Source organism: Arachis hypogaea, chromosome 17 (genome assembly GCF_003086295.3).
Source record: "Arachis hypogaea cultivar Tifrunner chromosome 17, arahy.Tifrunner.gnm2.J5K5, whole genome shotgun sequence".
Lineage (NCBI taxonomy): Eukaryota > Viridiplantae > Streptophyta > Magnoliopsida > Fabales > Fabaceae > Arachis > Arachis hypogaea.
Genome location: NC_092052.1, coordinates 8,785,777 through 8,857,865, shown reverse-complemented (window position 1 = coordinate 8,857,865; position 72,089 = coordinate 8,785,777). Strand labels below are relative to the sequence as shown.

The following is a 72,089-nucleotide window of genomic DNA, read 5'->3' as shown; positions in this document are numbered from 1 at the left end:
TCAGTAATGCAGAATGACCTCTCATTTCGCCTACTCGAGAAACATGTTGAAACCCAGTAAACTCCAGTGCCGCTGCAGCTACCTCGTTAAAGGTATCGGGCGGATCGAGTTTTCTAGGCAACAAATTCCTATTAGCCTGCAAAAAAAATGATAATTATTAAATTCTAAATAATAATAATAATAATAATAATAATAATAATAATAATAATAATAATAATAATAATAATAATAATAATATCAAAACAGCAACTATACAATATTTATTTACCACTTATTAAATAATAATAAATTATTAAAAAATAATAAATATTTATTTACCATTTATTATCATAACATAATAATAAATATTATACATTTTTATAATAATAATAATAATAATAATAATAATAATAATAGTAATAATAATAAAACCGGTAACTAAACGACATTATTACTATTATTATCTTAAAAATTAATAATAAATTATTAAAAATAATAATTTATTTATCATCTTTCGAAAATAATAATAAACATTATATAGTACTCTATAATGACTAAACAATATTATTACTATTATTATCTTAAAAATTAATTATAAATATTAAAAAATATTTATTTAATTTTTATTATTAAAAGTTAATTATAAATACTATACATTATTTTATAATAATAATAATAATAATAACAATAATAATAATAACGGTAACTAAAAATAATTAAATATTATTTATTTTTTCTTTCAAAAACATAACGATAACCATTCTTCTTATTAAACTGTATTATATGATCTAAGTACTCATAAAATTTAAACAGTATTATATGATCCAAGTACTCATAAACATTATTCTTATTAAACATTATTCTCATAAAATTTAAAAAAAAAAATTTAACTTACCCATTGAGGATGATCTAAGTACTCAATAATGTGATCTTCAGGTTTAGTAAAATCTTGAACCATTTTTTATTTTATAACCAAATACAGCTACGCTTTTCACTCTTCTTCTTCCTCCCACAACCCTTCCTCACACAACAACACTCTTCACTCTTCACTCACATAATACTTACTCTTCAGTAACTCTCTCCTCTCCAGTAAACTTACTCTGCGTTTTGCATTTTAAACACTCCCGCAACAATTTTCTCCAACACGTGGCACGCATGCAACTAGGAACGCTGCAAAACGCAACCCACGTTTGGTTGTGTAGGTCTGACAAACGCAACCTGCGTTTTGCTTAGCCCTATGTTGGTCAACACTGCCCCTCTTAGCATGCAGGCCAAGTTTCGTTTCCTGGTTTCGTTGCCCAGTCCAATCGCATCCTGCGTTTTGCAGGTATGCAGATTTTTGTTTTTTATGCCACTGCAAAACGTTACCTGCGTTTTGCATGTCTCTGAATCACCCAGGTCCACATTGATGGAAAACTCACCATGCATCCATATTTAACGTTATCACCATTATTCTCTCCATAACTAAATTAATTTCCGATTATGTTTACTAGAGACAAATCATAATTCATTCAACTCCAAACTCTGCCACTTATCAAATTATGATTTATTCCTTGATTTTAGCCATCTTAGCTACTCAATCTTTATAGCCACAAGAGACAAACTCATATATATATATATATATATATATATAAAATAGAGGATGGAGCTTGACTTGACTTTTCTCCATATGACTAGTAGAACAAAATATTTAGATAATAATTCATCAATATAGTCTATTTGGTGCCACTTAACCAAAAGATAAACTAAATTAAAGTAAAAGTGAAGCAAAGTGATGATTACTCTCGTGAGAAAGAAAAATAATTTAACAAACCCCATAAACAAAGCAAATGAAAACAACATAAGAATCATTTATTTCTGGCCAAGAAAAAACTAAATGTCTCATATGAATTGAACAAAATATATATGTTAAAGAATACTCTCTTTTCAAACTATAAATTATGATTGCGGAGGACTCTTACTGCCGCCGTGACCAACTTATATGGCAGCGGGGACTCTCCTTTAGTTTCCTCTTTCGTTTCTCATCCCATTCTTATCTTTCTTTGCAGATACTTTCTTCTCTTTTCTTCTATCAATTTTCTTACTTCTTCTCCTTTTCTATCTTCTTCTTCAATCTTGTTTCCCATTTCTTTTACTCTTCAAACCCTGCATCCTTCTTTTTTCTTAAATTTAATTACTCTGCAGATTCTTATAATTTTATCAAATTTTTAATTAAATTTCTATATTTTATTTTTTATTAATTTTTTATACTATTTAATTTTTTCAATTAAATTTCTATTATCACAAAAATATCTAAAATAATAAAATATTCTATTAAATAAACCAATATTCTAATGTTAAAAATAAAAGACCTAATTCAAAACATTTCTATATTTTCTAAATTCCAAAATCATCCCTATCATCATTTTCACAAACTCAGGAAGAAGTTCGAACCCTTCATTTTCTTCTTTAGTATTCTCTCTGGCATCTCCATGAATAACAGCAACAACTCTTCCTCTTTCAAATTAATTTCCTTTCTTCCAAATGCAGTTACTGAAATGGGTTATTGCTGCAATGAAGACGATGGTAGCATTCTTAGTCAGCGGCCACTTCCTCCTCCCAACGCTGCCACTATAAAACCATAACCCTTCAATTTCACTCTCCCTGTCACCATTACCCACACGACTACCTTCCCCGAGCCGCCTGATCGTCGTCGGCGACCTCGAGAAGACGAAGTAGACGCTATGCCTCGCTGGCGCCTCTAACCGCTATGCAAGGGGCTCTGCCACCGTCGTCCAGTTCGGCGATGTCCTTGACCGCGGCAATGACAAGCTCAAGATCTTCTACTTCCTTGAGAAGCTGAAACGCGAGGCGGGTTTCGAGAGGGTTCTTCGATGGGTTTCGAGCCCGTGACGTGGCCCTGCGGCCTAACGGTCCAATTTCGAGTAGGTTTCTGTCGCAGAAAGTAACTGTCTTGGTTGTTGTAGTTTCGATTTTTGTTCATGGAGGATTGTTGCCACAACATGTTGATTACATTTTGGAGAGGATCAATGAGGATGTTAGGAATTAGATAAAAAGTTAGAAATTCGGTTTGGATTTTAGGTGTAACAATTAATCTGATGTTAAAAGTGGTTTATTTGATATTAGCCTACTTGAAATGGTTCTGAATTAGATTTTTGAAATTTTTATGGCAAATTGGATTTTTTTCTTCCTTTTTGCTTTTCATCGAGTGTAAAGTTACGGATAAGAACCTGTGCAGGATTGATTTAGCTTATAAGCGCCCTTCACAGATGAAGAGTGAGTGCACATTGATAAGCTTAAGTAAGTGTTTTTTAGTACTACACTTTGTTTTTGTTGATGCAACGAACTCTTTTTATTTCACGAGCAGACACTTTTTGATGGACGAGGTCAGGTTATCCTAGGATTATCCCGTCTTTCCATCGTAATAAAGTCGGAAAGATGAGTAAGTACAAGCAAGGCAATGGACTCTATCAAGAAGGTATGGAACTTCTCGACGCACCTCTTGACAGAAATGGCCTTGTTGTACCTCACTCTCGTCTTCAATGGGGTCTGCTCTTTTTTTTTTGGGAGAGTATGACCCCCGAACGATATTTCCTCGAGGATAGAGCCAGAGTGTTCTGTATTGGCATTATTGTTATTGAATTATTCCGAAGCTGCGAAATCCGCATAGTTGCAAAAATCTATGTTAGAGTCTTCCTTTCTTAAGTTTGCTCTTTCGACCTACCTTGAGAAGACAAATTCTTAGGAGATGATTAATGAATGTAGGAGCAGAATATGGATAAATAAGTAAATTTACACTTTATTAACGTTTGTTTTCGGATCTAGATCTCTAATATCATGTCATGATACCATTCATCCTAAAAGTTTCAGCTGATTGAAAAATGTAACACTAATGGTTATATTTCTAATACTTCTTAAACCTTTATTGTGCACATTGTACAAATATTCTATTGGCTCCTCATACTTTCCCTTAACGTTAATAAGAATTTAATTAAAAAAAAATTAAATAGTATAAGGACCCAATTAAAAAAAATAGATACAAAAATTTAATGAAACTATAAAAAACTGCGAAATAATTAAACCTTTTTCTTATCCTTGTTTCGATTTTTTATTTCCTTTCATCTTCTCTACTTTTTACCAATTACTGTTTTGGATATTTTAATTTTTAGATTTTCAGATTCAGTAATTCTTTTGTAATGGATTTTTCTTTTTTATGGTATTTTCTTTTTTTTTATGAAAGATTTAAGTATAAAGACATAAATCTTTCGTATTTAAAATGAAGATACATCAAAAGAGTTTTCTTTTTTTTCGAAAATACTTATAAATAAGAAAACTACTTAGATTTAGTGAGGAAAAAGAAAAAATTTCAGTGTCGCAACACATTTTATGTAGATTTAAAAATTAACAAAGCTCACAAATATCTATATTCCTAATAGTTAATTTTTTTGTAATCGAACTTCGTATTTGTTCTCAACACATATATAGTTTAACGTAATGAATATCTTGTGAGATTTTTAATTTTAATATGGAGGGGTTGATGGAGTATAGCAGCGATGTGGGGGTTTATGGTGTTTCACAGAGATGTGACGGCTGGGTAAAAGAAATCAGACGGACCGATTTGGTGGACAAAAATCGAACGGACCGATTTCAGGACGCGGAAGGTGCACCAATCGGTGCCACCGATTTGGGTTCCCTGTCCACGCGTCACGCATGCCGCCTTCCTTGGTTGGCCCGTGACTCCCTCATCCAAAAGATCATTGTTTCCCCCCTTCCAGCAGTATACCTTTCACTCTCGTATCCCTCTCTTCAACACACACTCAATCCCACCACTTTCTTCCTTTATTACCATTGTTGGACCACAACAAACCTTCAAAAAAATTTAAAGAAAATGCTAAGAAGACCAAAAATTAAAGAAATAAATCAACCAGAGCTTCACATTGTTAATTATTTTGGGTATCCAAATTATGTAAATTTTTATTTTTTAATAATCTGATTTAATAATAATAATAGTGATAATATTAAATTTTATTAGCAATATATATTATAATGGCACTAAGTAGAGATTAATCATGTATGTGTGTATAATTTTATTGTTAGGTGGTTAGAAATAGAAATCAAAATAGGAATTAATCATGTATGTATGTATGTATGAATGTATGATATGGTGCTCTATGGAAGAATTGGAATTTTTTTTAATGGTTATTGGTTAAAATAAAATAATAAAAGAATGAATGAATGTAATGAAGAAAGAGAAGGGATGAGATCTCTACATATTAGATTAGAGTAGAGTAGATTAATATATTATTGTTGTTATTATTATTATTAGTAGTAGTAATTGAGTTTAATAAATTATTATGATTAATAATAAAATTTTAATAAATTATTTTATTTATGATCATTAATAATTGAATTTTAATTCAGTAAAATTTAGACAATAAATTAGTAATAACTAAACTTAGATTAGGAAATTATTACGATGCCGTGTTATGAATAATAATAATAATAATAATAATAATAATAATAATAATAATAAAAAAAAAAAAATTAGTATCCTGTTTTATGAATAATAATAACAATAATAAAATTAGTATGCTGTTTTACAAATAAATAGTTTATCAGTCGTGAAATTATTCTAGTTAGTTAAGGTTAAATAATTTTTGTTATAAGGTAATGAATATGATTGAAGGATTTTTGTATAACAGATTTACTGTATATGTTTGAAATGCAATTATGCTGGAATTAGTTATAATGGACATGTAAGGATAATTGTGTTTTTGAGAATATAGTTATATTATACTGGTACTTATAGCGGAAATGTGATATTGTAGGGTTCACGGATGTTGATGTGCGATCATTTAAAGCCGCTGGATCCATACAACCAAATTGTTAAGTCACACTTACGCGAGACTGGATTTTATTATGTTTCTCAAATTGGAATTATCCAATGTCAGTCAGCAATGATTAATGCTCTGATTGAGAGATGGCGGCCTGAGACTCACACATTTCATTTTCCGGTTGGTGAGTGTGCCGTGACCTTGGAGGATGTGGCGATAATTCTCGGTCTGCTGACAAATGGTCTTCCGGTTACAGGACCGACCATGAGTAGTTTTGAGGCATTGGAAGCCGAGTGCTTGCACCAATTTGGAGTTGCACCAAGGAAGACGGACTGTAGAGGGAGCTTTATAAACCTAGCCTTGTATACTCTTCGAACTTGGTCCATCTTGTATACATCATGAACGTACATTTGCCAATCCAACCGCTGATTTGCACAAGCAAAATTCAGTCAACCTGGAATTCACCACAGTCGCAACGACGGTGGCGTAGGTCAACTGCATACTCAACCCCACTCAGCATCTTGCGTACCTCAAATACTTCATTTTCTCTATCAAAACAACTAACCTGTATGTTACCCAATGCTCGTTGATTTGCATGTAGCTTGGAGGTCACCATCTCAGAGAACACAAGTCCAGCATTAATTCGAGCTTCAGCCTCGGCTCTTTTCCTAGTGAACAACTCATTCAGTCTGTAAAATGTAGCCTTGACAAGCGCAGTCACCGAGAGATTGCGTGCACCCTTTAAGACGAAATTGATGCACTCCACAAGATTGGTGGTCATATGATCCCATCGGTATCCACCATCAAATGCCAAAGCATACTGCTCACGTGGGATCCGATCAAGTCAGTTGGTGTAAGCCTCACCCCATTCCTTTAATCGTTCATAGCGCATCTGGTACTCCCTGATCGTCCTCGAGTATCCTATGAAAAACATTCAGTCAACAATGAACACCATTCTATTTAATCGTACTTACAATAAATTCAAAGCTCATTGTATTTAAACTTACCAATGTTGACGATGAGCTTCTGCAAGTAAGATTCCTTGAACTTCCTCAAGAAGTTGGATTCAATATGCCGGATACAAAACATATGGAATGCTATAGGAGGAGACCAAACCCCATTACTTCTCTCAATAGCTGACCTAATAGGATTGTGTCGATCAGAGATAAGTCCCACACCATCACGTGTCACCACATATTGACGCAAGTTACTCAAGAAAAAGTACCATGCATCAGAAGTCTCTCCCTCCACTATGGCGAATGCAATAGGCACGATGTTGTTATTACCATCTTGTGAGACTGCAACCAATAAACAACCCTTGTATTTTCCATACAAATGAGTCCCGTCCACCTGCACCACTGGCTTGCAGTGTCTGAAGGCTCTTATACAAGGGTAATAACTCCAGAAGACTCTATGCAGTACACGTATATCAGGAACCAAATCATCCCCCTGGTAAGCAGGCATTGTTTCAAAGTGAACCACTGCTGATGGCTCCTTGTGACACATGGCCTCAAACCATATGGAAAAAGCTTCATATGATGCTTCCCAACCTCCGAAAATTGATTCCACCGCCTGCTGCTTTGCTAACCAAGCCTTGCGATAATTGATGGTGTAGTTAAACTTTGACTGGACTTCAGCAATGACTGATTTTACCTTTATAGACGGGTCAACTTCTACCAACGGCTTAATTGCTTCTGCAACTGTCTTGGAATCCAGCTTCAAATGGTCTTGAGAAATAGTAGACCTAGTACAAGTGTGACTTCCATTGTACCTCCTTATCTCCCAACAGTACTTCTTCTGCATTTTGGTAACCCTGATCAACTTGTCACAACCATAGCCATATTTTGTATATTTGGCATAGAATGTCGTCGATTCCGACTCATATACCCGATAGTCTACACCTCTCCGGATGGTATAATCTTTCATTGCCTTGATTACTGCCTCCCTTGAACTGAATTTCATTCCCACTGTGAACTCACCATCCGCCACAACAGGAAGTGCTGCGTACATCAAAAGAAATAAATCCTGTATTATGTACTCAGTAGTAAATCATTTATATTATTACAACTCAATTAATAAACACACTTTACCATGTGAGATCATAATAGTCTTTTTTTCGCTATTCTATCTACGTAAAGAACAACTAAATATAATCCATAACAAAGAACTATTAATTAATAAAAAAATCAAATGCTATGATCACAAATGACTATCCATATATCACATATATTACTCATCTGACTTATTGATCAGCCACTACAGAGTTTCACATAGCTGTCTAGCTTTACGCACCTGCATTTATATATTGCGGAAACTCCGGTGCGTACATAGCCTTCAAATCCAACGACCGCATGAAAGAAGGCTCTTGAAACGGATGCGGGTTTGCTAGTGCATTTGCAACTTCCGCCACATCTGCGTTCATGGCGCCGCCAGCTTCATCTTCGTCTTCATCTGGACCAACGATCTCATAGTTACTTTCAAATTCATCCTCGCTTTCACTATTATAATCTTCCAATTCAATGTTACGGTCCGTTTTAGATTGCTCAAACTCAACATACAACTCGATGCACGATATTCGATGGCGATTTTTCATATACATTGAAAATATTTCATGCATACTCGCTTCATCCGTCACGTACTTGGTCTGAAATTGAACAAACCCACCAAACACAGATAAAGGATACCTATACAAAATACACGATACTCTCCTGGATCTTTGAGAATCTATCTTCTCACAAATCACACCTTTCAATTCCTCAAATGACAATGTGAACGGAATAACAACATCTAATGAATTTTCACACACAAATTGAACTCCTTCATATGTTTGCAACAAAATCTGCCCATAATAATAAATTTTCAACACAACTCTATCATCCATATCAGTATGCGTACTTGCCTATTCTCACACTCACTGAAATCTATTCTACAAGAATGAAGGAGAAGAATGAGAGAAGAGGAAGAACATCAGCTGAGACCGGCGAGGAAGAAATGAGGCTTCTGTGATTTTTTTCCATTTTATGTATGCAGTTACAGGCAAATCGGACGGACCGACCGTATGCCACACTAAACGCTCGGTCCGATTGGTGCACTGCCGGATGAAAAAAAAAATTTGGCCACCCGAAATCGGTGGGTCCGATTGCTGCACTATCCGTTTTATGAAATTGGGCTCCCACAAATCAGTGGCACCGATTTGATGTAAACTAAATCTCTCTCTCACACAAATCGGTGGGTCCAATTTGTGTTCCTTTCTCTCTCTGCTTGAAATCGGACCCACCAATTTCTTCCCCCCAAATTCCTAAAAACAACGCAGTCATAAGTGTAATTCTCCCCTAATAATCATAACGCAGCATAACTCACACCACTAAATCATATAAAAAAAAATCAGCCATATCTTATTTCTTCCCTAATGTTTTTCTCTTATAAGTATCTTTAGACTTTCTCTAATGAAATAATTAAAAAAAAAAAAGAAAACTATAAACTATGAATCAATGCTTTGGCTTCAATGTTCTTTAGATGTCTCATCTCTCTCTCTTAAATTTTTATTTAACTTAATATAAAGTCTAAAGATTAAATCATCATCATCATCATCATTTTTTGGGCAGTAGTACAATAATAATCTTCCCTTGTATTTTTCCTCGCATGAATTTTTGGGCACATAAGAGAACCGAAACCGAAAATAAAACATACAAAACAGTAGAGACCTAACAAGTAATAAAAAGCACTCTGGGCATTGCATATAGCCCCAACATCAGTTCCCTCTAAGTGGCCATGTCAGTTTTCACGAAAAAAGTTGGACATGTTTTGGGTTTGCATTATTATTATTATTATTATTATATATTTTTTGGTTTTAAGGATCAATATTATTAAAAAAACTTAAAATCAAAGAATATTTATCTAATTCAAACCGTAACATCTTTTTTTTTTTAAACTTGTGTTATCAAACTATATATGTATTTATAACTAAAGAAAAAAAATCTAAAGATAGCACTTTTATTAAAATTTGGTTAATATTTAACCAGCAAAAAAAAAAAAAAATCACATTATTAGATGCAGAAACAGACCCAGGTATAGGAGGAGGGGAGCACTTGCCCCACTAAATTTAAGAGAAAAAAGTAATAATTTTATATAAATCAATAAATTTATCTCAATATAATTATATTTTTATCCCCCAAAAATTTATAAAATTTAATTTTGAGATTTATGTTAAAATAATTTTTTTATTTAACGTATAACAATATTTATTTGTTAAATTTGATTTAATATCAAAAATTAAAAATAAATAAATAAATTAACTCAATAAAAAATTAATAAACAGTGATAACATAATTTTTTAAATTTAATCAACTAGTTAATTACTAAATTAAATTTCAGTTTTTTAAATATAAATAAAATTATCAATATTTTTTTATCTTTAAAAATTAGTTGAGATTAAATAAAGAAAAATAGTATTTATCTATTGATTAATATTTTTATTTTAAAATTAGATAATATTTTTTAATTTTATCTCTTAAATAATCTTGTTTATAATAGTTATTTTAGATTAAAAATATTTTATGTCATAAATATTATAACAAATAAACTTCCTAATTGAATGTGAAGTAATGAATATTTGAAAATTATAATGAGTAGTAGAACAATTGTTAAAAGTATAGAAGTTAATTTTGATATATTAAAATATGTATATTTTTTTGACATAGTCATTTGATTATATTTATTTTTTTAGATAATTATTTATGTAATGAATGTAAAATATATTTTTTAATTACAATACATAATTAAATAGGTGCATAAATTCTTTAATCTAATAGTATATCAAATTAAATTAAAAAATATAAAAAAATTAATTATGTTAAAAATAAAAAGATAAAAATAATTGTAAATTAAATTTTTATTATTTGATATAAATATATTTTTTATATATCGGTTTATTTTTTATGGTATTTATATACAATTATAGTTTTAAATTATAAATGCTAGTGTATTAATAGGTGTTAACGTGCCAATTGATTCAGTCTTTTATTATTAAATGTATATAAAAATAAATAAAAATAAAATTAATTAGGATGACAAATTATCTATAATTTAATTAAAATATTTTAAGTTTAAATTTTTGAAATAATTTTGTTTTATAAATTATATATAACGAATAGTATTTTAAGAATAAAAATATTCACTAACTCTTTTTAATTTTTATATCTCTATTATATTTTTAATATAATTAGCGATTTTCAATAAAATTTATTTTAAAATATATATTTTTGTCTCTACTCTTAAAATTTTTTGGGTCCATCACTCATTAGATGTAATCTTATATTATTAAAAATACTAATGATAACTAATTAATTGATACAGATCACAAAACCTATACTGGTCCCTACTTCCTAGCACTTCTCATAACTAAATACATAATAACTAATTTCAATGACTGATTTTAATGTGTAAATAATATTTTTATTTTTTCTTAGTTTTAATTAAAAAGTATATGAAAAATAATTACAATTGATAATATTATTTGAAAAAAAATTGAAAGGAATTATTTTTATCTCTGAGCAGTCTAAGTGGCTATGTCAATTATTCCATGAAGAAAGTTGGACATGTTGAGTGTGCATTTTTTTAATTTGTTTAAATAGGTTTTTGATTTTAGGATTGGTATTATTTTAAAAATATTTTAGAATCAAATGAATTGATCTAATTTAAACTGAAAAATCTTAAATTTTAATTTTGACCTCATATTTAATTTAATAATCTTACTTAGTTATATTTTATTATTTTAAATTAATAAACAGTAACACATTTTTTTCCCAGTAATTTGACTCCGAAGAAAATAGTAATACAAAAAGTGAAAAAAGGGAAAAGCCACAGCCCACAGCCTCATATATATATGGTCGTACCCAACACATGCATAGCTAATAATCTTTCTATGATATCTATTCAATAATTGAGATGGCAATATAATATTAATACATAACTAGGAGGGGCCAGCACGCTGCACGCAGCACGCAGCACGCGTGATTTTATTTGTTCTAGATTCTGCGTCGTAAGAAAGCCTTCAATCATATTTTTGTAGATAGGGGTGGGGGAGCAGCATTCAAGTCCTAAATCTCATCTTCTGTTAATATTTCATTGAATTCATGTCTTTATATGAATAGAGTCTTATTAATGGGTGTGTTAAGAACACCTAGCTTGTTAAGATTAAGATGGTTTAACAGAAAATTATTTTATGAAAAAGGGTTAGTGAGTATGTTCAGAACATTCGTTTGTCGTCTCACTTTTTTTTTTAATTTATATAATTTTAGTAATTTTTTATATTTCCATATATAAATAAAAGATATTTTACGTTCATATTTAGTATCTAAAATCTAAAAAATTAATTAATAAATCTATAACAAAAATAGTGCATAATATAAATTCTTTAAACTTTATATACCAAACAACAAAAAAGGATAAATAAGAAATAATTCGTACATATTCGATTTAAATTTATTTAACTCGTTAGTTATTTGGAGTAACTCCGCCTAAGTTACATTTACAGTACATAGCCGATCTTAAATCTGGATAAAAGAAGAGAGTTGTGTTAGGTCTTCGACAACTAGCATAAAAACATAGCCGAATCTCTATGACATGAATCAAAGACATTATTGTGCTAAAGTTAGGTCGTTGCTCAAAAGCAACGCGTTGTATAACTCGAGTACGGTATCAAATGAGTAAGAGCCACTGTATCGGTATCCGGATGTAGTGTTAAGTAAGCAAAGGTTCCCGTGTTTACGTGAACAGACAAAGGTAAATAAGCTAGTTCACAGAGTAAAAGGTAAATATCAAAGTGACAGAAGGTTGAGATTTGGAACATGAAACATAGGCACTCTAACAAGAAAATCCATGGAAATGGTGGACACCATGACAAGAAGGAAGATTAACATTATGTGCTTATAAGAAATAAAATGGGTTGGTGTGAAGGCTAGGGAGTTGGATACTTTCGGTATCAAACTTTGGTATACAGAAAAGGTGAAGAATAGGAATGGGGTTGGTATTATTGTGGATAAGCAGTGGAAGAAGGACATAGTGAATGTCAAGAGGGTGGGAGATCGGATTATCTCTATCAAACTTGTGGTGGAGGGAGGTGCTTTTCATATATGATTAGCGCCTATGCACCGTAAGTGGGTTCGGACAGGGACGGACCCAGTAGTAAAGAAGAGGGGGCACTTGCCCCCACAGTGTTTTAATTTTTTTTTTTAAAATATAGTTATATATAATATGCCCCCACTTCAAATTTTAAATAACCCCACTATAAATAAATTAAACTCAATTAGCTAAAGTTTCAAATTCACTTTTTTTATTTCTCTATCATTTTAATTATTATTTAACCTAATCAAATTTAATTCTTGTGTCGTCACTCCTTTATTCCCTTAAACCCTCTTTTTATTTTTATATTTTCAACGTTTTTTTCTATTCCTTATCTAGTGGTCATCTTCTCTTCATCAAAAAATAAATTTTAAATTTTTTATGTTTTTTATATAGTTCTCCATGACCCTATGTATCTTTCAATTTAATTGTTTCTCTTTTTGATATTTTCAATTACAAATTTTAATTCAAACAAGTGTAGTTTAAGTATTAATCTAATATTTTATTTTGTTCGTGACTTTATATATTTTATTTTATTTTTGATTTATTCATTTTTATTACCTATTTTTTATCTTTTGTTCTATTATATGTATCTATATTGTGTATAAAATTTTAAAATAAATTGATTAATTTACTAATTTAGAATAAATTTTTTATTTTTAGAAATAGTAATAGAAAAATATTTTAATTACAATACATAATTAAATAGATGTATAAAATCTTTCATCTAACATTATATCAAAATTAAATTAAAAAATATAATAAATTTAATTATTTTAAAAAGAAAGAAAGAAAAAATTGTGAATTATGTTTCTGTTATTTTATATAAACATACTTTTCGTATACAGATTTAATTTTTTTAGTATTTATATATAATTCTAGTTTCAAATTATAAATATTAGTGTATCATTAAGCGCTAATATACTAATTAATTTAGTCTTTTATTATTAAATGTGTATAAAAAATTAGTTAGGATAATAAGGTATTTATAATTTAATTAAAATATTTTAAGTTCAAATTTTAGAAATAAAAAATATTTTTTTATAAATTATATATAATGAATAGTATTTTAAGAATGAAAATGTTCACTAACTCTTTAATTTTTATATCTCTATATAATTAATAATATTTAACAAAATTTATTTTAGTATATATATTTTTTTGCCCCCACTCTTAAAATTTTCTGGCTCCGTCAATGGGTTCGGACAAACAACACAAGATAAGATTTTAGGAGGATCTAGAGAGTTTGGTTCAAGACATACCTTCGAGAGATAAGATTTTCTTAGGAGGAGATTTGAATGGCTATATTGGAAGAAAAGTGACTGGGTATGGAAGTATTCACGGAGGCTTTGGTTTCGGGGTGATCAATGCCGAGGGTAAAACTATTTTGGACTTTTCCTCAACCTTTGACATTCTCATCGCAAATACTTGTTTTAAAAAGAGAGACGAACATTTTATAACCTATAAGAGTGGCATGACAAACTCTCAAATCGACTTCTTCTTGTTGAGGAGAGTTGATCGGAAATTTTGCATTAATTGTAAAATTATCTCGGGAGAGAGTTTGACAACACAATATAGGATGCTCGTTATGAATTTTTGCGTTGAGCAAAAGTTGAGGAAAAGACATCATACGAAGAACCCAAGGACGAGGTGGTGACGGATGAAAGGTGAGGAGTAAAGAAGCTTCCTAAGATAGGTAGGAGAAGAGGCAAAGTGGGATGGGAATGGAAGCGCGGAAGAGATGTGGAGGGAGATGACAGAAGTTATTAGAAGAACAGTAAAAGAAAGTTTTGGTGAATCTAAAGAGACACAAGTAATAGAGAACCAATTTGGATTTATGCCAGGAAGATCCACCACCGAAGCGACATACCTATTAAGAAGGATGTTGGAGAGGTATCGTAGTAATAAAAGTTATATATATATGGTGTTTATTGATTTGAAAAAAACGTACGATAGGGTGTAAAGAGAGGTCTTATGGAAGGTTTTAGAAAAGAGGAGAGTAAGGATCGCAGATATTCGTGCAATTAAAGACATGTATGATGGGGTCATAACTAGTGTGAAGACTCAAGGTGATGTGACAGAAGAATTCCTTATTGGTATAAGATTACACCAGGGATCATCCTTAAGTCCATACCTTTTCACATTCGTCTTGGAAGTACTCACAGAGCACATCCAAGAACCTGTGCCATGGTGCATGCTTTTTGCTGATGATATCGTCCTTATGGGAGAGTCAAGGGAAGACCTAAATAAGAAGTTAGACTTATGGAGAGAAGCTCTACAAGTGTATAGTCTGCGCATAAGCCGTAGCAAGACAGAATATATGGAATGTAAGTTCGGTATGAGAAGGAAAAACCCTAATATAGAGGTGAAGATTGGAGAAAACATCCTACGAAAAGTTAAAAGTTTTAAGTATCTTGGGTGCATCATACAGGATAATGGAGAGATTAAATAGGATGTAAATCATAGGATTCAAGCAGGTTAGTCAAAATGACGGAGTGCATCTGCTTTTATATGTGACAAAAAAGTGCCTTTAAAACTTAAAGGTAAATTCTATCACACTACTATAAGACCGGTTATGCTTTATGGTATGGAGTGTTGGGCAGCCAAAGGGGAGCACGAACATAAGTTGAGTGTGGCAGAGATGAAGATGTTGAAATGGATGAGTGGTCATACGCGATTGGATAAAATAAGAAACGAAGATATAAGAGAGAGAGTTGGAGTAGCACCCATTGTGGAAAAGATGGTAGAATCGCGTCTTAAATAGTTTGGACATGTGAGAAGAAGACCGTCAGAATACCCAATCAGGAGGATAGATGAGATGGAAGATGGATAAGGGTGAAAGACAGAGAAAGATTTAAGAAGACCATCTATAAGGTGATCAAACGAGATCTACATGTAAACGGTCTCTCTGTAGTCATGATACATGACAGAACTCAATGACGTCATTTGATTCATGTAGGCAACCCCATCTAGTGGGACAAGGTTTTGTTGTTATTATTGTTAGTTAGTTATTTGGACTGAACTAAATTGACCAATTTTTAAACAAGACGTGATTTTATTGACTTGATTCACCCATTTTTATAAGCGAACTAAATCAATTTCTGAGTCACTACTCGTTTTAACGGATATAAAATAGATGTACATAAATAATTACATATAGCTAAAAATTTTTCTTCAATCAATGATTGATATGGCAATAGAGTATTTTTCTATATAAGACTCCATAACAACCTCTTATTATTAGATCTAGTGATCTCTATCTCTACATTATCTCTTGCTTCATATTAATTATTTGGTTTTCTTGAAACATGGCAATATCTGGTAAAATTAGTGTTGAAGTTGTGATCCAAGTACCAGTTTCAAAGTTCTTCCACATTTTGGCAAAGGAATTCCACAATATCCAAAACATTTGTGAAAGAGTGCATGAAGGCAACTTGCACGAAGGTGATGACTGGCATTGCACTAATTCGGTAAAAAATTGGACTTGTCTAGTAGGTAATTAAGGTTTATTTCATTAATAGAAATTATATTTGCATTATTTTAATTGTAAATGAGAGATTCATCTAGAAAAGCTAAAAGATTGATGAACTTCGTCTTTCTAATAATTTTTTATATAATTAATTATGTGAGATTATTTTTATCTAGTATAATTTAGTTTAGTTAAAAAGTGATTATTCCTAAGATGAGTCTTTTTTTCAGATTACATAAAGACAATATTTTTATATAGTAAAATTACTAAAATTTGTATGAAAATACTGATTATGTTATTAATATTTTGATATTTAGAGAGAATCAATATAATTTTATAAAATCTTTTACAATTTAAAATAATTAAAATTTTCTTATAAATAATTAATAATATTTTTTTTCAACTTAAAATGATAAAGCTTTGGTTATAATCTTATTTTTTGAAGTAAGATATCTCTTATCTATGGTTACTGATCTTAATTAACTAATTTATTGTGTAAAATAATAGATGGCAAGGTAATTACATTCAAAGAGAAAATTGAAGGCATCCATGAAGAGAAGAAGTTGATTAAATACAGCATCTTTGATGGAGATATCGGTCAAAACTACAAACTCTTTAAGAGCAATGTTCAAGTGACTGAGACAAACAATGAGAGTGCTAGTGTTAAATGGACTATTGAATACGAGAAGATCAATGAGGATGTTAAAACTCCATACAGCTTCTTGGAATTTTTAGAGAGGAGTACTATAGAAGTTGGTGATCATCTTCACAAGGCATAGCTCTCCAACCATTATAATTAAAGGAAAAAAAGTATATCATCTATATCTATATGAATAATAATTTATGTTGTGTTTGGCTTGAGGTTAAGTGTGTTTATCTAAATAACGCAGTGGTGCAATCATGAATATGCATTAATATTTGCTTCATCATCTGTTAGTTCATCCTTTATTGGATTGGAATTAACTTATTTCATGTATGTTAATGGTTTCTTGTTGAGTGTACCAAGTTATGTATACTAAGAGGATATTTTTATATCCATTATTCATGTGTGCCTTTTGTGTTAGGTGGTTTTATATTACACTCAAATTGGTTTTCAAATAATTTTAGATTTTAAACACTTTGACTTCTAATAAATTTTTATCATTTTAAAAAATCTCCAAACGTCATTTTTTTGTGTTATTTCAACGGTTTAACTGCTATTCTATCCAAAAATAATAACTCAAAAAGTAAAGACAAATTTAGAAATATTATCATGGGGACCAATAATACATATAATATTAAAAAATTATGTAAAAAATTATATAATGTAAAATGTATTACAAAAATATACCGATAGAGAATATATTTTAAAGTACAAAAAATATGTATGTACTTTTTATTAGCGAAGTAGTTGATTTTTCGTATCATAAAATTCATCGATAATAGAATCTGTGTCAAATTTTCAGCAATTTTCTTTTCAATATAATTAAAAGACAATTAGCAAGAAATTCATCTTTTATTTTGTTTCTGAGTTATTTTTTACAATATTCTAACTGAAAAAGATCTCTCAGTTGTAGTAGTTAAAACAGAGAGAATTAATACCAAATGAATCAAGAAAGATACTCACAAAAAGTAAAAAAATTCACTTTATAGGATTTGAAAATTTTTATTTAATTAAAAAATATTAATAATAATATCTCTTCAGATTTTTTTAATATTGTTACTTACTTTTTAAATATTAGAAATTATTAATATTTAGATTAAATTGAACTTTTATTTATATTAAACTAAATATTAAATATATTTTTTAAAAAATTAAATCATACTTAATAACTTATTACTATTATTTTTTTTTTTTTTTTAAAGTTGGGACCGAAGCCTCCACCCGCGCCATATGTCCCTGTCTAAAAGATATCAGTCTTAAATATGATGAAGAGTTCAAAGAAGAAAGGAGAGAGTAAATAAGAGAGAATGATATACTATTATTGAACCAGCTTACAAAATACAATTACACTATTACTATATATAGCAACTGAGTATAACTAACTGTGGACTCATATACACTGTTATTTCTCCTCAAACTCAAGGTTGGTGAGGCTGCAACCTTGAGTTTGGCTCTGCAGTCAAAAAACGATAAGGAAGGAACGACTTTAGTAAAAACATCCACAACTTGAGTTGAGTCTGGTATATATGATTGACTCAAATGGTGCATTTTTCTGCATAGTCCCTGATAAAATGGAGATTTAGCTCAAAGTGTTTTGATTTAGAATGAAGAATTGGGTCAACAGCTAACAACACATCACTTTGATTGTCACAAAAGAGCTAGGGAGTTGTACTTAAGGGACATTGTAGCTCAGCCAGCAAGTTCCTTATCCAGATCATATTAGCCACTGCCAATGCCACGGATCGATACTTTGCATTCCCTTAGTAATAGAGCACGCTACAACAGTTTGCTTCTTAGAGGACCACAAAACTGGATTGAGATCAAGGAAGACACAGGTACTACTAGTAGACTTTTGGTCGTCAGGGTCACTTCCCTAATCTGAATCACTATAGGTAAGGATAGGCAAATTCTTTCCTTTCTTCAAATGTAAACCATGATGAAGGATTCCATTTAGGTATTGAAGGATTCACTTCACCACCTTCTAGTGATCTTCTGATGGTGACTGTATAAATTGGCACACTCTATTAACTGAGTATGCAATTTCATGCCTGGTCATGGTGAGGTATTGCTAGCTACCAACCACACTTCAATACAAAGAGGATACCTCCATTTGCAATGAGTTTCAGAGTAGATGACAAGGGAGTTTTGCAAAGTTTGCAGCTTTTCAGCCCTGCTTTCTTTAGAATATCTTGAATATACTTAGTTTGAGTTAGAATCAAACCTCCATCTATTATCTTTGTCACTTGCACACCAATAAAGAAATGTAATTCCCCCAAATCTTTGAGAGCAAAGTTGAGTTTCATCTGATGAATAACCTGATCAATATCTGAGCTCGAATCACCAGTTAAGATGATGTCATTGACGTAGACAAGAGCATAAAGTCTGGACTGGGTTGTGATATTTGTGAAGAGTGAAGTGGCGGATTTAGTGGGGGTGAAGCCTAAACATTTGAAAGCTCCCATCAGCTTCAATAATTGAGATGGCAATATAATAATACATAACAAGGGGCCAGCACGCGTGATTTTATTTGTTCTAGATTCTGCATCGTAAGATCAGAAAGCCTTCAATCATATTTTTGTAGATAGGGGTGGGGGAGCAGCATTCAAGTGCCAAATCTCATCTTCTGTTCTCAATATTTCATTGAATATAATTCATGTCTTTATATGGATAGAATCTTATTAATGGGTGTGTTAAGAACACTTAGCTTGTTAAGATTAAGATGGTTTAACAGAAAATCATTTTATGAAAAAGGATTATATTAGTGAGTATGTTAAGAACATTCGTTTGTGTCACTTTTTTTCTTTTTTTTTAATTACTACATAATTTTAGCAATTTTTTACTTAATATCCATACAAATAAAAAATATCATACATTCATATACTTTGATAATAAATTATTTAAAATCTAAAGAATAGTTAATAAATCTATAGCAAAGTGCATAATATAAATTCCTTAAACTTAATATACCAAATAACAAAAAATAGATAGACGAACTAACTCGTATTTACTCGATTTGAACTTAATTATTTAATTTATTAGTTATTTGAACAGAATTAAATTAACCCACTTTTAAATAAGACATGATTTTACTAGCTAGCTTGACTCATCACCCGCTTTTACAGGCGAACTGAGTCGACTTATGAATCACAACTCGTTTTAATGAATCTAAAATAGATGCACATAAATAATTACTTATAGCTAAAAATCTTTCTTCAATCAATGATTGATATGGCAACATAGTCTTTTTCTATATAAGTCTCCATAAGGCATGAACTTGTTTTACAACCTCTCATTCTAGATCTAGTGATCTCTATCTCTACATTATCTCTTGCTTCATATTAATTATTTGCTTTTCTTGAAACATGGCAATATCTGGTAAAATTAGTGTTGAAATTGTGATCCAAGTACCAGCTTCAAAGTTCTTCCACATCTTGGCAAAAGAATTCCACAATATCCAAAACATTTGTGAAAGAGTCCATGGAGCCAACTTGCACGAAGGTGATGACTGGCACTGCACTGATTCGGTCAAAAATTGGACTTGTCTAGTAGGTAATTAAGCTTTATTTCATTAATAGAAATTATATTTGCATTATTTTAATTGTAAATGAGAGATTCATCTAGAAAAGCTAAAAGATTGATGAAATTCGTCTTTCTAATAAAAAAGTCTAGGGGCAATAACTTTATTAAATTCTGACCAACATGTAACCAACAAAGAAAAGTGAGCCATTGGATGAAATCTCACACCAATCTCACACCATTAAAACCATCATTGATGGCTATTTGATGGCTACGAATTACAAAAGTTGCTGCGCCTAGCATTCCTCAATTTTTTATATAATTAATTATGTGATGGGATTATTTATATCTAGTTTAATTTAGTTTAGTTAAAAAGTGATTCCTAAGATGAGTTTTTTTTTTTGTTCAGATTACATAAAGACAATATTTTTATATGGTAAAATTACTAAAATTTGTATGAAAATATTGATTATGTTATTAATATTTTGATATTTAATTTTATAAAATCTTTTACAATTTAAAATAATCAAAATTTTCTTACAAATAATTAATAATAAAATTTTCAACTTAAAATGATAAAGCTTTGGTTATAATCTTATTTTTTGAAGTAAGATATCTCTTTATCTTTGGTTATTTATCTTAATTAACTAATTTATTGTGTAAAATAATAGATGGTAAGGTAATTACATTCAAAGAGAGAATTGAAGCCATCGATGAAGAGAAGAAGTTGATTAAATACAGCATTTTTGATGGAGATATCGGTCAAAACTACAAACTCTTTAAGGACAATGTTCAAGTGACTGAGACAAACAACGAAAGTGCTAGTGTTAAATGGACTATTGAATACGAGAAGATCAATGAGGATGTTAAAAGTCCATACGGCTACTTGGAATTTTTAGAGAAGAGTACTATAGAAGTTGGTGACCATCTTCACAAGGCATAGCTCTCCCAAACATTATAATTAAAGTGTATATATATATATATATATATATATATATATATATATATATATATATATATATATAATGAATAATAATTTATGTTGTGTTACGTTAACGTTTTGGGCTTGAGGTTAAGTGTGTGTTTATCTAAATAACTCAATAGTGCAATCATGGACATTCATTAATATTTGCTTCATCACTGTTAATTCATCCTTTATTGGAATGGAGTTAACTTATTTCATGTATGTTAATGGTTTCTTGTTGAGTGTATCGAGTTATGTATAATAAAAGGATATTTTTATATATTATTATTATTTTTTTTTACTAAAGATAGGAGACTCGAACCCGCAACCTCTTAATTTAGTATGGGGAGACTATGCCATTTGAGCTATAATTTATTGGCATATTTTTATCTATTATTATGTGTGCCTTATGTGTTAGGTTTAATTTTATATTACATTAAATTGGTCTTTAAAGAATTTTAGATTCCAGACACTTTGACATTTCTGATAGATTTTATCACTTTATAAGTCTTCAACGTCAAAATGTTTTGTTAAAACAACACTTTGCAGGTGAAATCATTTCTGATTTCGACTGACGCCAATGTTCATAAAAAAAATGACCAGACTCCCGTCACCGTCGCAGATTTTGGAGTTCAGGCTCTCATCAATTTTGGTATTAACATTATTCCATTTCTATATCTATCTCCATCTCTATATGTAAAATCGTCGTGGAGAGAAACACACTAAAAAATTTTGAAGATGGGATGCGATTCATCAATAGCTTCTTGTATAGTGAGAGAGGCGAATTAGTCACTCTATATCTTAACAATAGTTATAACAATACAATTATATTTATATAACCAACCTGGTTTTTCTGAGTAACAACACTTGCATTTGAAATCATTTATCATAAATTAATCAGAAAACCTTGGTGATATATCTTGTGTTATTACAAACATAGAGTTAAACAAGCTGTTCCTTTCAATACCTCTGGTGGCTGAGGAGGACACTGCCTACTTGTGATCAAGAAACTTAGCAGGTTCCATGCTTGATGCAATCACTGCTATAGATAGTCCCAATTCCAAATCATTGACACAAGATGATGTGCTGGAAGCAATTGATAGAGGAGGCAAAGACGCTTTTTTATTTGGATCAGAACCGGCCACGTATTGGATGTGTATGTCTAACCAACTCAATCAAATACTATAACATGATATGGTTGTTCACATTCCATATCTATACACCAGTAAATGATGAGGGGATGTTAGAATATCATTAGGATCAATTAGCATTATTTAGCATATCTGAATATTTATTATAGGATATTACGTCTTTATTATTTCGATTCTTTTAGTACTTATAAATACTGTTCTATAATGTATCATTCTACACAACTTGAACACACTCAATAATATACAAATTCTTTCTCTAGTTTAGTCTCTTATTTCTAACATCAATGAAGGTTGATTTGAGTCTCCATAGACACTATGAAATTTTTTCATATGATAGCATACAATATAGACAATTCCTTGAAGCTTCCGTTTGCAAGATCTCCAATATAAACCTTTGCTTGTGATAGTGCTTATAATGTATATTTTGCCTATGGTATAGTTCATAACACAACGGTGTATCTATATCAAAAGATAAGGTAGACTTTGCATTGAATTTATTTACTTTGTAGTATGTCATAGGTTTATCTGACTTTTCAAGTTGGAGTAGGTTTCCAATGATGGGAAGATTGAGGAGAAGGTTCTGGTGGAAGCTTGTAGCTTGCTTTGCTTCTTCTTACATTTCGATAATGAAAAAAATAGAGTGGTGCAAGCCAAAATAAGAAGCAGCAACATCATCGACATAACTCCTTAGAGAGCTTGAGATAGAGACAAGAATTGGATCCGGGATAATGCTGAGAAGTGTGAAGTTGCAGAACAAGCTTTTGAGAAATGCAAATGAAAATAAATGAAATTATGTCTAATCTCAACTAAGAATGGAGAAGTAATTCTGTTTATATATACTATAGCCTATAGAATGATCATATTTATGATGTCTTAAATCTTTATATTAGAGGATTATTATTATTTTAATAAATTTGTAAACTGATTATTTAATATTTAGTACAAATTTTATTTTTATATTTAAAAGTTTAGTTATCTCGTTATCTAATATTTAGTATAATTTTTTTTCAATATTTAAAAGTTTATTTGCATTAATTGTCTATTATTTTTTAAATAAAAAAAATAAAAAATATGGCTATTAAAATCGACGACATTTTTGTCACTTTTTAAATTTAAAATAGACAAAAAAAATAAAAAAATTGATGACATGCTTGTTGATATTTTAATAATTATATCAACGGCTGTTTTGTCAATTTTAATAAATCAAATATCGACAAAAATTGTCAATTTTATATAATAATATCAATGGCAAATTTGTCGATTTTATTAAGCAGGTAAAATTCTCAAACTCATATTATTGACGGAAATGTTGTCGATTTTATTGAATTATTATCGACGGTCTGGCAAGCCGCCGATTTTATTAGAATTTTGAAAAATTGACAAATTTAATAGCGACCACCTTTGCCATCGATTTTGCCATCGATTTGGCCGTCGATTTTAATGGTGTTTCTTGTATTGGTAGATTATCTTTTAATTCCCAAAATTTCTTTTGCCATTTGATTATAGAATGTTGAATATGTTATAGTAGTTTAACCCAAGGTTCTGAAAATTGGTTTGAACCAATCGGTCGAACCAGTTGAACCGTGAACTGATGCCAAACACGATTCGATTAGAAGTAAAAACTGCAAAATCTAAAAACTGACATTAGACCACCGAATCGACTGGGAATCGATCGATCGAACCGAACTGTGAACCGGACGATTTTTGAAATGGGTCAAAAATGAAAATTCAAAAATGGTGCATTGAAGCTTGGTTGTGACTTGTGAACCCTAGTGCCTAACATTTGCAAGCACCCTTCTTGGCCTTTCCTCTCTAGCACGCAGAAGCAGAAGTGCAAAACACAAAGCAACAGTGCAGTAGTTGGAGCTTCTGGCACAACTTTCGTCAGCCACCGCCACCGCCGCGCAGTCCATGGAGCTAACGTCAGCCACCTCTCTTCGCGGCTTCGCACAACCACTATCCATTGTTTATCATGTACTTCATGAGCTTCTCATCTTCTTCTAGTGACCATAATTCCTTCCTTAGCTTATTCTTACTATTGTTGTTCTTGTCCTCATCATTGTCCTTGCCACATGCTCGAGACTTCCTCATCATTATTAATTATTGATCAATCAAATTAAATGTTCGTATTCCTCTCCACTCCCTTACTCATGAAAGAATTTTTCTTATTTTTCATAGTCCAATTTCGTTTCATATTATTTTTACTAAATGCGGTAAAATGTATGCTAACATCTTTCTTAAAAGTGTATGTTTAGATTACTTTAAATTGATTTATAGTTTAAAGTTTATTAATAAGCACAGAATGAGTTAATCATGAAAAACACACTTTCATGAGTTAATTATCTTCAATATCAATATCACTCACATAAAGTCATAAACCACTCATATAACATAGTTATACATTTTTCTTTCACTCTCAGACGCATGCTACAAAAATAGAGGAAGAGTTTCTTTACTAAATAACTCAATTCATTTCATTCTTGGTATTCACAACAAGGCTTTTCATTTCATTGCAAGAGTGGTGGTACATCTTGATGAAGCTATAATGATGTAAGCATGGATAAATCACAAGCTTGATATCTAACATACTTTATTCCACAAACAGAAAATTCACATGACAGAAAAAAAGAAGAAAGAAAACACATGAAGTTTTGCATGACCTCTGATCTCCTCTGGTTGTTCTATTAGGCATATCCACAAACAAGTCTCGCAAGCCACAAGGGTTTAGATAAGTGAGGAATTAATTTATATATAAAGGTATTAGAAAGAAGCTTGATTTAGAGGCAATTAATTAATAATGACGAGCAATGATGTATTACATGATGATAATAATGATGGTGGTGGATTTGCTTACAATACAGGAAAAGAAGAGTAGTAAGATCAAAGGGAGTTGGTTGATGAGTCTAGTACTAATAATAAACGGTTTTGAGAAGGACCTCACAGATAATAGATGTAACACCCTACCACACAGGGCCTTACGCTTAAGTCGTAAAGCAGAGGTGGCAAGGTATTACGACTTCTAAAAGAAAAGGATATGTACATAGATATAGTTGGATGAAGTCATATCTAGGAGCCTTGAAGGATAAGCTAATCAAAAACGATAAACAGGAAATCGTGTCACACTCGCATGGATATACGTAAAACGGACAGGAAAAATCAAAAGGAAGCTGAAAACATATATACATATCAGAGTTCCAAAACTTAGATAGCAAGCTCCAGACTCGACCTGCGAAGCTAAGGCCGGCCAGAGTATATGATTATATATATACAACCCAAAATAAAAGTCAAACCACAAAGTAAACCCCTGTATCTCCAAGTCGACCTCTAGGAGGGACAAAACACAAAAATGTACATGTGGAGATTCTATAAACATGTATACATAGCCCAAAATCAAAATATGGCAGTCAAAAAGGTAGTTCTTCACTTGTAAGGAGAATACCTAGACGCTCAACGAGGTGTCTCTTGACCTGCATCTGAAAAACAACAACATAGTATGGGATGAGAACCGGAGGTTCTCAGTATGGTAAAGGTGCCTGCATAGTTAATGTAAAAGGTCTCGAGAGAGCCAGAGGCATTCCTAAAATTCCAACACTCAGAATCATTCTTAAGGAAAATAAACTAAACCAAAAGTTAGGTAAGTTATCTGAGGTATTCTAGTTCTGAATCTGACTTTAACTTAATACTTCACTTTCTGACTACTCCAGTTCTCCGAATCTCTGGTGGAACAACCCTCGTCATTCCTCCGTCAGACAAGGGGCCTCTTAGTTGCATAGACCAACATTACAGACAAGAAAAACACAAATAGAGAAGCATTTACAACAAGTAGAACAAGTAGCAGATAAGTAGAATTTAACAGTTAAGCAAGCTAAGACAATGCACACTCAAACAAAGCAAACAAATGCATATGATGTATGCCTGTCCTATGGCTGATGAGTCTCATCTGTCGGTTATACAGCCAACCCGACATGTCCTGGTAGTTAACTATTGGACAGTCCCTCTGTGCGCGCATCCCCAAGCTCAATAATATTCCATGGAGTCACACTCCAAGCTCAATAATATAGTATTCCATGGAGTTAAACTCCAAGCTCAATAATATTCAATATTCATATCTATATGCATGCCCATGGGGGAATCCGGGGAGTTAAAGTGCCCGGTCACATCTTGCGACAGAGGGTCAACAAATAGTCTCAAATACACAAGCTACATGATAATCTCTTTCCTTTTTAGAATAACACCTCAAATCAAAACTCTAATTCTTATAGAAACTTTGGCAGTATCTCCTTTAAAACTCGAATTTCTGCCACCCTTCAAGGGTCCCAACTATCAAATCAAACACCTCTCAGTCCTTCAAATCGTTTTCAGTAACAAATTATTTCAAAATCAAACAAATACCAATATTAAATCTTTTCTCAAAACTGACCAACTTCAACAGCAAATTATTGACAATAGCTAAACCTCAAAATATAATCTTTGTACTAGCGTTGGAAAAGGAGAGTAGTAGGAAATAATAATTAAAATAAAAGACAATAAATTAAAATTACAGAATTATATGAAAAATTAAGAATATTATTAGTGAATTAAATAATATGTTATTTTAGCTATTTTTTTGAATTTTCTATACATAATATCTTTTAACGTAGCAGAACAAGAAAAAAAATATTAACTGATTGTTAATTGAAAAAAGAATTTTTTTTTCTTTAGTTAAGAGAGAACTTATGCAATAAACAAATAACACGTTATCATTTAAAAAAAAAAACATAACACGTTATTGAAGTTTTATAACGCGAAAATTTCTCTCTATTTTTTTTAAAAGAAAGGTTCTATAAAAATGTTCTTTCTTCGGCAGCACAAATAGGGATTTTTTATTTAAATAAATAAAAAAATCTAATAATTATCGAAATAAATAATTTAAAAAAGAATTACCAATTTAAATACGTTAGTCTTATCTCGTTTACACTGTAAACGAGATGGAATTGCGTGTATCTCGTTTACAGTGTAAATGAGATATAAAGAGTAGTATCCCATCACCTATAAAAGGATGTGTAATTCTTGCTATTATTCACAAACATTTTCTATCTTTATTGTGTATCTTATTTTCTCAAGAATACAAGGCATTAATGGCTAGTAATAGTCCATACATAGTTATCCTTGTTTATCCCAACTATCGTATGAGAAACGGCGACAACGGGGTGACATTTGAGTGTGAGGATCCGATATTGTTTCGCACTCAGCGTGCGGAGACATTGTCCGATTTGAGGAGTTTGATATCGAGCAAGCTCGGTGGTTCAGAAACGAGAAAAATCGGAAGGGTGGCATATAGGTTGCTGGCACCCATGGGTAACGGAGTCTTCCGGTTTCAACTATTCCGACTTCTAGGGGACGAGCATGTGCGAGTGATGTTCGACGTCTATGGGAGGATCATGGTGGAGCAAGTAATGGATCTTTCTGCAGAGGTCGGACACTGTGGCAATGGTCCTTCCGAACACTCGAACTATGTGCGTAAGACGACCGACCCCTCGCACCACCGCCCATTCATGTCGCCGTTCCAGTGGATGAGGCAGAGGAGGGCGAGGAAGAGTCGGACGAGAATTACATGGTGGACAGTGGTGACAGCGACTTATCCGCTAGTGGGGATCAGGATGAGTGTGTCCCGGAGACACCTGTTCCGACCGTAGCCCGGCATGTCCTGCCTCCACCCCATCCAATACCGGCGCTTTCGGCAGTTCCGTCTCACTATCACAGTCTGGATCTGGACGCCATGCATGAGAGGACCCCATTTCTTGACACGGGTGAAGAGGATTACAACCTAGACGGCGGTGTAGAGTTTCGGGTCGGTCACAAATTTAGAAGCCGAGAGGCAGTGCTTCAGGGTGTGAAGAACTATAGTATTCATAGGAGTGCGGAGTACCGGGTGATCGAGTCGGATCGGTTAAAGTACCACGTGCAGTGCCGCCAAGCTGAGAATGGGTGCCAATGGAGCCTTCGTGTAGCCCTTCGGCAGAACCTGGGATACTGGTGAGCTTAAGTTTACTTGTACTTTTCATTACTTCTGTACGATATACTAATTGGGTATACGAAATAGCTGAAGTAATCATGTTTTCTTGTGTTCAGGGAGGTTCGGAGGGTGGGTGGAGTGCATACTTGTCTAGCACCCACCATGTCTCAAGACCATCGTCAGTTAGATAGCAGTCTTATTTGCAGGGTCATCTTGCCGTTGATTCAGTCCAACCCCTCTATAAGCATTCTGGTTTTGTAAGGTGCGGTCCAAGCAAGCTATCACTTTAAACCATCCTACAGAAAGGTGTGGACAGCCAAGCAGAAGGCAATTGCACAAATCTATGGGCATTGGGAAGAGTTGTACAATGAGGTTCCAAAGTTGCTTCAGGCACTGCAGAGTTATTTTTCTGGTACCATTTTTGTCCTACGTGTCAAACCATTCTACGATGGTCACCTTCTGGTATGTGACTACAGTATGTTCGACAAGGTATTTTGGTCTTTCCCGTCATGTGTCAAAGCCTTCAAGAATTGCAAGCCCTTTGTGTCTGTAGATGGTATGCATCTGTATGGAAGGTATGGTGGTGTGTTGCTTATTGCGGTGGCGCAAGATGGGAATAACAATATCCTGCCGATTGCTTTTGCCATTGTGGAGTCCGAGAGCACCGAGTCATGGTCGTTCTTCCTAACTAATCTGAGACACCACGTCACCCCACAGAACGGCCTGCTGGTAATCTCCGACAGATCTCAAGCTATCAAGGCTGCGCTTAGCGCCGATGACAGTGGTTGGCATCCACCAAGAGCCTACCATGCTTACTACATAAGACATATGGCTGCAAATTTCATGACTCGGTTCAAGTCAGCCGAGGACAAGAGATACCTCATTAACGCTGCTTATAGTCCAAACAGGGCTGGCTACGAGTGGTACATGGATGTGTTGAGAGGAGTCTCGCCGGCGATGGTTGACTGAGCTGGTCGTTTCAGGAAGGATATTTGGCTACAACATTGCGATAGCGGGCGTCGGTTTGGCCACATGACGACAAATCTATCCAAGTGCATCAATGCAGTGTTGAAGGGCACCCGGTACTTGCCGATTTCTGCTATTGTGCGCATCACGTACGAGAGACTACAGAAATTATTCGTGACGAAGAAGAGAGAGGCATAGTCACAGTTGGCGGCTGGCTGCCAATTCTCACAGAGACTATTGGCTGCCAATTCTCACAGAGACTATTGGCTGCCATTGAGAAGAATAGGGAAGGGATACCGAAGATGCGTGTCACTCACTGCGATCGGCGGGCCTCTGTGTTTGTTTTAGAGGAGCTTGAGCCGTTTGAGGGATGGGAGGGGAGGTTCCTTCTGTGTTCGGCGTTCAGAGGGTACGTGTGACTGCGGCTTATTCCAATCCCTCCACTATCCATGCCGTCACACACTTGCCGGTTGCGTCGCAGCTATCATTGAGTGGGGACCGTACGTGCATCCTGTGTACAGACAGGAAGCTGTGTTCAAGGTATACGAGATGGAGTTCCCCCTATCCTAGACGAGTCGATGTGGGTGGAGTGGCATGGGACGAGGTTGTGTCCTAACCCACTGATGCGTCGGAAGGCAACTGGAAGGCTCGTGTCCACCAGATTCTGGAACGACATGGACGAGACTGAGCAACATGAGAAGTGGTGCGGCCTGTGTAGGTAATACGGTCATACTAGGAGGGAATGTCCTAATCAGCCCACGAGCGATGTGTAGGTTGTACTAGGCGTGTATGATTACCAAAGTTGGGGTGTGTTGGTCTTTTATTTATGAAGTGTGTAATCTAATGTTCTAGTATCCGTGGATGTGTAACATTTTAACTTGAAATGAAATTTTTAATGACGAAATTGTTACTTTATGATATGTTGGTATTTCTTCTAAAAAGTGACATTAGATATACGTAAATACTAAACACGGGTATAAATAAAGATATACACAATCAACTCACTAATAAAGTGTCGAAACAGTTAAAGTCCAAATGTACATACCACATGATACATAAAACAGAAATACATACATAATCTTAATACAAACAGATTACATACAATTTAACAGTCATCATCTCTGGTGAAGATCCTGGTAGTGGTGCCTGTGCCCGGTGCCACATGGCGGAGGCTGAACCTGGAGCTGAGGTCGACCCGGTTGAGGATCTACGCCCGGTGCAGCTGGATCCTACAGCATCTGAGGACGATATGGCTGCATCCCTCCGGACGATGGACCTGAGGCATACTGGTATAACTGAAGCTGAGTCTGCGGATGTGGAGCTACCAGTGGGGTCACCTGAGGCTGACACTGGGCCAGGTACATACCATAGTCGTGGGAGGGGGGTGTCGCGTACTGGCTACCTGGTCGAAGGCTCGCACCGAATAAGAAGCCAGATGCCGGTGATATCTGTGGCATCCAAGAGGAGGTCTGTGCCGGACCTGATGGGTGATGGTCATCCGCCACCCTAACCTCTCTGCCTGTACAAAACTGCGCGGCTAAATGGTCCATGGTGGCGGGCTGGACGATGTGCAAGAAGTCGTCGTCAATCAAAATCTCGTCCAGGAACACGTCCTCCTCCTGTTGGGTCTTGGATGGACCTCCTTCATGCCAACCTGATGGTGATGTGTCCCAAGCTGGCCGAGACTGCTGCCCACCGGAACCGGATGAATGCCATGCTCCCTGTCCCGAGGGAAGGGGAGGAGGTAGAGGAGTCGGATCTGTAGGTGTAGCGACACTGTGAACTGGTATGTCTTCCTCATCCTCCTGGCGGTCGAACTCCGCATCCTCCTTCGACTCTGCGTCACCCCTATGTTGTCGAGGTCTGACCCTCTCCCTCCTGATGAGCTCACCAGGTCGACGCTTTTTCTGGCCCCGCTCCCTCCTAGCAGGTCGGCGAGTGTCCTCTCTGACCTCCCTTGCACGTTTCCTCCGATCCGGCGCGCCCCTCGAAAAAGTCAGATCGTCTCTCGGCTGGGTGGCAATGGACTAGACGTCGGGGGGCAACTCCACCAGCCTGGGATCCTCCAGAACCTCCTGCCCAAAAGATGCCTCACACGCCTAACCCACGCCACCAATCGTAGTACTCGCCGGTAGTCCTGGTGTCAAACGTATGATAGATGGTAATCCTTCGATCAGGCTCGAACCTCTGCCTCCACCCATCGTACCACTGCTGGAGTCGCTCCGGCCACCAGACATCCTCACCACGCCCCGTGGTGGTCAGATACCTATTGTTAAACACATTACATAAATAAAGCAGTAAATCTATCAGATTAACATACAACTACAAACCTACAACTTTGAAGAAATTATAACCGATTAATACCTGTCAAGGTTCACTGGAATGCCTGGCACTGGCTGCTCCCCGTTGAACTGCCGTTTCACCCTATCAACGTGGTAAAATCGGACAATGTTGAAGCATACCAGGGGAACAGCCGACAACCATGTACCGCACTCCTCCTCCTCACGGAACCATTGCGGGCACTGGGCCTGCAGCGTAGGATCATTGTATACCGTCCATGCAAACTAAATAAAATGTTTTGTGTATCAAAATAACAAGTATTACAACGCAGCAAGTATTTAAAATAACAAATATTTAATTACATGACTAACCTCATCGAACCATAACCGGTTGATCGAAATCCTCCAGTACAGGACTCTGGCCTAATGCTGATCCCTACTCTACTGCTGCAATCCAACCAACCTGACAGTAACAAAGCCATATACAATTCATTAAGTAACAAACCATACGAATTAACAACAACGATTAAGAAGAAATGAAAAAAAATAATTGGTTACCTCGCAGCTAGCGGATACACGTAAACTCCTCTGTCTGGTGGACACCACTGAGGAAATCTCTGGTAAATCCAACTCATCAGCAGCGGAGTGCAACCGGCGATGTTTATGACGCCCTGATGTGCTGCCAAACATAGTGACTAGTAAGTCCAGGCCAGCACAGCAGAGTCCCAGGATAATGCCCTGCATTCTGCGAAGTCCCAGAGTAGCGGTAGCCACCGTACGTGAACCAGGTTGTTGGACTTGTCCGTCAACAGATACCCTCCGAGCAGTAACATAATATAGCATCGGGCATACTGTCGAAGGGTCTCGGAATTGTCGGTCGGGGACATCTGGCGGACACGATCACGCAACCAAACCAGCTTCAAGGTGAATGACTCCTTCCTCTGCACAGCCTGCTGAGCCGCCACTGGTGGCTTGGCACCAAGCAGCTGCTCAACCATGGCCTACGTCTCCGTGCCGTACCACCTACCAAAGTCACGAAGGCACCCCCAACGGGATTTCCGTGTGAACATAAGCCAAGGTGGTACGCCACATCCTGCAGGGTGATAGTGACCTCACCCCACGGGAGATGAAACGTGTGTGTCTCCGAACGCCATCGCTCCACGAGTGCCGAAATCAGGGAATTATCAAATGTAAAGTCCCTGAGGGGCACCGTGTCGCCGAATCCGGTCTCAGCCAGATACGGGACGATGGCGTCTGGTGGAAGAAAGGGTATGGCTAACTCACCGGGGCAATAGAAGGCGAGGCCTCTGCGGAACGAAAAAAAATATTTTTAACCTATAAAGAGTTAATAATAAATTTTGATACACTACTTAAAAAACAAAGTGCTACTACTACTTAGGAACATACTACCATGTGTCTACTCTACAGATGTCTATAAATTACTTATGTCGGTAAGCAAATCTTAATTAAGACATACCAATCTTACAGAAGCAAATATTGTTCCAAATTCATCCTACAGTCCAATCCCTAAAGCATTTTACTCAGTCATTGTCACTACCAGACTACCCTAACAATTTCTACATACTTAGAATAATCGAACATAACGCAACTAACCTCGAAGTCGGCCGGCGCCGCGACGTCTCGTTTAGTCTGTTGATGTCCCCATCGTTCCCCGCTTGGCGTGTCATCACCGTATCGACTCAAATATGGTAGAAAAGGGTAAAAAGAGGGGAGAAAGAGTTTGACTGAGTCAAAATGGGGTGCAGGATGTTCTTGTAAACGATTTATACTTATAAGCGGCATTCACTCTTATCTCGTTTATAGTGTAAACGGGATAAAGATCTATCTCGTTTACAGTGTAAACGAGATAGATACGTTGCAGCTGACATGTCTTATCTCGTTTACAGCATTATAAACGAGATACACGCAATTCTATCTCGTTTACAGTGTAAACGAGATAAGACTAACGTATTTAAATTGGTAATTATTTTTTAACTTATTTATTTTGATAATTATTAGATTTTTTTTATTTATTTAAATAAAAAATCCGCACAAATAGTGTTAAAAAACAAATGGAGGCACTCTAGCAGACATAACAAAATCCACAAAATTAAAGTAAACCAAACATGGCATAATCATCACACATGATGAAAGAATTCTACGAATAATTACAAAGTTTTAATTTTCTTATAGTGATTACTATTAATATAAATAAATGGTTTAATCAATGATCACTCAAAGTACGGATTTCATAATTTATTGTTTTTTTGTTGGACAATTTTATTTATTTGTTTAATCATCACTGCGTGGACAATAACAACGATCACAATGTAATAAATTACGTACTAATATTAAATATTAAATTTGCATTGACAACACAGATATGAAAATATTTCATCCGACAAGATTAAATGAGAATAAACTACTTTACCTAATACAAATTCTATATATAATCATTGATCAATTATACATTGGACAAATTACACACACGTTTTTAGTGAAAATTATCAGAGATGTGTTTGAATGTTTTAAAAGTATAAATTACCATTTTATATTTGATAAAATAAATTTCGGGTTAAGTTCGATTTTGGTCTCCAACGTAGAGGTCGAAAATCGGAATCGTCCCCAACTTTTTTTTTTGCTACAAAATGGTCCCCAAAGTTTCAATTTATTTTAAAATCGTTCTTCGGACGAAAATATCATTATCCCTTCACCCCAAAATCAACCACCACTACCACCACCAGTATCATCATAGTCATCATCATCTTCATCAGAATTTTTCCCAAAATCAACCAGAAGCCCAAGTTGAACAAGAACCCACTACCATCACCACCATTATCATCATGGCCTCATCATCATCATCATCAGAAAATTTAAACAATAATCAACAAATTCAGTAATAACAATATTTCAAATTCAAATTTCAGCAACAACAATATTCCACAACAAATTTCACAAAAAAATCCAAAATTTCACAAAAAATCAAATTCACAGAAGAAGAAGAAGAAGAAGCTGGTGGTGGTGCGGTGATGCGGTGCGGCAGGCGACAGGGCGGCTGAGCGGTGGTGCGGTCCCCCTTTTCTCTCCCCCCTCCTTCCTCCCCCTTCTCTCTCTCCTCACCCGCTTTTGTATCCCTTTCTTTCTTTCTTCTTTTTTTATTTATTTTATTTTATAATTTTTGTATTGAGGGGTAATTTTGTAATAAAAAATAAAATTGGTAAAAAAGACGATTTTAAAAACAACTGAAATTTTGGGGACCATTTTGTAGCAAAAAAAAAGTTAGGAACAATTTTGATTTTTGACCTCTACGTTGGGACCAAAATCATACTTATCCCATAAATTTCTTTTCTTGTATCATTATTCTTTATGTTGTCCACATACATGTGTATGGCTACTCTTTTGTCCCAATTAGTATCTTTATTTCGGCCACGCTAAATCTATATTTGAAAAAGTTTAGAGAATAAGCACTTTTATTAGAGGTGAGTACGAGTCGGTTTGGTTCGAATGTATAGTAAAATTAGAACCAATTTAGTTAAAATATAATTGATTTGGTTTGGTTCGGTTTGAATTTGTATTTTTTTGTATATGTACCCGAATCAAACCAAATCGATTAAGAACGGATTGATTCGGTTCAGATAATTAGGTACCCGATGACTTTGAAATTCATAAAAAAAAAAATTAATTTTTTATCTTAAACTGTTAACAAACTAGCTAGAGATACATAATTGTTGATGCATGCAACGGGGAATTGGACAGGGGAAGAGGTTCCACTTGACAAAAACCTGTTAAATCCCATGACATGTGAAATTACAGTATAACTTTGGAGGATGTGAATTTAATTAAACTCTTGATTTGGAATGTTGAAGGGAAGCAGGAGTAGCTTCAAAATCAGAATTAACTTGCTCTTGCTTTGATGGCAAGGCATTAGTATGAGAAACAAATAACTCTGTATAACTTATAAGGGAGTTTTGCTCATCAAAAATAACATCTCTAAAGTGTAAATTTTACTAGACGAGGAAATGCATCTATAACCTTTGTGATTTAGAGCATAACCAAGAAACCATATTAAGCCAAATACTCATTGAAGATTTTAGAATTATATTCACCTTCATGATCACTTTGCAATTCTTTTAGCTTTTATCCACTCATGTTTTTCATAAAACTCTTATATGAATGAAAGTAGCAAAAACTTGAGATTTTGCATGAAGCAAGTATATGAATGTATATATCTACTATAAACATCCACAAAAATAACAAAATATCTAAAATCCAAATGAGATATAAAATGCGTTGGATCCCAGACATTTGAATAAACTAATTACAGAGGAGTATTATAAGATGTACTATATTAAAAAATACTAATGGTTATATCTCTAATATTTCCCCTCAAGAGTTTTTCTTTTTGGGTTTATTTGATTTGCTATTTTTTTATTTTTTGGAGTTCACTAAGGATTGAACTCTTGACCTTTCAAACATAGAGCTTTGATACCATGTTATGAAACTACTCATCCCAAAAACTTAAGTTAATAGGAGAAAGTAACACTAATGGTTATATCTCTAACACATTGTAATTGTCGTTGTCATTTACAAAATATTACAAAGATTAAGAAACACTTATAACAATTTTTTCTTGTAACATGATCCAATCTTTTATGTCACAAATTATATGAAGAACATGTAATAGACAACACATTACGATTAAATTAAACAGATGGTGATTGTAAAATAGCAACATTGAAGAACTTACCTTTACCAAATCCTTAAAGAAGCACCTTCTTGATGAACTCACATTTTACAAGCAAATAAATGCATGAATTAAAAAAGACATAAAATTCAAAAAAAGGCATGATATGTTTGATTATTTTATTATTTTCAAAAAAAATTATCACACAACTGTAAATAAATTTGATTATTTTATTTTATAGATTTTATTATTCCATTATGATATGTTTAATTATTTGAATGGCTATTTATTTAGTTAAAAAAATATATAGATCAATATATATAAAAATATACCTAAATATATGATATATGACCTTTTTTTTACACATAACATTACATATATTGTTGTATTCATATTTTATATTTTTATAAAATTTTCTGTGATGAGTACTAAGACTAAAATCAGTTAGTGTGGTTGTATCTGATTTAATCGAATCAGTTATTTAGAAAACAATGCAAATTAGAGTTGCAATTTGTTAAACTGTAATCTCTAGATGTGGTTATAAATATGGTTAATTATGTTTTAAGTGAATAACATATTAGAAGTACTCAATATATATTCTAGTGTATGTGACTTGCAACATTCAATAAAACAAATTAAAATCTTCTTCAATTTTCTATGCCTTCATGGTATCCCTATAGTTCTTGATTCCTGAATAAACTCTAAATTCTAAATTTTAGTAAATATAAGGAGAAGAATTTTGTGACATAACAATATTTGTGGTGAAAATTTAGAAGATCACAATTTTAAAAGAAAATTACACTTTTGTAAATAAAATATATAATGTTCTTCCCTCTCCTTACCTTTTAAAAAATAATAAAATAACAAATAAAAATACTAAAATATAGTAAGGAAAATTACACATTGATGATAAAAAAAATTGTAAACCATTCGTAATTATTGCTTATTTAAACATCACAATTAAAGTAAGGGTGATATTAAAAAAAATTAAATACATTATATTGACTAGTATATTAATAAGTAATTAAACTGTCTATTAATTTATATTTTTATTTATTAAATAAGTATAAAAATAATAAATACAGGATTAGTATAATGCAGATAGTAAACACATTCCACTCTAAAAATAAATCTTGATTTTAAGTTTTAATAATATAACTGCAAATATATAAATGATGAAGTTTATTTCATAAACAAAAATTTGTGAACCAAAATTTTTTAAATCTCTATTTTATATAATAGAAGTAGATATAAAAAAAATTGAAAAAAAATATTAGCTGATTGTTATTTTTTTAATATGTGTGTGTATGTGCGTGTGTGTTCGTCCACAAAATTAAAGAAAATCAAATCATCAAGCACGACAAAAAAAATTATAAATGATTGTCTATTCAGTATCACAATAAGATTCAATTTTCTTAGGTGATTAATAGTATTATTAATATAAATAAATGGTTTAATCAACTATCACAGTAGTCCAGATACGGATTTCATAATTTATTAACAATTTTTGTTGTTGAACAATTTATTGATTTGATTAATCACATCACTACCTGGATAATAACAAAGGTCATAATGTAAATTACTAATATTAAATATTAAATTTGAGTTGACAAGACTGACATGTGGAAATATTTCCATCCGACAAGATTAAATGATAATCAGCTAATTTACCTAATACATCAACTCATCAAGTCAAATTATAAACACGTTTTTAAATAAAAAATGATTTGAGATGTGTTTAAACTTTTTAAAGATATAAGTTAACATTTTATATTTGATAAAATAAAATTTTTTCGTACAATTATTTTTTATTTTGTCCTTATGTATGTGTATGGCCATGGTTCTGATAATCGAAATAAATTGGCCAATTTAACTTAGTTAATTAGAAATTGATCACCAAATTAATCCGGTTTAAAGTAAAAATTACTTTGCAGCAACTTGGTTAAAAATCGAAAAGTCGGTTAAAAAATTGATTAATTAATCGAACTGGTGTAATTTTTAGTGATTAATCCGTTTAAAATAATAAATTAAAAAATAATTTTTTTAAAAATGATATATGTTATACACAAATATATTATTTTATTATATTTGATTCAGTTCAGATTAAATTTTAATTAAATCTTTAAACTTTTAATTTCATTATTAGTTCTATATCTAGTTTAATTTTTAGAACCTTGCGTATATGACTATTACTCATCCATTTTAGTATTCTCAGTCACACTAAATTTTAAATTTTATAAAACATGAATATTAAAAAAATAATTTTATAATGAAATAAAAATTAATTAATATTGATTAATTAATTTTTTTACTTATTTAAATTTTAAAAAAATACTTTTTAGTATTTTCTAGGATATTCATTAATCCGGCAAACCAAGGACTAATTTGTCGTAGATCTAAGCTTCATTTAAAGGTTTGTCATTAGCCAATGAATTGCTGCATACATAAGGCGAAATTCAAACCATCGATACTTACTTAAACGAACTAGTAAGCTAACCACTAAAAATCTATTTCTAAACTCACAGCATCGATCACATCATGCCTCGTTATCTATGATGCATGGACATTGACATGAATACGCGACACGATATGGGACACGCAGACACACGAATTTTAAAATCTTATACGATACGAGAACACGACATATATATAAAATATAAAGTATTTTTTAGATAACATACAGTGATATTTTGATATTTTATTGACATTAAAATATAAATTAATTTTTCATTTTTAATATCTTATTTTAATTATATAAATTATTTAAATTTTTTTTAATAAATAATAATATATATTATTTCTAAATTTATTTCAAGAATATATGTTAAGAATAAGGCTAGACACACACTAATGGTATTTAAGTATGTCCAAAAATTTTTTTATTTTTTATTAAAATACGACTAGACATAGCAGACAAACATGTCGAATAAGTATCGATTAGTATCATATTCAAAATGTATCCGACACACAAACATGACAACTCAGCAAAGTGTTCATATGCTTTATAGCTCGTTATTAATTAGATTATATCAGAAGCTCACCCAAACAAGCCCTAAATTTTAGAAAACAATTTATAACCTAACTGCATCACTTCATGCCTCGTTATTAATTAGATTAGATCAGAATATAATCTATATTCTTTAATTTCTATATAAGGCTCTATAAGGCAGAATATGTTTATCCATCTCTCATTTACATATTTTTCTTCCTTCACAAATACTTTTGGCTTCTTTCTTGAGTAGACATGGCGCTAAGTGGTAAACTTAGTGTTGAAGTTACGGTCCAAACACCAGCTGCAAAGTACTTCAACATCTTTATAACTCAATTCCACAAGTTTCAAAACATTTGTGAAAGAATCCTTCAAGCCAAGTTGCATGAAGGTGATAACTGGCATGTCCCTCATTCGGTTAAGAATTGGACTCTTATCGTAGGTAATAATTTCATGGTTAAATTAGTTGTGTTAGTTCATATAAATTTTTTAAAGGTAATTAAATTTTTATATTTTAAAAATTTTTAATTAGATCTTTATATCTGTTTTAAATTTATAATTAATTTCATTTTTTGGAGTAAATATTATAAAAATATTTTCGTCTATCTTACATTACTAACAAATATGTTTTCGTCATATTCCGACGTTTAATATTTTTTGAACGCCAAGGATGCGATTATGTGTCAATTATAAATTTGACGAAATTATAAAGACTAATAGAATAATTTAACCTAATTTAATCGACATCCAAATAAATATTTTTTTATATAAATTAATATATACATTTCTTTTTTAGTAATTGTTTATTTTAATTAATTATTGTGACAAAAAAAAATAGATGGCAAGCCAATTAAGTTGAAGGAGAAAATTGAAGCTATTGACAAGGAGAACAAGTTAATGACATACAACTTTTTCGATGGAGACATAAGTAAGAACTATAAAGTCTTTAAGGTCTTTATTCAAGTGTTTGAAAAGAGTGATGGTGGTGCCTCAGTTAAAATCACTATTGAATACGAGAAAATCAATGAGAATGTTGAAGCTCCATATGGATTCTTGGAGTTCTTTGAGAAGAGTGCCAAAGATATTGATTCTCATCTTCTCAAGGCATAGATAGATAGCTGCATCCAACAGCTATTTATGAAGAAGAATCTCAACAACATATAAAATAATGTGTTTGGCTATATATATGAGAAGTTCTATGATGGCATTGATTTTGGTGGCTAAAGATGGCATAAATTTGACCAACAAGTAACATATTGATATATGGCAAAAAAATTAAATTTAAAATAAAAATGATTCTCTCTTATAAATTTTTTATGATTATTTTTATCAAAATAATTTCTTATAATTATTTTCATAATTATAAAAAATAATTTCAAAAAAATAACACCAAAATAATTTTATAATTATTATTTTATTATTTTTTTTATTTTTGAAAAATAATTTTTATAATTATTTTTTATTTTTTAATTATTTTTATTATTATTATTTTTGTTTCTAAAAAATAATTTTTTATAATGATTTTTTTTTGTAATTTCGAAAAACTAACACCAAAATGATATTCTCTCTCTTGCTGTTAGTTTAAAAATAATCATAAAAAATTATAAGAGAAAGAATATTATTTTGGTTTTAGTTTTTCAAAATTACAAAAAGAAAAAATAATTATAAAAAATTTATTTTGATAAAAAATAATAATAAAAATAATTAAAAAAAATAATTATAAAAATAATAATAATAATAAAATATAATTAAAAATTTATTTTAATATTTTTTAAATTATTTTTATGATTACAAAAAAATTATAAGAAATTATTTTAATAAAAGTAATTATAAGAAATTATAAGAAAGAGAAAATTATTTTAGTTTTAGATTTATTTTTTTGTTATGTGTCAATATTTTATTTGTTAGTCAAATTTATGCCATTCTTAGCTATCAAAATCAATGTCATCATAGAACTTCCCTATATATATATAGCTTGTGGTTAATATTATTAAGAGGTTTTCTTATATATATAATAATTGCAATAATCAATCTTCTTGGACATGAACAATATAATAAGGATGGTTGCTGGTGCTTACTTCGGCTTTTCATCCTTGCTTTGTATATGTGTGCCAATGATTTCTCGTTTGAGTGTGTTGTGTACTTGTGTAATATATAATAAGTGGGATGTTTTTCATATCCGTGTGTTTTATTTATTTATTTATTTTTGCCAAATCGTCTCAACATTCAACTGTACATTTGATCATATATGTTTAATTTTCCAAAATAAAATTTGGTATTTACATCTTATGACAATATATAATAACATAAGATTGCTTATAAGTTGGTCTTGATCCGTGACCTATATAACAAGCTGGTTAGGGAGCCAACAAAAACCAGCTAATTTCTTTTTACTTCTTTCATCACCCACCATCACCGTCGATTGCCACCCTGTTGTTGTCGACCACCACCCCCCTCTGCCAACCGCCACACTGTCTCAAGAAGATAAGAAGCTCAACAACAAGTAATTATTATTATGGAAAAGTATGAAGAGCCAATGTATGTTTTATGGTGAATTTTATAATATAGAAGAAAGATTCTTTCTATGTGCAGAAATTTCTTGTCCTTCTCCTAGTGGAATAAATGTCTAGAAAGAGAGTGCACTTAAAGTTATAATGGAAAATAAAAGCTTATCTTAGTGTAGGATATAGACCCCACTGCAGTAAATGAATTAAAATATTTAATGATATAAATTTAATTAATTATTAATTATGAATGATAATGAGGAGCTGATTTTTATTTTATTTTTTTTGTTCTTTAATGCATTTAAGTTTCTGGGCCAGGTAATTTTTTTTTTGGATTTGGGTCTTAATTAATTTTTTTTATGAAAAACGAAAATAATAAACATAATATCTTATGGATTTGGAAGTTATTTGAATTTTTTTTTGTTTGGGTCTTAATTAATTTTTTCTGTGTAGATATAAGTGTTGATTGATTTTTTTATGAAAAGTGGACAATTTTTTTGTCATAAAAGATGTATTTTTGTATTTTTGAAAATATTAGTTTAGTCTTATTTTCACATGTTATTTTTATTCTAATACTCTCAACAATCTTATTCTTAATAATGTTTTAGACTATAATCATTCATTAGTTATGATTTTATTATTAGTTATATGGTAAATTTTTGTAGCAGGATAAATAATTTACGTTATAAAAAAATTATAATAGTGCACAAGAATAAAATGCTTTTGTCAAAACCATTAAATCGAAACCTATGAATTTGATTTACCTTGAGTGTAATTCGATTTTTATAGTTTTGATTTATCTCCATGGAAGTTGTTCCTATTAAATCGAAGCTATTGAATTTTTATAGGTTTTAAATTAAATCCAATAGATTCGATTTGCATGAAATAGTCTTCACTAAAATATTTTTTCATGGTAAACTGATTCCAATGAATTTGATTTACTAGTACACCTACTAATTCAAATCATATGTAATTGAAACATTTATATAATCAATTTGCATTTAGGACATTCATGTAAATTTGAAACTCATTCCGTTTATTTATGTGATTTATCCTTAAAATGAATCTTACCACTTTTATACATTCAATTAGTTAATATAGAGATTAACTAGAGTATTATCTATTATCAAATATGATATGATATCATTCCTTTATGATTTATTTAGGTGAATTTTATTGCTACTTGCCTATTTCTTTTATTATTCTTTTTTTTTTATATTTAATTTGTTCTAAAATGATGAAAGGATAAGTATTGTTATAAAAATGAATCCTTTTAAAATTGAGCCTTATAAAAAATTTTTAAAAAATAATTATTCTTTTTGCATTCATAATATTTAAATAAAGTCTAACATATTAAAATTGGATTAAAAGCTATTTAAATTATTTTTGTTGTTTCATTATTTTTAAACTTGTGAATAAAATGGTTTAGTTATTTAAATTTATTGTTATTTGATTTAGAGTTTAGTGTAAGATGCTTTAGGGTTTAGGTTTTAATGTAAAAAATTTTATTAGAATTTAAAATTTAAAAATATATTGTTTAGAATTTAGGATTGGATGGTTTAGAGTTCAGGATTGGATAGTTTAAGTTTCATGATTAAGAAATCAGGATTTGTGATTTATTGTTTAGAGATTAAAATTAGATGGTTTAAGTTTTTCATTTTAAAATTGAATTGCTAAGTATTTTACTATTTAGTGATAAGGGATTTAGTGTTTAGATTCACATTTTCGATAAAATTTAAAAATTAGATACAATGTTAATGACTAGATTTTTTATACTTAACAATGTTAATTTAGTTGTTAATTCATTTATGTGTAGGTTAATTTAATAATAACGTAAATTATGTGTAGGTTAATGGTTAATGTGAATAAAAATATTTAAGTAATTGTTATTTAAATTTTTACTTGCTAGTAAATTATTTTTAAAATAAAGATACGGTGAATAACTGAATTTGTAAAAAATTATTGTTTTATTGGTTAAAATGGTTATTTGAATTTAGAATTTAATTTTTTTGTGTTAGTTAAATTTAAAACATTTAATCTTTGATGATAAGTATGCTTATTACTTGTCAAAATTTTATTTTTATATTGATGGAGGATTGTTGTTGGAGCGTGATAAATTATAATGATAGTAACATGTTGAGTGTTGTTGACAAAGAAATACTGAAAGTGATTCTCGTTAGACAGGAGGTGTTTGAATTAATAAAAGAATATATGTTTTAATTAATAATTTATATTCGATACATTTAAGGTTAATTTAATAATGTATAAATATTTGAGTATTTTACTATATATAATTATGTAGATATTTGTTGTGGTGTCTAAAATTTTTGGTCAAATTGTCAAAAAAAATTAAATGGCTTATTTTAGATTTAAAAAGATAAAAGTAAAATAATTATAATAATTTAAAAATTATTAGCAAAAATAAATCAAACAAAATTAGGCATCAATTAAAAAGTATTGTATAGGTGGTTAAACTATGTATATATTAACATGTAAGTGATTACTTAATAATATGTAGATAGACATATTTATACTAATAATTAAAAATATAAAATATTTATACATATGTAAAAGGTAATATAAATTAAATTAAATGACTTTGGTAGATATTTTTGTTTAAAAAAATGTTACAATACAAAAATTTTATCACGTATAAAAAATATTATCATCAAAATAACCCTTAAACGAACCAAAATTAAATTCTAAATGCTAAAGCTGTAGAGAATATAAACACTAGTGAAGTTACATAGGGCATGTTATCACTATAAATATCAAGGTTATGAAAACCGGACCGGTCATTGAACCGGTCAAGCAACTGATTCAATGGTTCAATGGTCCGATCGGGGTCGAACCGTGGTCGAACCGGTTTAATTAAATATACACTAAAATTATATAAAAATTCAATATATAATTTTAAATATACCAAATTAGTCTCAAACAATAGTATTATACTAACTCAAACAATAGTATTATACTAAAAAATGATTGGCTAAGCTATAATATCAATTAGTCTCAAACAATAGTATTATACTAACTCAAACAAAATTAACTCAAACAAAAAACAGCAATTCAGAAACTAACCATCAACAAATAATTGCAATATTTCTTGCTCCACCTGGCCCTGTTCCTCCAAAGGCTTCCTTTTTTTCTAAATTAGTTGGCTAAGCTACATGCAAAACTAAAGTTTCCTGTTTTATTTTGATTAAAGTTTCAAAACCAAATCTGGCAAATCAATATATACTATGGGAAAAATAAAACTGCATATCTAATTGAAACAAAGTTCTCACGTTTCTACAGCCTTTTCAATATTCTAGATCATGACACCCTTAACTTCATAGACCTTTTTCTGAACCTTGGCAAGCTTGCTTATCTACTCCAGTACTGCATATGCTCCTTGAATTTCAGCCTGCACCATCCAAATAAAACAAAACAAAACAACACAATTTACACAAATTCAACCAAATCAACCTCCATAATCAATTAGTCTCAAACAATAGTATTATACTAACTCAAACACAATTAACTCAAACAAAAAGCAGCAATTCAGAAACTAACCATCAACAAAATTAACTCAAACAAGCAGCAGCAATTCAGAATATCAATCCCATAACAGAAGCAGCAATGTAAAACAGAAGCAGGTAACAGAAGCAGCAATGCAAAACAGAAGCAGCTACCAGAAGCAGCAAAAAATATTCATCATGATTCATGAAGCAGCGAGCTAACAGAAGCAGCAATGCAAAACATATTCAAAATAAAAAACATCAATCCTGAAAATCAAGAAGGCAGCATAGAATAGGCGAGCTCACAGAACTTCAGAAAATCAAAATCCAAAATCATAAAGGCAGCATAGAATAGGCGAGCTCACAGAACCTCAGAAAATCAAAATCCAAAATCAAGCATAGAACAGGCGAGCTCACAGAACAAGATCAGAACCTCAGAAAATCAAAATCAAGAAGCATAGGTGAAAGAACAGAGTCTTACCAAATTCAGAAGGAGGCGGGCTCGGCCGGTGGTCGTCGGCTGCTGTCGATGGTTGTGGGTGGCGACGAGGAGGCGGGCTTGGCCGGTGGCGGTAGCTGTTGCTGTCGATGGTTGTGGGTGGCGACGAGGAGGCGGGTTCGGCTATGGTGGCCTTGGTGGCCTTGATGGCTGTGGGTGGCTATGGACGCTGGCGCGATGTGGGTGGCTATGGACGCTGGCGCCGAATCTCAATTAGGTTAGGGGAAAGGGGAACTGGGGAAGAAAGGTGGGGGAGGGGGGAGTATCAGATTAGGGTTAGTCATTAGGGATACATTTCGCGAACGTTATTCTTTTTTTTTTTTAAATGCCAAAACGACGTCGTTTGGCATATAAATTTGCAAACCATTGAACCGCAAAAAAACCGGGCAGTTCTTCCGGTTCGCCGGTTAACCGCCGATTTGATCGATTTTTTGGCCGGTTTTTTCTAGACGGTTATTAGCGTTACCCGGACCGGTTAGGTGACCGATTCCCGGTTTTTTTAGTTGAACCGGCCGGTCCGGTCCGGTTTTCAGAACCATGATAAATATAGAACCTTTAGTGTAAACAAAAGGATCACTCTGCAACAATTTTAAATCAATATTACTCATCTCAGAAATTAATCTATGCTCTCTCTTTGCTTTCAACTCTTTCACTTTTTCATAATTTTCACATGGTATCCAGAGCATTGGTTTGATCCATGGCTTTACCTGTGAATTCAGCAAATCAAAATAATTTTCTTGCTCCTATCTTGGATAAGCTTGAAGAAACAAATTTTGTTACATGGCAACAACAAGCACTCTTCACAATCAAAAGACAGAATCTGGAAGATCACATAATTGAAGGGAAGGTGCCCGCTAAATTTGAATCTGAAGAAACAAAGACTGCTGGCAAGATTTCTTCAATATATTCAGAATGGATGCAACAAGACTATAATCTGTGTTCTTGGTTCTTAGCATCTGTCGATTCTTCCCTCAAGAATCAAATTGTTCATTGTAAATCAGCATTGGAGATTCGGCAGAAACTTCAAGACTATTCTGCAGAATCAACTAAAACAAAGATCAAGCAATTGAAGAATCAATTGAAGACCACCAAGAAAAAGAACCTTACTATATCTGAGTATTTGTCAAAAATCAAGAAAATTGCAGACTCATTAATAGCAATTGGTTTTCAGCTTAGCCATGAAGATTACATTGAGACTATTTGTGAAGGCTTGCCAGAAGAGTTTTCTAGCTGCATCAGCCTCATCCAAACTAAACTTGAATTGTTTAGCTTGGGAGAGGTTGCAAATCTCCTCGTATCTCATGAAGACACCATTGAAAAATTCAAACAGAATTCTTTAACAATGGTTCAAGCAAATCTTGCTCAAACAAATTTTCCAAATCCAAGAAACCCTAATCGTCCCTATGGAGGTAGAAGGGGTGCTAGAGGTGGCAGATTCTCTCATGGAGGCAGAAGCTCTTGGCAACTCAATAATAGGCAGATTTGTCAGGTTTGTAGTAGAATTGGACACACCGCACTTCAATGCTTCTTTCGATTTGATCATAATTACCAGGGAGTTTCTACTACAAATTCGTCAAACTCCTCCCCATCAATCAATCAACCACCTCCTCCACCAGCTTCATTTCATCAACCACAATCATTTCTTGCATCTTCTTCTCCAAATTCAGATATGTCCTGATATTCTGATTCTAGTGCCTCTCACCACCTCACTAATGACGCATCCAGTTTGATTTCACCCTCAGATTACACAGGACCGGATCAATTATACATAGCCAATGGTTCAGGTTTGCCTATCTCTAAATCTGGTTATTCATATATTCAGAATTCATCCAACAATCATGTTTTCATTTTAAAGAATCTATTGCATATTCCTCAAATAGCTAAAAATTTAATTAGTGTTTCAAGATTCTGTCTGGACAATAATATCTTCTTTGAATTTCATCCATTTCATTGTGTGGTTAAATCACAGGATACCAAGCAGATGCTCCTTCAGGGACAACTTAAACATGGGCTATATGTGTTTGATCAATTTTGTATTCCAAAACCATGTTATGACAATTCAAACTTTCATGCCTTTTTAGCCACTTGTAGGACAAATTTGGAGTTGTGGCATAAACGCCTAGGCCATTCATCTCCAATTATTGTTGAATCTGTTCTTAAAAAGTGTAATCTTCCATTTTCTAATACAGTTGATTCAGCATCTTTTGTTTGTGAAGCATGTTGTAAAGAAAAAATGCATACTTTACCTTTTTCCTATTCTGAAACCACTTATACTGCACCCTTACAATTGGTTTTCTTGGATGTTTGGGCCCTGCTCCTTCTATATCTCGTGCTGGTTTTCGTTATTACTTGAGTATTGTAGATGCCTTCACTACATGTATTTACTTATTAACTACCAAGTCTCAATTGCTTACTATTTTACAACAATACAAATCTATGATGGAAACTCAGACAGGTCAAATTCTTAAATCTATTCAAACGGATAATGCTAAAGAATTTTTATCAAATGAATTCAAAACCTTTCTCAATATTAATGGCATCATTCATAGATTGTCATGCCCTCATACTCACCAGCAACAAGGTGTTGTAGAGAGGAAGCATAGACATATTTGTGAAATGGGACTTACCCTACTTGCTGCTGCACATTTGTCAATGGAATACTGGGAGAATGCCTTCTTGACTGCTACTTTTCTTATCAATCGATTGCCCACCAGGATACTTAATATGAAATCACCCTTTGAGGTTCTTCATTTCAAGCCCCTGATTATTCTATTTTGAAGGTTTTTGGGTGTGCTTGTTATCCAAACTTAAGACCCTTTAATAAACATAAATTAGACTATAGATCTGAACAATGCATTTTTCTTGGTTATGCTCCTTTCTCAAAAGGTTTTAAATGTTTAAAACAAGATGGTACATTTGTTATTGCACGTAATGTTATTTTTTATGAGAATATTTTTCCTTTTTCCTCATTTTTTCATAAGAATGTTGTCTCTAATTCATCACTAACCTCTTTTTATGAGCATGAGATGTTACCTCAGATTCCTGTTTCAAATTCTCCTACATCACAGTTACCTTGTACCCAAAGTTCAGCTCCACCTACTTCAACTATACTTCCTACCTCTAATACAAATTCCCCTCCTTTAACAAACAATGCTTCATCAACTATTAATCAATCACCTTTTGAGATGGTTACTACAGATTCTGCACCAGTATCAATTTCTGGTTCTGAAATTGAGCCTCCAAGGTTACCTATCATAGAATCTTCATCTTCTCACAATACTCATGCTATGGTAACTCGTTCCAAGTCTGGTATCTCTAAGCCTAAGGTTCTTATTGCACATTCTAATCATCTTGACTTGATTAATAATGTTCCCAGGACAGTTTCTCAAGCTATGCACTCCTCTCATTGGCTTCAAGCCATGAAGGAGGAATATACTGCTCTCATGAAAAACAAAACTTGGCATTTAGTCCATCCACCACCCAATTCCACCATTATTGGGTCTAAATGGGTGTTTGCCATTAAGCGTGGACCTGATAACTCCATTAAAAAATATAAGGCTCGCCTTGTGGCCAAAGAATGCCATCAAATTGAGGGCATCAATTATTCTCAAATCTTTAGCCCGGTCATTAGGCCAACAACGATTAGAGTCATTTTATCTTTAGCTTTATCTAAAGGTTGGTCCCTTAGGCAATTTGATTTCAACAACGCATTTCTCAATGGAGATCTAACTGAGAACGTGTACATGGCACCACCTCCTGGCCTCTTTAATTTTGATTCTGACTTAGTATGTAAACTTGATAAGGCCATTTATGGTCTCAAGCAGGCTCCCAGGGCCTGGTTTTCTAAACTGTGCAGTATTTTATCCATGTTTAGTTTTCGAAATACTTCATTTGATCCTTCCTTATTTGTTCGTTTTACAACTTCTTCTACTCTTTTTCTTCTTGCTTATGTTGATGACATAGTCATCACAGGTAATAATAAATTTGAAATAGAGTCTATTATCTCTCAATTGAATCAAATATTCTCTTTAAAGGACTTAGGGACACTGCATTATTTTTTAGGCATGCAATTTAATTTTTTGCCTTCAGGAGACTTACATATCTCACAAACTGCCTATATTTGTGATCTTCTTAAAAGGGCATCCATGGATAAGTCAAGTTCAATGCCCACACCTATGCTTTCTTCTGAAAAACTAACACTGCAGGGTTCAAATTCTTTTCATGATCCTAGTCTCTATCGATCAATAGTAGGAGGCCTTCAATATGCAACTCTCACTCATCCTGAAATTGCATATTCAGTCAACAAAGTTAGCCAATTCATGCATTCACCCATGATTCATCATTGGAAGGCAGTCAAACGCATTTTGCGTTATCGCTCAGGTAAGATTAATTATGGTATTCAATTTTCTAAATCCTCTGATCTTCGTCTTCTTGCCTTTTCAGATGCCAATTGGGCCACGGACCTTGATGATCGACGTTCAACAAGTGGCTACTGTATTTACCTTAGGTGCAATCCAATCTTTTGGAGCAGCTGAAAGCAAAAAGCTGTAAGTCGTTCATCTACTGAGGCAGAGTACCGTTGCCTGGCAGACACAGCAGCTGAGTTTGTTTGGGTTCAAAAGCTTCTACGAGAAATTCGTGTTACTTCTCCAGTTGCTCCCACTTTGTTTTGTGACAATTTAGGTGCTGTCCTTCTTGCTGCAAACCTAGTTATGCATAGCAGAAACAAGCACTTCGAAGTTGATCTCCATTTCGTTCGTGATCATGTTCAAAGAGAATTGCTAAACATTGTTCACATACCTTCTCATGCTCAAGCCGCTGATATTTTGACGAAACCATTACCAGCTCCTTCATTTACTGTGTTCATGGACAAACTAAGGGTGCAACCAAATCCCACCCTTAGTTTGAGGGGGGTGTAGAGAATATAAACACTAGTGAAGTTACATAGGGCATGTTATCACTATAAATATAGAACCTTTAGTGTAAACAAAAGGATCACTCTGCAACAATTTTAAATCAATATTACTCATCTCAGAAATTAATCTCTGCTCTCTCTTTCTTTCAATTGCTTTCAACTCTTTCACTTTTTCATAATTTTCACAAAAGCATTTTATTCTTGTGCACTATTATAATTTTTTTATAACGTAAATTATTTATCCTGCTACAAAAATTAACCATATAACTAATAATTAAACCATAATTAATGAATGATTATAGTCTAAAACATTATTAAGAATAAGATTGTTAAGAGTATTAGAATAAAAATAACATGTGAAAATAAGACTAAATTAATATTTTCAAGAACACAAAAATACATCTTTCATGACAAAAAAAATTGTCCACTTTTCATAAAAAAAAAAAAATAATCAACACCTACATTTACACAAAAAAATCAATTAAGACCCAAACAAAAAAAATTTTAAATAACCCCAAATCCATAAGATATTATGTTTATTATTTTTGTTTTTATTAAAAAATTTAATTAAGACCCAAATCCAAAAAAAAAATAGCTTGGCCCAGAAACTTAAATCTATTAAAGAAAAAAAAATAAAAACCAGCCCATCATTATCATTCATAATTAATAACTAATCAACTTTACATCATTAAATATTTTAATTTATCTACTGCAGTGGGGTCCACACTCTCCATCAAAATCAATTTTTGTCTTCCACTATAGCTTTTATTGTACTCTATTTCTAGACACTTGTCCTACTAAAAGAAAGACAACAAATTTCTATACATATAGAAAGAATCTCTCTTCTACATGATAGAATTCACCATATTTTATACAATGTGTATAATGGGGTTAAATTGAAATTAAAGTTAAATTAGAGACAATTAATTAATTTTGAGTAGTTTCCAATTTAAAATTTGAATCAAATCATGATTTTGTTAGTTATGGCAATTAATTAATTTTGAGTAGTTTCCCATTTAAAATTTGAATCAAATCATGATTTCTGTCAGAATCAAATTAGGATTATCTCCCTCTCTCAATACGGTGTAACCTCTTTTCTCACTCTCTCCTCAAAGCAAAAGCCGGTACAGTGCCGCCACAGTTACCAGTCGCCGTCGGACATCGCGCCAACACTCTTCCGACTAGCGCTGTCGTTCACACAGGCCACCGTACGTAGGGAGGACGCGCATATTGTGTGAGTCGAGCTCCCAAATAAACTTTCTCTGTGAACGTGGATGGTTATTCTTGGGTGCTTTGTTGTAGACGATGATTGCTGGTTATGATTTATACACGTTCACATTGGATGTTCGTTTTTGTATGATTTTGGATGTTCACTTTCTCAGTTTTCGTGAATGTTTATTCTTCGAGTAATTCAACAAGACCCAAGCAGCAGCGCTAGGATGATGCGAGCGCGGGGTTCGGGGCTGCAACTCACGTTGGCGACGCTGACAGTTGCAGGTCACGGATGTTCGGCCGCGTGAGGAGTGACGGAGGTTCTTCTGGCGAGGGCGTTGGCGGGAGGAGGCGGAGCGCGACAGTTTCGGTCGGCAAGAACGGAGGCTACACGTCGTGCAGAAACAGAGCGGAAGGACGCAGGTTGTTGCGCACACGACGGGGCGGCGAAAAAAGGAGGATTTTTCTGCAGAACAAACAATGGAATTTTTTGGAAGGTATGTAATGGTGGGTGATGAAGGATTAATACGAAAGAATTTGGGATAAATTGGGAGTAGATATCACAAAAAGCAACTAAAAATTAGGGATAATGATGTTTAATTTACATTATACATATTAGGCTAAATAAACAGCCCATTGTACATATTGTATAGATACCTCATTGTCTCTCTAGCGGGACTCTATTATTATTGTCAACACGAATAAAGATAAGTTCACTAAAGAGATTCCAGTGATGTACATCTAAAATATTTATATGGGCTAATGGGCCTAAGTGTCAGCCCAAACCACCGATAGAGAAATGGTCCAAAAAAAAAGGGGCCATACTGCACAACTTGTGACACGGATAGATACAATATAATTCACACAATTTATTTATACTTTTAATGTATCTTTTTGTGTATGAGAAGTGAGAAGTATGAGTGTGTTAGTAATAAATAGATATCCGAAAGGGAATATGAACCTAAATCAAAAGAATTTTTGGTTAGGGATCCAGAGTAGGGGACATATATATCACAAAATTATTGGCCGATAGTAGTTGAGAGTAGCATATGAACCTTCATGTTTGTGTTGTGCCTCTATCGCCCAACACGCAACCTCAAATAAAGCGCAATCCGTGCATAAACACCACCACACCCATGACCCACTCAAACGATCTAATCTCCTTACACTAATTTCATGCCACTCAGGAATCAAATCAAGTTAAATTATAAAAGGAGAAAATTCTATTAAAAAATTTAAAATTTTTCACTTATAATAAGCTTGTCATGTGTCTTTAAGACATATATATCAGCTAAATTTAAATTATTATTATGTTATATATATTTTGTTTCCATTGTCAAAATTTTTTAGATTTGTCAGACATAAATTTTAAAATCTTATAAGATACGAGGACGCAGTATATATATAAAATATAAAGTATTTTTTAGATAAATTATAATGATATTTTAATATTTTACTGATATATGATGGTATTTAAGTGTGTTTAAGTGTGTCTGAAATTTTTTTTATTTTTTATTAAAACACGGTTAGATACGGCAGATACGCATATCAAACGAGTGTTGATAAGTGTCATAATAATTAAAATGTGTCAATCACACACATACGACAGCTCAGCAAAATGTTCATTCATTATAGCTCGTTATTAATTAGATTATATCGGAATCTATGTTTTTTCTATATAAGGCTCTATAGGGCAGAATATGTTTATCCATCTCTCATCGTTTAATTTACATACTTTTCTTTCTTCCCAAATACTTTTGGCTTCTTTCTCGAGTAGACATGGCGCTAAGTGGTAAACTTAGTGTTGAAGTTACGCTCCAAACACCAGCTGCAAAGTACTTCAACATCTTTATAACTCAATTCCACAAGTTTCAAAACATTTGTGAAAGAATCCATGAAGCCAAGATGCATGAAGGTGATAAATGTCCCTCATTCGGTTAAGAATTGGACTCTTATCGTAGGTAATAATTTCATGGTTATATTAGTGTGTTAGTTCATATAAATTTTTTAAATTTGTAATTACATTTTTATATTTTAAAAGTTTTTAATTAGATTTTTATATCTATTTTAAAGGGTAATTTACGAAAATAAGATATTTGAGTTCTAAAATTACCGAAATACAACTTTTGCAGTTTGAATACGAAAATGCAACTTTCTACAACTATATAAACCGTGGAAGGGGTCTCACGAATTCAAAATATACGTAAATCGCTGGAGAGATTTCACGGTTTACGTTGATCACGCATTTGGGAAGAATCCGTGGTAGGGATTCCACGGTTTCTGTAAGGATGCAAAACCGTGGAAGGGGTCCAACGGTTTATGCATGCACGAGTTCTAAATGTATTCGTTGTTATGGAAGAAGCTTTCGGTAATTAAAGTTAATTTTTACACACAAGTAACGTTTTAATGTGTGTTTGGATTACAGTTTACAAACGAGAGTTTGTATAAAATTAAGGGTAAAGTATATTTTTTGTCCTTGAAGTTTGACAAAAGTTTAAAAAATACTCCTATGTTTTATTTTGTTTCAATTTTGTCCTAAAAGTTTTTTATTTGCATAAAATATATCCTCGACGGCTAAATTTTTAAAAAATTTAAGACTAATCTAACAATAATGCATAATGTACGAGATGTCTCTGATACGGTTTGAAGGGTGGATCGGGAACCCGCGGGCGAAGCTGGAACCGGATTGCTTGACTGGGACGATGGGGGGAGGTACCTGCAAAGACACTCCGACGCTCAAGTCAGAATGGATCTAAGAGGCAGAAAGTGTGAGGAATGAATGAATACCTGGGGGGACCTGGGTCCTCTTATTTATAGGTGACGGTGGATATCTTATCTTATCTTATTTGGTTAAGATAAGAGAGATATTTGGGTTAGAGGCTTTGAAGGGCCGGTGTTTGGGCCTTTGTGTTGAAGCGGGTCGTCCCCGGGTAACCGGGTATGCGGTATCCGTGGGTCGGATCCGTAACAGTTGCCCCCGCAGCGGGAGAGCGAGCGAGGTCGGTCTGTCGCTGGGAGACGTTTGTCATGGGCTCGATTTTTTCTCGGGTGCCCGTCTGGTTTCTTTGAGATGAGGTCGGTGCCTCGGTCTCCGTGTCGTGGAAGATTCGTCTGACCGTTTAGGTCTGACGTGACTCTTCCGTATCAGTCGCGTCTGTTGCGTTCTTCGAGGCGTTACCTTTTTTCGAGGGGCTATTTATTGTAGTTTGTGCTTTTTCTTTTTTGCCCTTGCGTTTGCTTTGCTTTCTAAGGGTATTTTCGTTGTTTTGCTTCTTTCAAAAACCGTTTTGGTTTTCCTCCTTTAGTTCCCTCGTTCTGCTTTTACTTCTCTATTGCTTCTCTTTCTAGTTACAGCATTTCCCATTCTCCATTTTCACTTTCTGTGGTTTTGGTTGGTCTTCTTCTGCGGCGTCTTTCCTTCGGGTTGTCTTCCTTCGATTTATCAGGTTAGCATTTCTCTTGTTTCTTTTTGCTTCTTCTGCTTTATTTTCTGCAGTATTTTGTTTTTGTTTTTGCTAAGTGTAGCTGTTTTAGAGTAGTTTTGTGGTGTTTGTATGGTGGTTTAAATAGTTCTGTTGGGTTCCTAGGAAAGGGTTGGGGCGAGTGCCACCGTATAATTGGTGGTGTGCGGTGGCGGTTCGTTCCAGTTTTTTACCCGCCGTTGTTTTCTGCCGTGAGGTTTGGCTGACGGTGGTGCTCGTCGATATTTTAGGTATGGCTCGCCGACGGATGGAGGGTGTGAGGGCTCCGGTGGCCCCGGCGGGGGGTGTCCCTGACCTTTTTTCTTGGGTCACCAGTGATGTTTGGGGGACACCGTCGCGGATGACGGAGGCGGACCTCCAACGGCTCCGTGATGAAGGGGCTGTTTGTGGGGGTGGCGATGCCGAACGCCACTACGAGCTTGCCCTCCCTGGGGTTGACGAGAGGGTTTGCTATACCAATCTCGACTCCCCGACAGTGCCGGATTGGATGTGGGTGTATAAGGCGATGTTCACCCAGCTTGGTGTTCGGCTTCCCTTTTCTCCTTTTGTTCAGCAGTTGTTGAATCGGTGCTCCGTGGCGCCGTCCCAGCTACATCCGAACAGCTGGGCGGCAATACGGTCTTTTGAGCTCGTTTGTGATTATTTAGAGTTACCTGCCTCAGTAAACGTTTTTCTTTTCCTTTTCTTGTGTACCCTTCCGACTAAGGAGGGGAAGCATAAAAAGGGGTATGTGTCTTTCCGAGCTCAGCCCCATCGTCGGATTTTCGGTTTGTATGAAGACTCCTTCCACGGTTTTAAGAGTGGTTATTTTAAGGTTCGTCCCGCGGGGGGACATCATCCCTTTTGGTTGACGTTGGAGGGTGATCGTCGGTTCCCCACTTACTGGAATTTTAAGGCGGGTCCGTCAGTTTTTACTCGGGTTTCGAAAGAGTTCCTGTCCTCGGAGGAGCGGGATATTGCTCTCGTTCTGTGGCAGTTGTTTGGGGAGCGTCCTCTTAATCCCCGGGATGTGATGGGTGATCCGGTTGCTTGCCGGTCATATGTTGGTGTGTGTCTGTTTTTTCTTTGGTTTTTATGTTTTGTTTCCCGTCTTTGTAACTTGGGATTTTTTGTATTGTTTGCAGTTGAGATGGCTGGTGGCTTGACATCCTTGGCTCGTTTGAAGGCGGTGATGGCCCTGGAGGAGGGGTCGTCGTCTCCGGCTACTCCTGTTTCTAACCCTGCCGTGGATTCTCAGCCAGTTTCTCAGGAGGTGGTTTCCTCGGGTGCGCGGGCCGAGGCTCAAGTTTCTCCAGGGCCTACGAACTCTCCTGAAGTCGTTGTGGTGACGGCTGCTGAGGCTTCTCGGAAGAGAAGAAGGCCTGAGGACCCGAGCAGCGAGACCTTTGAGGATGAAGGTTTGGTGCCCAGTGTGATGGACCAACGTTTCGATGCTCCGGGGTTTATTGATCAACACTTGATGCCTGGGACGGAGCCGTTTTTTGATGGCTGCGATGTTTCGTTCCAGGCTAAGTCGGTGTATCGTGCTCTTCTCCGATCTGCCGTTGTTGTTCGAAAAGCCGAGCCCGTGATGGCGCAAGTTGGCTTGTTGGATAAGAAGCTCCGTCATTCTCAGGCTGAGGTGGCTAAGCTGAAGGAGGAGCTTGAGGCTGCCGGGGTTGCTAGGGAGAAGGCGGTGAAGTCATCCGAGGAAGCCGGGGCGGAGATTCTCCGGCTTTCCGAGGTTGAGACTTCGCTTCTTTCTCAACTGGCGGAGGAGCAGCAACGGGCTTCTGATGCGGGTTCTCAGGCGGCTGTGCTTCTCGGTGAATCAGAGACTTTGAAGGCCGAGGTCGCTGCCTTGAGGAGGGAGAAGGCGGAGTTATTGGCTGATGCAAAGGGTGCGATTGCGGCTACCGAGGAGACGATGAGGGCTCAGGCTTTAGTGCTGGCTCCTGGTGCGGATGTGTCCGTGATGGGGCCTTCAAGACTGTTCGTGATGGCCAGATCGTTGACCTCGAGTAGCTTTCTATCTTTATCTTTTTTTGGATTTTTCTTCAGACTGTGTTTTTGGATACTTTTGGATGGCCAAGGGCCGTGTATTTTGGGATTTTGGAACACCGAACTTTCGTTTTATTAGTGTTTATCGGCCGTTCGGGCCTTTTTGTATGTTCCGTTGTTTTGTTGTTTTTGGGCCGTCCGGGCCTTCTTTATATTCCGTTTTTAGGCTATTTTGTTCCCTCGGACCGTCGTTTGGTCGGGTTTTTTCATGGATATCTGCGTATTTTGGGCCTGGGAGGTGATCAGTCCCCCAATTGTGGCCGTGTTTTCGTTCCGTTTTTGGGACATTTAGGAAAATATAAATAGCTGTTTTAATGGAATTTTTATTGATAGTTGGGCCTCGTTAAAACCCTCCGTTGGTGGCGGGAAAGAGTACCCGAGTTTAAAACTTAGATGAAATAAAAACTTAGAATTTGTAAACTGGTAGGAGAAGTACAAAAACAGAAATGAGGGCAAGGGTGCGACCTTGTGGGTTGGTCTAGGCGTAGTATCGTCGCAAGTTGGCGGCGTTCCATGTTCTCGGGACTTCGTCGCCGCTGAGCCGTTCGAGTTTGTACGCTCCTTTCCCGATTACGGCCTTGATTCTGTATGGTCCTTCCCAGTTGGGGGTGAGCTTCCCTTCTCCTGGGGTCGGGGGATCGATGTCGTTTCGTCGTAAAACGAGGTCGTTGGCCGCGAATTCTCGCCGGATGACTCCGTGATTGTATCTCAGGCTGATTCTTTGCTTTAGGGCTAGCTCTCTGAGATGGGTTATGCTTCTTGTTTCGTCAATGAGGTCTCGTTCTGCTTCCTCGTCGTTACCTCCGACCGTTTTTCTGGGGCTTGGGTCTCCGATTTCTACCAGGATGACCGCCTCAACACCGTATGTTAGTCGGAAAGGTGTTTCTCCCGTTGTTGTTTGAGGTGTGGTTCGGTATGACCATAGGACCGATCCGAGCTCGTCGGCCCATAGTCCTTTGGCTTCATCGAGCCGCTTTTTAAGTCCTTTGACGATTATTTTGTTCGCGGATTCCACCTGTCCGTTTGTCTGAGGGTGTTCTACCGAGCTGAAATGGTGGGATACATGTAGCCCCTCTAAAAATTCTCTGAATTTTTTGTCGGTAAATTGGGTTCCGTTGTCCGAGATAACGATCTCGAGGATCCCGAATCGGGTGATGATCTGACGCCAGAGGAATTTTCGGCATTGGGTTGCCGTTATGGAGGACAGGGGTTCGGCTTCGATCCATTTAGTGTAGTAGTCTATGGCGACGATGAGGTATCTAAGCTGGCCGGGTGCCGTTGGGAAGGGTCCGACGAGGTCGATGCCCCAAGTGCCGAACGGCCGTTCTGCCGATATGGTGCTGAGCTGGTGCGGTGCGGCTTGGTGGATATTGGCGTGCCTTTGGCATTTGTCGCAGTTTTTAACTATTTGTATGGAATCTCGGATAACCGTAGGCCAGAAGTAGCCTGCTCTGATGACTTTTTAGGCTAAAGTCTTGCCTCCGACGTGGTGACCGCAGCAGCCTTTGTGGATTTCACGGAGTATGTACTCCGTGTTCTCAGGTTCTATGCATTTGAGCAGGGGTTGCGAGAATCCGCGTTTATACAGCTGTCCTGCGACAATGGTATAGTTGGCGGCTTCCCTTTTTATTCGCTTTTCCTCTTTGGGATATGGTGGCAGTGTTCCATCGAGGAGGTATTGCAGGATTGGGTAGGTCCAAGATCCCTGGTTTGAGATTGTTAGGTGAGCGTTGGTTGTTGTTGACACGGAAGGTGTCTTAACGACTTCCTGGATTAACGATTTGTTACCGTGTCCGGGTTTGGTACTGGCTAGCTTGGAGAGTAGATCTGCTCTGGCATTTCGTTCCCTAGGGACGTGCCGTATGGTGACGTGTTTGAATCCTTCTCTTAGTTTGTTTACTTTGGCGAGGTATTGTTGGAGTAGGGGGTCTCGTGTCTGGTAGTCTCCGTTAATTTGGGAACTGACTACTTGTGAATCGGTATTTACTTCTAGGACCTTTGCTCCGACTTCCTGGGCTAAGGATAGGCCTGCCAAGAGGGCCTCATATTCTGCTTGGTTGTTCAATACTGGAAATTCGTATCGTACCGACTGTTCGATCGTGATTCCGTCTTGATTTTCGAGTATGACTCCGGCGCCTCCGTAGGTGGAGTTTGATGAGCCGTCGACATGTAGTTTCCATGATTCGGGGGTGAGCTTTCCCAGGGTCATCTCGGCGATGAAGTCGGCCATAGCTTGTGCTTTGATCGCATTCCGGGGTTCGAATTTGATCTGGAATTGAGATAGTTCGATGGACCATGCTAGCATTCTTCCAGCTAGGTCGGGTTTCTGCAACACCTGTTTGACCGCTTGGTCGGTTCGGACCGTCACGGGATGAGCTTGGAAGTATTGTCGTAGGCGTCGGGAGGCTGTAAGGAGTGTGAAAGCTAGCTTTTCTAAGCGTGAGTAGCGAGCTTCCGCGTCTTGTAGGACTTTGCTTATGAAGTACACGGGTTTTTGTTCCTTTTTCTCGTTTTCACGGACGAGTGCTGCTGCGAGTGCCTCTTCCGTTATGGAGAGGTATAAGTAAAGTGTTTCCCCTGTTTGGGGTTTGGCGAGGATTGGTGGTTCCGCTAGGACCCTCTTGAAGTGTTGGAATGCTTCTTCACATTCCGTCTCCCACTTGAAGGGGGCTTCTTTCTTCATTAGTTTGAAGAAAGGGGTCGCTTTTTGGGCCGAAGCCCTGAGAAAGCGTGACAATGCCGTTAGTCGGCCGGTAAGCCTTTGGATGTCTTTAAGGTTTTTGGGGCTCGTCATCTCGAGGATGGCACGACATTTCTCTGGGTTTGCTTCGACTCCGCGTTGCGTAATCATGAAGCCGAGGAACTTCCCTGCCTCCATTCCGAAGGCACATTTTGCCGGGTTGAGTCGCATTTGGTGCTTTCGTAGGGTGTTCATTATGACTTTGAGGTCGTCGGTTAGTTGTTCGCCGGATTCGGTCTTGGCGAGCATGTTGTCTATGTAGACTTCTAATTTGTTACCGGATAAGTCTCGGAATATCTTGTTAACCAGTCTTTGATAGGTTGCTCCAGCGTTTTTTAGGCCGAAGGGCATTACTGTGTAGCAGTACATCCCGTCTGGGGTGATGAACGCTGTTTTCTCTTCGTCTGGTCGGTGCATCGGAATCTGGTTGTAACCGGAGTATGCGTCCATGAAGCTGAGGTATCGATGACCGGATGCAGCGTCTACCAATCCGTCGATGTTTGGTAGGGGGAAGGCGTCCTTCGGACAAGCTTTGTTGAGGTCCGTGTAGTCGACGCACATTCGCCATTTCCCATTAGATTTTTTCACTAGTACGACGTTGGCTAGCCAGGTCGTGTAGGGGAGTTCTCGGATAAAGTTGGCCTCGAGTAGGGCTTTAACTTGTTTTTTGACCTCGGTGGCTCGGTCCGGTGACATTTTTCTTCTCCTTTGTGCTATTGGTTTAGCTTTGGGGTCCACGGCTAGACGGTGAGACATTAGGTCGGGGTTTATTCCCGATATGTCGGCCGGTGTGAATGCAAACAGGTCTCTATTTTGTTTCAGGAGTTGAGAGAGCTCCTCTTTGAGGTCATATGGGAGGTTCCTATTAATGAAGGTGTATTCATCCTTGGTTGGCCCTATTTGTAGTTTTTCCATATCCCCTTCTGGCTCTGGCTTGGGTTGGCCGTCTTGTTGGGCATCCAGATCGGCTAGGAATACTCCGACCGCATCTCGTGATTTCTTCCTTAGGGCTAGGCTGGTGTTGTCGCATTCGGCTGCGACTTCTCGGTCCCCGTGGATGGTGCCGACGGAGCCGTCGTCGGTTCTGAATTTCATAAGGAGGTATTTGGTAAAGATAACTGCGGAGAAGTCATTGATTGTTTTCCTTCCGAGAATCACGTTATAGGCTGTGGAGTCTTTTAGGACTACGAATTCATATATGATTGTCTTCTTCTGGCTGCTCGTTCCTATGGTGATGGGAAGTGTGATTGAGCCATCTGGTTTGAGGAAGTTGTCTCCGAGTCCCGTGACGCCGTGGCGGTGTGTTTGGAGGTTGTCGTTGCGGAGTCCAAGTTTATCGAAGGCTCCTCGAAAAAGGATGTTTGAGTCTGCCCCGGTGTCTACCAGTATCCTTCGTACGAGTCCTGTTCCGATTCTAGCCGAGATGACGAAAGGGGCATCCTCGGCTGAGGTGCCGTGTTGGCAGTCCTCTGGTAAGAACGTTATCGTATTGTCGGCCGCGGAGATTGGGACTTGGTTCCTTACAGCCATTACCTTGAGGCTTTCTTCATTGTTAGTTTTGACTTGCTTGATACGTCTTTGCCTGTGATGACGTTTACTATGATGGTTGGATCTTCCTCTGGGCTTTCCTTCGGGGGTTGCTTTTGGGTTCTCGGGTTACGTCCTTCCCTCTCCGACGACCTGTCTCTCTCTGCGCGTCTCGGCTCTCTGATGATTTTGGCAAATTCTGGGAGTTTGCCGTCTCGTATGGCTTGTTCAAGGGCGTCTTTAAGGTCGAAACAATCTTGTGTTCTGTGACCGTAACCTCGGTGGTATTCGCAGTAAAGGGTCTTGTTGCCTCCTGTCCTTTCTTTGAGTTGCCGGGCTTTCGGAATGATGCCTCGATCTGCTATTTGGTGGTATACCTCGGTAATTGGTGCTGTCAGGGGTGTGTAATTTGAGAATTTGCCTATTCTCGGTGGTCGGCTGGTCGGCCTGGGGTGGTCCCGTTGATTCTCTTTGAGTGTTGGGTTTTGGTGAGAAGCCGAGTTGCCGCGCTGGGCGTTGCCGTGCTGCCGTTTGTTGGCGGCGACGACCTGGCTGACTTCTTCGTCATTGATGTAATCTTTGGCGACGTTTTGGATCTCATGCATGGTCCATACCGGTCTGGTGGTGAGGTGTTTGCGAAAATCTTCGTTCATTAGCCCATTGGTCAGGCAAAGGCTTGCGACGGAATCCGTGAGTCCGTCGACCGTTAGGCATTCGTCGTTGAAGTGGTCGAGGTATTTTCTTGTGGATTCTTCTTGTTTTTGCGTGACCCCTAGTAAGCTGATGGGGTGTTTGGCTTTGGTGATCCTAGTAGTGAACTGGGCCATGAACTTTCGTGTGATATCGTGGAAGCTGGCTATGGATCCGTTCGGGAGGGCGTTGAACCATTTTATCGCTGGCCCGGCGAGGGTTACCGGGAAGGCTCTGCATCGGACCGCGTCGGCCGCTCCCTCTAGGTTCATCCTGGCCTCAAAAGCCGTTAGGTGTTCTTGGGGATCCTTAGTTCCATCGTATTTCATATCGGTAGGTTTGTCGAAGCCTTTCGGGAGTTTTGCCCTTAGGATTCTTTCTGTGAAGGGTGTAGCTCCCATTATTATATGGTCGTTTCTCGTGCGTTTGGTGTTTCGGTCCCTCCGATCTTCGTCTGAGTAGTGTTGATAACTCAGATCTTGAGAAGCGCTGCGGTTATGTTTCTTGTTGTATCGCCGTTCTGGCGATTTCTCGTGTCTGTGATCGCGTGATGAGCTGCGACCGTCTCTTCTGCCGTGTCGTCGGGTTGGCGACCTTCCGCGGCGAGATCTTGATCTGGAGGTTGCATGGCTTCCGTGCTCGTTGTTGTGTTTTCCTTTATTGGTTATCTTGCCTTCGAGTTCCTGAACTCGGAGGCAGAGATCCTGGATGATCTGTGCTGCTTTGTCGCTGGCTTTCTCAGGATGTCGTCGGTCTGTGATGTTGTGATCGTTCGCGTTTTGGATAGTGCTTGCTATTCTCGCTTGGTTCGTGACTTCACGGTGCTCGGGGGTTGGGTTAATCGGCTGAGAGTCATCCTGGCTTGAGGGGGTTTCCTCCGGGACGTCCCCCATTGGGCCCAGCTGGCGCAGGGTCCCCACAGACGGCGCCAATGTACGAGATGTCTCTGATACGGTTTGAAGGGTGGATCGGGAACCCGCGGGCGAAGCTGGAACCGGATTGCTTGACTGGGACGATGGGGGGAGGTACCTGCAAAGACACTCCGACGCTCAAGTCAGAATGGATCTAAGAGGCAGAAAGTGTGAGGAATGAATGAATACTTGGGAGGACCTGGGTCCTCTTATTTATAGGTGACGGTGGATATCTTATCTTATCTTATTTGGTTAAGATAAGAGAGATATTTGGGTTAGAGGCTTTGAAGGGCCGGTGTTTGGGCCTTTGTGTTGAAGCGGGTCGTCCCCGGGTAACCGGGTATGCGGGATCCGTGGGTCGGATCCGTAACACATAAAAATTATGTTTAATTTACTTGTGTCTAGGAGTTGTTATTATGAAATTGTTGTTAAATCGGTCTTAAATAGATCTTATTAGTTAATTTTATAATAAAATTAATATTTACTTACTACAAAAAATAACATATAAAAATAGACAAAATATATTTTTAAATAAATAAATATATATAATATGTTACATTTTTTAAGTATTAACGTGAGAATATTATTTTAGTATTTTTTTACATCGTACTCTTATTCTAGTAATCTCAATAATTTTATTCTTAATATTAATTTGGAATCCAACGTTTATGATTTTATTATTATCTATAATTAATTTTTTTATTTAATTTATCTTTTTTAATAGAATCATCATTTATATTATAAAAAATTATACTAAAACATATTATACAAGAATTATAATTATAAAAAAGAGTACTAAAAATAATAAAAAAATTAAATATTTATTTTGTAGTGATCGAAACAAATTTAAAAATTTTTGATAATCTTTTTTATATAGTATATTTTTAGTATTTTAAATATTCTTTTTAAATATGCTATAATTTTTTACTATTATTATTATTATTTACAGTTAATTTTCTAGTTGCTAAGAAGAAAAAAAAAAGCAAAATTGGCTTGACTACTACCAACTTAAATATTCTAGAAACCAGACTAAAAAGCCAACTAAAAAGGTAAGCCTTTAACAATCCAATTATGCGCTCTAAATTTTGTCCATTTTGAATTTGGTTTCGGCATAAGTCTATTTTTCAATGCATAATCCATTTCTTTTCATTCTTTGCACATAGCTAACATTATGTCAGCAATTTAGGACTTTGCGACAATAGGGTGGAAGCAACTGAAAGCTGAAACTGATTACTGGCCACAAGCTGAAACTAGAGACAATGGCAAAATTAGATATCCAAAGAATTATCAGGCGTGCGTGGACTTTATGACCCTGATGAAAAATGAAGCTTCGGTTGGTATGCAAAATAATAAATCATACCCTCTTAGTGTAGTTTATTCATTGGTACATATAAATCAAGTTATTGAAGAATTATATTACTTACTATTAATTGCAACTGATGTGATTTAATTTGAGTCTATGTACCGAAAAAGGAATGATTTGATTCTATAGTTATGTATCCACCAGCTACCACCAAATTCTCCGTGGCAACCTTTTTGATTGGAAAATTTTCAAGGAAAAAGCATAATAAAACTCAAGGAAGGGACCTTGAAGCACAAGAAAGAATTGCTTCTCAGACAAACCTCTTGGATGAGACCATATATAGGGCTGCATTTTAGTGCATGCTGAACAACTATCATATATTATGATTTGATAAAACAAATTTTATTTTGTTACAATATTTGAAAACTACTCAAGGACGGGACTCTAAGCGCAAGAGGAATCTACTGTCAATGAAATTGAGACAAACTCTTCATCAGGTGAGGTGAGGGATGCATTATTAATTAGTGATACACGTACTCACTTGTATACTTTTAACTAAAAATGTTGCTTCCATTTTTTTTATGCTAAAGTAGTATATCTGGAAACTCAATTAGGACAAGGAGGGGATGGTGAAGCACAAGAGAAAACTAATGCTAAAGCTTGGTCGCATCCCCTATTTCCAAAAAATTAGGAATGTTGTGCTGGTTTCTTCGCGTTTATATACACGGTCATCCTGGTAATCTTTGGAAAAGGTATGTCAAACATATATACAGGGCATTGTGGATTAATTCATGGTTCACATAGCTGCGTTTGTTTTTAGAGACAGAACATGACACTGAAACGGAGACAATAGGATGGAGACACTAAAAATTATCTTTTGTGTATTGTGTTTGGATACGATAGACAAGACACTAATGTAATGTCTAGTATTATGTTTGGATACACATGGACAAGATTAAAATATTATATGAAATGACTAAAATAGCCCTGTGATTCCAAATTTTCTACATCAATACAAATTAATTTAATAAAAAATGAGAGTACGTAGGAGTACAGACGGAACTTAAAAAAAATATTTGAAGAGACAAAAAATTTTAATAAAAAAATATATTAGTATTTATATTAAAATAAAATTTATAAATATAATTATTTTATTTTAAAATTTATTATTAATATGTAGGAATACATATGGTTAAGATTAACAAAAAAAATAAATTTGAGTTTGATGAATAAAAAATTTTGTTTAAGTTAATAAGCCAAATTAATTTTAAATAAAAAATTAATTTTAATAAAAATCCATTTTTACATTAAAAAACAATTAGTTTTTGCATATAAAAATATATTTTTATTTAAAAAAAACTAATATTTTTTTTTATCTAAAAACTGATTTTTCTTTATAAAAAAACTGATTTTTCTTTAAATTATATAAAATCAATTACAATTTATAAATTATTTTTTAGCATTTTAAAAGATTAATTTTACTTTTGCTAATATTTATCTTTCAAAAGTTTTAAGATTAATTATTTTTGTTATTATTTTTATTACAAATCAAATAATATAATATAAGGTTAAAATGGTATTGAAGTAAAACGATAAAAAGAAAAGAATTATCTACCCCCAATAAAAAATTCTACAGAAAGAAGAGAGTACCTGGAAAAGAAAGAGATAGAGGAAGAAAAATAAGAAGTATCTCTGAACAACACAATAAGAAAAATAAGAAGCGGTAATAGTGGAAAAAAAGGAAAACAAAATTTATAAAATTGTCCGTGTCCACTCTTCCAAATCCCGTGTCCATCATTGTCCTTCGTGAAAGAGTGGACACAAAAGTATAAAAAACTGTCTCGGAGACAATATGTCCACTGTCCATGTCTCTGCTTCCAAACACTTTTTAAACAAGTGTTGTGTATGTCTCCGTGTCCTGCCCCCGAAAACAAACACTACCTAAGAAATTAGTGTGCTCTTTAGTGATAATGTGGTATATATGTTGTACTAATAAAAGGGACAAACATATTCAAGCGGATAAGGCGAAAGAAGGAGAAGCACATATGATCTAATCAAGTAATGAACGAACTTCTGAAGCAAGTATCCTTGTATGAGTATGATGGCAATGGCAGTAGTAGTGGACCTCAAGATCAGGATCAAGGGACATCTCAAGTAATGGCAAATTTGTATTTAGGTTTTGTTGTATGCATGTTAAAGAGCTTTGTCTAATTTGGTCTTTGTATCACCAAGTATTTCTTACTCAATTGTTGTTTTGTTGAGCAAATTGAGATTAAGCCTTGCTTCATGAATTGTTTGATTTTAAATATAATTAATTTGAGGTGTTATCTTTATTAGCTTGTTCTGCACTTTGTTGCTATAATGTAACTATTATAAGATTATTTGAAATACTAATTGAATCTTTTAATATCTATTTTAGTTAGAACTTTATTATTAGTTATTTTTTCTCTTTTAGAAAAATTTAAAATAGCCCCTGACAATTACCTCAAAAGATAATAAGGTCCTTGACAAAAAAAATACTCAACCTGGTCCCTGAGCTTTATTTTATGGAACTGATTAGCCCCTATGCCAAAAAAAGTCAATGTTAATTATCGCAAAAGGACAATGAGGCCCAAAAAAAAAACACTTAACCCGACTCTTGATCTTTTTTTTTTGCATAGTGGCTAATCAGTCCCAAATAAAAAAAGATCAGGAGTCGGGTTAAGTATTTTTTTTTTGGATCTCATTGTCTTTTCGAGATAATTGTCAAGGGTCGGGTGGGGTATTCATTCTAATTTTTTTTTATTGTACACAAATTTATTTATTAATTAAAATAATTACACATGTATGAACAAACAATTTTATTGTAAATTTTTTTTTGTATTTTTATTACAAAGTAATTTTTATTTTTGCCAAAAAAATAATCCTTCTATTGGTTGCATATTTTGAATATTAGACAACACTTGTATGGTTGCATATCCAAAAAAAAATGCAACACTTGTGCAGGTTACATATTCAAAAGAAAAGGCAATACTTTTAAAGGTTGCGTATTCAAAACTAATAGGCAACACTTTAAAGGATTACAAATTCAAATTTATAAGCAACACGTAAAATGGTTGCATTTTATGGCAAATAGGCAACACTTTTTAGTAGTGGCCAAAATATGAGAGAAAAGACAATATTGCAAAAGTGTTGTCTCAAATAGACCTTTGAAGTGTTGTTGTTTTTCAACCAAAGGCAACACTTACCAAGTGTTGCTCTCAAAAGCGTTGCTTTTGAAACAAAAAAATGTTGCCTTGATCTAAGACAACAGCTGCATATGCAACGCCATCCAAAAACGTTGTTTTAGGTCCAAAAGTGTTGGCATAGATCAAAAGCAACTTTTTATTAGCCTTTAGGAAACACTTTTTAAATGTTGCCTCAACCTAAAAATGTTGTAGTGATTAATTAATTTCTAAAAAAAATTATTAATTAAGTCTTTTACGATAATAAATGATAGATAAGTTATATCTTGGTTTATAAATAGTACATAACGTAATGAAAATACTCATGTGTTTTATTATATATAGTGATGTATTTTATTAGGAAAGGTATTAGTAACTAAAAGATTATCTGCCAATTTTTGACAATAATAATTAATTATTATTTTTTTTAAATTCAAATTTAAATATTCAACCACATTAAACACATTCCAATTCAAATAATAAGGATTAGGTAAATAAAGCAACAGTAACCTCCTCTAAACATCTCCATCTCTTTCATCAATCATCAGATCTCCACATTCCAAAGTGTCCTGACTCCTGTCGCGCAGACCGTCGCATCGCCACAGTGCGCCGCACACATCGCCACTCACCCGTCGTACCGCCGTTTGATCCGCACCACACTCGCACCCACACCGCTCGCCTGTGACATTGTCGCCGCTCGCATTCAATTCCCAGGCCAACCCCGCGTCTGTACCGCTGTGGCCTCCACCCCAGTGATTCTCTGGGCAGTGCCGGTGTCCTCTGCAACCGATTTCCGTCACCGTAATGCGTGCTTTGCATGTGCAATTTTCTCTTTCGCAGGACCACTGCGGTACCATTCTCCTCGCGATCTGCATCGACTGTCCACCGCAACGCGCTTCCTCTATCTCATTTTCACCTTTTCAATCCGATTAAAGATACTTCCACTAGAAGACACATGCATAAGGAGACATACACATGTAGGAGACACATCCACAAAAACACATCCATTAGATACAACCCAATTAAAAAAACACTTCCATTAGAAATCCAGTGCAGCGTGTGTGGAGGTCGAGCAGCGGCGACGGTGACCTTTGTGTGGAGCGGCAATGGTGGCACTGAGCACAGCCGTGGTAAAAAAAGGTTGGAGAAAGTGGTAAAATGTAATTCTAAATTATGGTGAATTTTAGTAATTGATGTGTGTTTTTTTTTTTGTTTGGTGGGCTTTAAAATCTAGTCCAACAAGAGTTGGTAGAAGTTATTAGCAGAATCCTTCTTGATTACCTAGCGAAATTAATTTTATATATTATTGTCATATGAGTACGACGTAAACAATGTCAATTTAAACAATAAAATATTTGTTATCTTTTAAGTTTTCGTATACTTTTTATTAATTATTTATTATTTACCACAAATGACAAATTCTAACAAAACAGATGAAATTTTTCTCTAAAAATTATTATTTCTTTGACGATTTTTTATAAACAAATACTTCGCTGTATGTGGTTAATGGTATATAAACACATTGCTATTAAATTTTACCGAAAAAATTGGCTGAAAGACATAATGTATCCACTAACAAAAATCTTAATTGATATCTTTTTTTATTTATGAGTTAATTTGTTCGAGATTGAAATAATTAAAAACCTAATTATCACTCTATTCAAAATATAATCTTTGTACTAGTGTTTATGGAGAGTAGTAGGACAATAAATTAAAATTACAGAATTATATGAAAATTTAAGAATATTATTAGAGAATTAAATAATATGTTATTTTAGCTTTTTTTTTTTTTTTGGATTTTTCATACATAATATCTTTTAACTTAGCAGACCAAGAATTATTTGTTGCAAATTTAAACTCCAAAATAAATAAACTAAATAAAGAGTTTTTATTTGAGCTCAAAAATAAAATAAATAAATTAAATAAAGAATTTTTGTTTGAGCTCAAAAAAATAAAAAAAATAAAAAAACCTATATATACTTATATATTCCAAGGATCATAAAGAATTTCCTTTAAAAAAAATATTAACTGATTGTTAATTGAAAAAAGAGTTAATCATTAAAAAAAAAAAAAAACATAACACGTTATTGAAGTTTTATAACGCGAAAATTTCGCTCTAATTTTTTCGAAAGAAAGGTTCTATAAAAATGTTCTTTCTTCGGCAGCACAAATAGTGCTCAAAAACAAATGGAGGCACTCTAGCTAGACATAACAAAGTCCCCAAAATTAAAGTAAACCAAACATGGCATAATAATCATCACGCATGATAAACAAATTCTACAAATAATTACAAAAATTCAATTTTCTTATAGTGATTATTATTAATATAAATAAATGGTTTAATCAATGATCACTCAAAGTCCGGATTTCATAATTTATTAACAATTGTTTTTTGTTGGACAATTGATTGATTTGTTTAATCATCACTGCCTGGACAATAACAACGATCACAATGTAATAAATTACGTACTAATATTAAATATTAAATTTGCATTGACAACACAGATATGAAAATATTTCATCCGACAAGATTAAATGAGAATCAACTACTTTACCTAATACAAATTCTATATATAATCATTGATCAATTATACATTGGACAAATTACACACACTTTTTTAGTGAAAATGATCAGAAATGTGTTTGAATATTTTAAAAGTATAAGTTATAAAGTTATCATTTTATATTTGATAAAATAAATTTCTTTTCTTGTATCATTATTCTTTTATGTTGTCCACATGGGCTAATTTTTTTTGTTATGGAAATAAAAGTGGTGATATATTTTAATATGGTAATTTTTGGTGTTTTTCAAAACTGTGGAAGTACACAAATTCTTGGGTCTGATTTCTGTACTTAAAATTTTTTAATTTTTTTTAACACAAATCCCTGAGACCGATTTGTGTACCTCAGAAATCTCTGTGACCGATTTGCGTACCTCTCACAAATCCTTGGGACCGATTTGTGTACCTCTCAGAAATTCCTGGGATCGATTTGTGTACCTCTCACAAATCGGTCGGTCCGATATCTGCTTCTTTAGTTAAACGATTTCACATTTAAGTATAACATCCCAACAATCCACATTTAAGAAAAACACCACTACCACTCTAATATTAAAAATAAAAAATTCGTCCACATGCGTCCAATTAGTATCTTTATTTCGGCCACGCTAAATTTACATTTGAAAAAGTTTAGAGTATTTTTATTAAAATTTGATTAGCACTTAACTAATAAAAAAATAAATAATCTTTTATATTATTGAATAAAATTTCACACTATTAAAAATATTAATAATAACTAATTAATGACTACAAATTACAAAATTTGCTCATTTCTAATACTCATATTTACATTTATACTCATATTGTGTTGTCTAATGTTCTATTTCTTATAACATAATTAACCTAATGACATTGTGATAAAATTTTTCTTTATATTTTAAAGATATTTTTTTATCGCATATAAATCTCAACCCGATTTATCACTTTGACCAACATCCACTTAAATCTTACGATATATATTATTCTTAATTTTTCCACTATCTTGAATAGTACACTTACAATACTTAAATCACTTTGTGATAATGTATTTTCTCCTATTTTTATTTATGTATTAATATTTGGAGATCACTTCGATAAAAATATTAAAAATATCTTCTTTTAAAAAAGTTTATATGTGTTATGATATTATTAAACATCTTTATTAAACTGATTAATAATTTATTTTTTGATAAATTAGAATAAAATCGGTTTATTATAACAACAATAATAAACCCAATTGTCCGCACTATAATTATTAGATTCGATTTGATCCGATCGATTTACACAATTTAAACTGAATTATGTTTAAATTTTTTGATAAAAAGATAAATATATTCCTGATTTTTGTTTTAAAAAAACAAAAAAAATTCAATAAGTTATGTAAATTAGTCGGTTCGACCGGATCTGATAATAATTGAATTTATTATTATTGTTT

At 34.4% G+C, this 72,089-nt stretch overlaps 3 protein-coding genes across 4 annotated transcripts; all 3 read left to right on the top strand.

The window, feature by feature from the left end:
• Nucleotides 1–16,161: 16,161 nt before the first annotated feature.
• LOC112765456 (MLP-like protein 43) lies at nucleotides 16,162–17,449 on the top strand. 2 transcript variants are annotated; one of them, XM_025811353.3, is made up of 2 exons: nucleotides 16,162–16,379; nucleotides 16,912–17,449. In XM_025811353.3, exons 1-2 carry the CDS (start codon nucleotides 16,244–16,246, stop codon nucleotides 17,181–17,183), a joined length of 408 nt encoding a protein of 135 aa, XP_025667138.1. In that variant the 5' UTR covers nucleotides 16,162–16,243; the 3' UTR covers nucleotides 17,184–17,449. The 2 variants fall into 2 exon arrangements, 1 of the variants encoding a protein (XP_025667138.1); XR_011874912.1 differs by having other exon boundaries at nucleotides 16,178–16,430.
• Nucleotides 17,450–20,315: 2,866 nt separating this feature from the next.
• LOC112765502 (MLP-like protein 43) lies at nucleotides 20,316–21,576 on the top strand. Its single transcript, XM_025811400.3, has 2 exons — nucleotides 20,316–20,596; nucleotides 21,235–21,576. The coding sequence occupies exons 1-2, from the start codon at nucleotides 20,410–20,412 to the stop codon at nucleotides 21,504–21,506; spliced, it is 459 nt and encodes a 152-aa protein (XP_025667185.1). The 5' UTR covers nucleotides 20,316–20,409; the 3' UTR covers nucleotides 21,507–21,576.
• An 18,183-nt stretch (nucleotides 21,577–39,759) lies between these two features.
• On the top strand, nucleotides 39,760–40,802 carry LOC112766900 (MLP-like protein 31). Its single transcript, XM_025812799.3, has 2 exons — nucleotides 39,760–40,033; nucleotides 40,430–40,802. The coding sequence occupies exons 1-2, from the start codon at nucleotides 39,847–39,849 to the stop codon at nucleotides 40,699–40,701; spliced, it is 459 nt and encodes a 152-aa protein (XP_025668584.1). The 5' UTR covers nucleotides 39,760–39,846; the 3' UTR covers nucleotides 40,702–40,802.
• Nucleotides 40,803–72,089: the final 31,287 nt, after the last annotated feature.

Coding starts and splice junctions, on each gene's coding strand:
- LOC112765456 (XM_025811353.3), top strand. CDS start 16,244: ATGGCAATATCTGGTAAAATTAGTGTTGAAGTTGTGATCCAAGTACCA. Junction 16,380..16,911: donor TGAAGGCAACTTGCACGAAG/GTGATGACTGGC, acceptor GTAAAATAATAG/ATGGCAAGGTAATTACATTC.
- LOC112765502 (XM_025811400.3), top strand. CDS start 20,410: ATGGCAATATCTGGTAAAATTAGTGTTGAAATTGTGATCCAAGTACCA. Junction 20,597..21,234: donor AAATTGGACTTGTCTAGTAG/GTAATTAAGCTT, acceptor GTAAAATAATAG/ATGGTAAGGTAATTACATTC.
- LOC112766900 (XM_025812799.3), top strand. CDS start 39,847: ATGGCGCTAAGTGGTAAACTTAGTGTTGAAGTTACGGTCCAAACACCA. Junction 40,034..40,429: donor GAATTGGACTCTTATCGTAG/GTAATAATTTCA, acceptor AAAAAAAAATAG/ATGGCAAGCCAATTAAGTTG.